The sequence below is a fragment of the Acipenser ruthenus genome, chromosome 28 (assembly GCF_902713425.1).
Source record: "Acipenser ruthenus chromosome 28, fAciRut3.2 maternal haplotype, whole genome shotgun sequence".
Taxonomy (NCBI): Eukaryota; Metazoa; Chordata; class Actinopteri; order Acipenseriformes; family Acipenseridae; genus Acipenser; species Acipenser ruthenus.
In genome coordinates, this window is record NC_081216.1 from 19004481 (window position 1) to 19076199 (window position 71719).

Genomic DNA, 71719 nt, shown 5'->3' on the forward strand with positions numbered 1-71719 from the left:
ATAGCATGGATCAGTCCACCTGACTTTGTTAAAAACTGCAAATACAGTATTAGAATATTTCCACAAACATCACTCATAATTTAGTGTACCAATAAGATATCCTATGAAACAGATTCAGCCCTCCCCAGTGCCCTGTATTGGGTAGAAAGAATGTGTAAAAAAAATGTCATCAGTTTAATTCAGAATGTAGTTCACATTTAAAATTCATGAAAAACATTATTGCACTTGAAGAGATTTGTCTTCTTATTTAAGCTTGATAGATTTCCAGAGTACTTGCAAAAGTCTCATGATTCATGATTAATAATACAGGTCCCTTGCTAGAATTGCATTTGTATTTCTCTATCTTCTAAATATGTTACCTGATTTCGTAGAGCTATTACAAATACATTGTTAAAACACGTAGTATGCCTTACAATGTCATTTCAAACAGTAAAACCCTGCAAACAATGACGTCATTCATAGTTTCTATGAACGTAAAAACTGTATTTAAAATACAGCACCTGCATCCACTATAATGTATTCCCAGTTCGGATCATATGTATTGATACCCTGTGCATTCACAATTCTGTAGGTGTCTGAATGTACTATTGCTAGTTAAATAAATACACTATTTCAATGATAGTATCTTTATTAAAGTCTTGTATGACCTCCTTTGAATTTATATAGTTTTTGGAGTAGCAGGATATATTTTATTAACAGATCAGTTTCAAATGCTCAATACTTGAGGACTGTCTTCTTTTTATCAACCTCCTCAACTTGATCCTGCAAAACTGGGATATTGACCACAATATTTCCACCCCAGTGTTAAAATATGTAATCATTCTCAACATTTTAGAGGAATAATATTAAACTGAAGAGACAATGAAACAAAGCTACTACTAATGTCAAATACAAACACATTTGCACAATTTGCATACCTCTTGGTGTGAACTGCAATTTGAACCATGACAGGTTTTATTGTAAGCCTAATAGTCTATTACTTCTATGGTTGTTCTGGGGGTATTAAGATGGGACCAAGGCAATTAGTCTCAGTTGATAAAAGCCAAAATGTCTCAATGTCTGTTAAGACTTGTACATTATGTTAGAGGAAAGATATAATTTTGCTTTCAGATTTTCCTTTTACATGAGAGATTTAAGTTTGTGGAGTGTACAGTTGTTTTGTTCACAATCAACACAGCTCTAATCCTGTGCTTCCATATTCACAGCAGAATTTGCTAACTAACAAATGCAGCACTTGTCCATATTTTAGCAATTTGCATGGCAATGCTGACCTCTGTCCTCCATAAATAAATATTTCTCTTCATGCATCATCTCCCACAATGTTATAGTATTTTTCTTGTGTGTTAGCTGATATTAATCTGACGATATTATGCACATTCTGTTATTATCTGCGTCAGTATGTCTTATATTGCAGTAATCTTGTGTTTTTTTTCCTTTGAGGGCCATACTGAACGTAAAAATAAATTATGCATGCAGTAATTATTAAACTGAATTTTAATTTGTTGTACATTTTTCTTGTGTTTTTCATTTTTTTAGTTAGATGATTTGTAAGGGAAGGTTAGTTATTTTTTTGAAATGTAGCTTTACATTGCCAATTACATGTATGCTATTGCTATTAAAGGTAATAATAGCAATATTTTAAGACTTTTAAGATTTTTCCACTAATTTGCAGTAATATGGGGCTGTCAAAACACTGCCAAGGGTGCAGGGCCACAATGGGCAGCCAGGATAGTGTGTAAAAAAATCTAGTTGCTTGAATCTTTGAGATTGTTAAGGCTCATACGATACACAAAATAGCATGTTTGCGCATCTTTTCTGCAAGGTCTACAGATCAGTGATAAAACGCAGTATACTGCATTTCTTCTGAGCAATCTGATAGTGTCACTGTTACACCATACCCAGCTCACTGGTTCGTAAGAGGCTCGCTGACAGGAACTGACGTCACGTCTGTGTATGGATACTTTCAGGAGCAGGAAAATGGCTACACACGTCTACGAGTCTGAAAGGTAGGAAATTTGTACTTTTTTGTGTGTAAAATATTCAATTGGAAAAGTTAAGTTTTTTATGCGATCGGTGATTGTGAATGAGTTAGCCGGGACGTGCTTTGCAAATAAAAAGGCCGTTTTTTTTGTCTCCTGCACTTTGTTGGCAGGTTTCTGACTATGTTGATGTTTTTTTTAAATTATTCAATCACAGTGAGGAATAAAGTTAAGCGTTGTCGGTGTCTTTTAAGTAAATTAACTCGCGAATAAGTTACAGTTAGAATAAGTTTATTTCTGCCCCAACACCGTCATAAAATTAAAAAATGTGTATGCTACAGGAAATTGTTACAGTTGTATCTCACTGTAGAAATACAGACTGTTGGATAAAGAAGGATTCGTCTAGGGCTTAAATTTGTTCTTGTTTGTCGTCGTTCTCTGGATCGGACAACAATAAGGAGTTTCTCCATTCCGTACATTATTCTACATTACTAATATTATGGTGGATTTCATAGTACGTAGACTACAGTTTGTATGGCGCATACTAGACAGAGCCGGTGGGGTTTAGACAACTAAAAACGTAAAAATAAATAAATAAATGTATTTAGCTAAAATCTGTCATCTATCAAAACACTAATATGTATCTCAGTGCACTGAATGGTAGATTTTGATTGTGACTGAAAGAATATGCCTAGGCTGAATAATAATATACTGCTATACGATGTCGAATTGGATGGAGCCGTTACAGAATATATACTGGTAGTAATGGGGTTTGCTTTTGCACAGTATACTGGTATTGAGTAAACATATAAGCCTATGTTCTCTAAAAACAAGATAACAATCATTTTTGATGCAATACAGTCTATTGATATGAAATTATATGTGTAACGTACGTGTGTGTGTGTGTGTGTGTGTGTGTGTGTGTGTGTGTGTGTGTGTGTGTGTATATATATATATATATATATATATATATATATATATATATATAATACACGTTACACATTCGCCACAGAAACGATCTCTTAATGTATGCGCTGTTAAAAAAAAAAAAAAGTACACAGTTGTGATCGAAAGTAATCTTTAGGATTGAATTATAAAACGAACAACAAAAATCAATAATGGGCAGTGTGATATTGGTAAGACTAAACGGATCTTTACACATCAACATACAGTAGGTACTAATGAGTAATACATCAGAATAGAAGGGTTAGGAAAGTCATTGGAGAACAAGCATACAATAGTGTTCACTTATATAATAGCATGCCCTGAGGTTCAAGCTATTCAGTAATTGCCTCCATGCTTTGTTGTTGGTTTGTAGAAGTATAGGCTCCTCCTAAATCCCTGGAATAGCAGGTTTAGGTGAATTTGGTCCATGAAGACTAAACCTGAAAGATTTCCCTGTGGTTCACAACTAACCCCATCATCATTAATGATTAAGCCACCTGCTACTATGTAATCTCGATAGAAACCCTCAGCATCTATGTAGTTAATGTTCAGAGATCTCTGGGTTTAAAGCTTTGAACCAGTGCAATAAGCCTCCTGACTCTATATAATTCCATAAATATGTAGTGTTCCAGGGTCTCTGATTAATTATTAACAGATTCATGTGTCTTCTTAATGTAGTTAAGCATTATTCTTCAAATCTAAGGAGACTGGCACTTTTTTTTTCTTCATCCACACACCTTAAAATGTGTCCAGGGCCAGAATTAATGGTTTTGTAAATTCCTCATTTGTCAGTTCAGTATCCATGTGGTTGACTTGGATAGTTGATATTTTATTTTTTCTTTTGTTGTCCACTCACTGAATTCCAAGCAAGTCTCTCACCTCCACTTTGTCAACTCACCTCAATTGTAACCTACTGAGAATAGCCTAAATGAGTTGCTGCTACTCTGTTTACATGCCGAAGTGAGCAGTTCAGCTTCTGAGTTCAAAGGTCTTTCCTTAGACACATTAGGAGTGCTGTATTTCATTAGGAAACACTCCTAACCAAATGCTTACCTTGAATAGGAACTTAAAACTTCCCATGCATTATGAAGGGAATATTGTCCACACATTGCATTTCAGCTCTGAATAGACATGGTGCTCCAGCTGCATGGACTAATCGAAGAGGCAAACCAGACGCTGAAATAAATTGGAGCCTGTCTCTCCTGGTGTGTAAAGCTGCACTCAATTATTAGCTCCCTATTTGAATCTTGGGGTATTTAACAGGTTTGGGCAGTTTGTGCAAGTGTAGTTTTGAGACAAGAAAGAACTTGAGATCTGCAAAATATAACACATGTGAGTTGTGTTCCTAGAGAATATATTGTATTTATAAGAGAATATATTGAATAGCTTTTATTATCATTTCTCACCATCTCTTTTTAGAGAACTAGAATATAAAACCTCATTTTAAAAGATGAAGTGGGAAGCACACTCCCAAACATTTTGCAGTACTAAAATGTAACATGCAGCCTTACAATCTTTGAATTAGATTGTAAAACCCTTTAACATGTCCTGCTGTAGTTATGCATTTGTACAAAAACATAATTGTACTTTGATCTGTTGTATTGTTTTCTTCTGTTTAAATAGTGAGAACAATTTGTATACATCTCTCTTGCTGTTACAGTGCTCCTGGTATGTTTTAGTAGTATACTACTTTAAAGAGCCTTTTTAAATAGTTGGTGCCTCTGATGAGGTAAACTGAAAAAGTTTTAAACTTTGTTGTTGTTTTATTAGAAATGATGCATGATTTTGAATTCTGGTACTTTTTTGATACAATGCTGCTATTCTAAGTGTGGGCTATTATTACTAATATTAAATGTTGGATGTTTTCTGTCGAATATTCCTACAGTGTCAAGCCAAGTTCGGTATGCCGACAGTTTTGTTTCCTTTGTAGGGAATTTGTTGTGTTTTATATTCTGGTCATAGACAGTATTGCTGTATGTTGGCAAAAAAGTTTTCTTTTGTGAATGATAATTATCCCCAAAGCATCTTTTCTGGATGGATAGTGGCTGGAGTTCTGTCAAAGTCTTTACAGAAGCCCAATAAAGTATTAAGAGTAACCGGTGAAAAGCATGCATATAGCATTTTTTTTATTGATAGTATATGGAACATATTTAATTCAGCCCCACAGTCCACTAGGCAGGGTTAGAAACTACCGCTTGCCCGAATGTGTCAGTGTTTCATTGCATTTTGTCTGTGTGATTACTTACACTATTCATTTATTCATCGCCGTGGTTTAACTGTGAATTTTCTGTATAAACAAAATTTGCTTTTTAGACATCAAAACAGTAAAAACGGCCATTTCCTCACAATTTGTTTCATTTTTCAAGTGTAGTTTTGAAAAAGCCCAGTTGCTTGAACACAACACAATTATTTGGTAGGTCAATCTTTAATCATTGTAAAATATTAAAGTATTTAAAACTATATAGATTTAAAAATCTATTTTAAAAATTTAAAAAAGACGATGATTCGCAAACAAGGAATATGACAGAGAAGAGAGACAGCACATTTTTCAAGTGACCAGGCTTTCACAATTTGACTGGCTGCGGTAAGTCTACGCCTTCAGAAAATAAGATGTACTGCAAGGTGTGTGTCCAGTATGACAAAAGCCAGAGTAGCACATTTGGACTGGGTCGTCTGCCTTAAGATAGTCTGTTTTAAAGTGCATGAAAAATCAAGTAATCATTATAACTTTGTGAAACTGATGAAGGCAAAGCCTGCCAAACAAGGCACATCAAAAGCGTAACAATTATAACACGCCATAAAAACCTCTGTGATTTTAAAGCTAAAAGTGCTTTTTAGAACAACTCGCGCCCTTGCAAAGCATGCACGACCGTGTTCTGATTTTGAATGGATGTGTGACTTGGAGGCAAAAGGATTAAATGTAGGGAAAACCTATAGAAATTGTAAACAGGCACAGGAGTGTATACACGCTATTGCAAGGACCCAGCACCAAGCCCAGTTAACCAGAATGGCAGCGGCTAAACATTTGTCGATTTTTATGGACGCTTGGACGGTTCTACAGATAGTTCCATTACTGAGGCAGTGACATGCTATGTGAAGTAAGCTGTCCACGGTGTTGTCCACACAGACTTTAGTGGGGTTCGTAATGTGGGGAAGGCAGATGCAGAAACCCAATCTATGTATCTGGGAATGAGCGTTAATGTTAATGTATCTGTTTGTTTTTTTTACTACAATAAAAAAAAAAAATCTACATTTATTTTTTTGGAAAATAAAATTGAAGCCTAATATTTTAGGGACCCCAACAGCTGTTATTGATTCCAACTCAGGAACTTCACATAAGGACTAGTAAGTTTACATAAGGGCTAGGAAGTTTCAAAAGGTACTAGTGTTAGGACTAGTACCATAATTTTTTGTTTCTAACCCTGCCACTAGGTGTTAACAATACTAGTTCCTTAATCTTGATAATGCTGTTTTGAGAGTTGTTATTACAAGTAAGCCATTTGATTGGATGTCTAGAGCATTTCAAATACCAGAGCTGAATAGGCAAAGGATATTTTTTGCAAGTGAACTGATAAGAACTTAAGTGCTAGTCATTTGAAGGGTACAGAGCACAGGTTTAATAACTAAAAGTTTGACTGGCTTGCAGGACTGTGCGGTTCAGACAATCCGTATGGAAGCAGGTGTAATCAGCATAGTTAAAAGGTCACAATATCAAGCTTCATCTGATTTTTCCTCCCAAAGGGCAATGCAGCTGCTCCTGTTGGTCGAGTGGGATTCATGACACACAAAAAGAGCCACTGGATACCCTGTTAAGCACAATACTTGATTCACTCCACCAAAACGAAACAAGTGGTGTGGTGGTCTGCCGTTAACACTTCCTGTTTGTTCCCAGCGTTCAGTATGTCTGTGTTGTTTACAATAAATAGTAATTAAAGGGAAAGAGAACCATGGATAGTGGAATGTCAAAGCCTTCAGTTGCTTGGGGTTCTACATTCCAAACAGTCCTGAAGTTCCATCTCAAAAAAATGTTTCAACAAAACTGGCCATTGAAGAACAACTTTCAGTTTCCAAAAGGATGTGGGGGATGGGGATTTCCATTTTATTCTCATGTGTACTTAGTTTATGTTGAAATAAAAGCAAAAATCATGCTTACTTCAGGTTCAGGTACAGGAGCATTTAAAAAACTGTACAGTAGACAGTTTACCCTCTTTGCTAAACTGTACAGTAGTTTAGCAAAGAGGGTAAATATCCTTGATATAGTCTTCCACATAGGATGGTTATTGTAAGTTCCATCGATATTTCACAAGCAAGAAGTTTTTAATTATTTTTGCTGCCAGCTTTCTATTGAACTGAACCTATGTGCTTTTAAAACATACAGTAGGCCTTTTTTTGTCTTATTTATGTTTGTTTAGATCAGATGCACCTTTTTATTTCTGATGAGTTGAATTACTGTGAGGGTTTCACTGTGGATACTTGATAGGTATATATTTAGATTGTACTGATTTGTTAGCATTAGATGTTGTTCAAACTTCGTGTTTATTAGCTTTATGCTATGAACGAGTTTTGCTTCGGATCTGTAATGTTGCTGTGAAAAGAAAAGAAAATAGATTTGTCAGTCTGGTATGTGAGGAATGTGGAGAAAAGCCAAAAATAAATAACAACTTCAATTGTAGACTTCCTTTATAATAACCTTGAAACATTGCAAGCAGACTTTTGAAATGTTCATCTGTGCATCTCTGTGTAAAGGTTGAACAGCAAACTACATTGTTGTCAGTGGTTTTGTGGTTAAAATAGAACAGAAAAATCCTAGAATACAGTAAGATTTTATTAGAGAGTGTAAATAAATCCTTGCAAAGAAACAGGATGCAGTTCCAAATGATTTGCGCTTTTTTGTGACCAGGACTAACAGCATACTGTACAGAGGTTTCTTATTTCACAGCTCGATAATAAATAATAAGGAAGAGTGCGAGGGAAGACATAAACTCGGAGGGATGAAGAGATACACACAGAGAACGATCATTTTTCTGCATGTAACCATACAGTAGTGAACACTGCTTTTGTGGGGAGCTCTAAAGTCAAAGCTTGACAAAGACATTATTGTGACATCACTGCTACTGTACAAGCTTGCCATTGAAATATGAAAAATAAGTATGCGTAGTATAAACTTAATTCACAGTGGTCATGTTGACAAGAAATGACTCTGCTTTAAGTTCCCCTTGCTAAGGCATAACCTTCTGAGACAATGTTCTTTGTCAATCTTGTACTTTGCCTGATAGAGTTAGGCAATATTGGGGCAGCAGTGTGAAGTAGTGGTTAGGGCTCTGGACTCTTGACCAAAGGGTCTTGGGTTAAATCCCAGGTGGGGACACTGCTGCTGTACCCTTGAGCAAGGTACTTTACCTAGATTGCTCCAGTAAAAACCCAACTGTATAAATGGGTAATTGTATGTAAAAAAAATAATGTGATATCTTGTAACAATTGTAAGTCGCCCTGGATAAGGGCGTCTGCTAAGAAATAAATAATAATAATAATAATAATAATAATAATAAATAATAATAATAGATAATCCCAGTCCGCTACACAGAGGAATGACTTCTAATCCCATTGTCAATGCATTGAACCTCCCAGCATACTAAAGGTTAGGATATTAGCAGCACAAAAGATACTTCCTTTTCTACGTATTAGTTTTGTGTGGGTGTAAAATTCCTTCTTTTCACACAACGTCAATAAAGCGTACTGTACAAGCAAGAATCTGTTTATGGAGAACAAAAACTGTCTTAAGACGATTTAAAACTGTGTGGTTGAATCATGTTAGTTGATGTCATTTCTCTTCTGTATGAATGCTGAAGTACGTGGTGAAATAGTGGGTTACACAAATAAGACCAAATGACTCTGCAGTAATTCTGTGTATTTGGCTTAATTGAATCCTTAATTGAAGGAGCATTGTTTAGAATGTACACTAGGCTTGGCCGAGTAGAGGAATAACACACCTTTTACTTATGCATGAGTTGGATGCTTCACGCAGCTCTTACCATGAAAATCCAGTTAACTTGTTTTGTTTTCCATTTCAGAAATCTACAGTGCTTCTTTTGAGAGACCATCAGCTGCAACATTTTTAGAAAATCAAGTTGGATCTTATCAATGGCATCTGCTAGTTGACACAATGGCCCAAATATCCAGCAGCAATGGATTCAAACAGAATGTCTCTCCTGCTCTGGGAACAAGCGGGGCACAAGATGTTGGGAAGGAGGAAGCTCTGCAGATGGAGGCTGAAGCTTTAGCAAAGCTACAGAGGGAAAAGAAAACAACCTTTAACCTGGAAACAATGTCCTGTAACGGTGCGAACCAGAGAGCCCTGTCCTCCAGCAGACCAGAAAGGGACCTCATTGTCTTTCCAGAGTCCGACGCCAGGAAAAGAGCCGAGAGGGATGCATTCAAAGACATTGACGTTGAAAAGCTCACGAATGCTGAACTGGAGAAACTGTTGTTGGATGACAACTTTGGGGCTAATAATAAAGCACCCAGGCCTGCAACTTTACCAGGAACCCCTGTTTTAAGTTCTTCATTTTCAGGTCAGTTGTACAGCCAGACTCCGTTCCATGGAGGGCAGTGGAACCCTGGATTGACAGGGTCTGCGAACTCAGCAGTGCCAGGGCCAGTCATCCAGACGTCACTCTACCCTGCAGCAGCCTTTCCTAAGCAAGCCTGCCCTTTTCAGAATGGGTTTAATCCGAGAATGCCTTCTTACAGAGCTCCAGAACCAGTTTATCTGCCTGCGCAGCCCCAGTACATGCCATTCCCACTCCAGCCGCCCGCTCCGTTACACTCAACAGCAGTCATGCCAGTGTACCAGCAACCTGTTACGCCTGAAATGGCAAAATTGTTTGACAAAATAGCCAGCACTTCGGAATACTTAAAAAACGGGAAATCGACAAGCACCGACTTGGAATCTGCCATCACCAAGGCTATGATCCCAAAGCTCCAGACTTCGGAAAACACGAACATGAGTAAATTTGAGTGGCTCGATCTTGATCCCCTCAGTAAGCCAAGATTAGACAGTGCAGAGATTGCACAACACACAGAGGGAGCTGTGAAGGAGGAGTCCAGCATTGCAGGGGACCCTTGGGATGCTGTGCTGCAGGATGAGAGTACTCCAGAAATCAGTCTTCCTCCTGGAAAGTGTGGCCGGTCAGCCTCCTTTCATCCCAATGGGAAATCACCTGCTGGAACTTCAGTCACAAGGAGCCAGTCTTTAAATATTCGGCCTACAAGTGCTCAGCCTCCCAAGACTCCTGGCCAAACCACTGAGGTACAGTGAAGAGATTGAATGTGATTATCACTTCTACTCTTTAAATCTCATTTATATTCACGTTTTAAGATCTTATTGATTTTTGTTTTGTTATAATGAAATTTTGGATTCCAGTCTATACTGTAGCTTCTAAATAAGATGACTTAAAACATAGCCAACTGCTGGACTTGAATCTCATTGAAAAATCTCGACATTTGTTTCCTGCTTAAATATATATTTTATTTATAGGGCTTCTGATTTTCTGTGTTTTACCCCAACCTTTTATACTCTCCTTTAATAATTAAATTGATAAATCAATTTTACTATTAACACGTTTCTCACTTGTGTTTGAGATACAGGAATGGCTTAACAGGTATCAATTACATTGTTAAAGTCGGGGTAAAACACCCAAAATCACAAGCCCTATATATATTATATAGTCTGAAGCATACATTGTATTTTAATCCTTCACTCTGTTTTCTGCTTATATGAACAACAATAGTTTTGTGGTGGTTTATTGCAGAAATAACCGTAGATCATGAACAGAAGCTAGGCAGAGATGCTTTCTGAGCAGTGGACACTTATCGGCAGTACCGGTTTACAGTATAATCCCTATCATCCCAGGTTAAATTCCCTATTTGTAACTCCTACAGTGTACTTTTCAGCAACTGCATTACATATCTGACCCTGACAGAAACAGTATTTCCTGACTTGGATCTTTCATTGTATGGATGAGAACATCATTCAGCAAGGGTGTGTGTTTTTTTCCTATCAAGTTAATTTCCTGTTGCACTGTGTTGGTCATTCTTTCATATCAACCGAACAGAGCTTTTGTTTGCTTTTGGGTAGGTGGTGGTAGTGAATTAAGGCTCTATTTACATAATGCAGCCTTAAGTTTAATGAGCTGATTTATACCAAAGAATCCTGAAGTGTTTAGTAGGGCAAGCATCTGACCCTTTCTGCTGCAGCCCAATGTTGAGCATAGCTTTCATAACCTATGCAGTGGGAAATAGAATCTATTGGGGAATAAACATTGGGATCTTGTCTTCACTGGCATGCTAATCTTACAACACCTGAGTGAAAACTACAAACAGTAATGGTTTTATAGCGCAGAATTTTCTATTGACCAATTTGACAATTTAGAGTACCAGGTACTCTCCTGTATGTTATAGGAGAAGAAAAGGTTAATGTATTGCCAGAAAGTGTTGAAGAGCTTCTTACTGTATCGGATCCCCAGCAATCTGCCTAGATAGCAGCTTTTATTTATTGACATGATATCATTCTGTGCTGGCCGCTGCGGCTGTAGCTGTGAGAAACAGAATCGTTAATACACATTTAGCAGCAATGGCTACTGCTACAAGCCATTTAAAGCGATGACACTGTTTCTCAGTTTGCATGATTGCAGTATTTCATTTACTCTGAACACAATTAAAATAGTTTCCCTCATGGATTTCATGACTTGTCCCAAGGACATTTTTATCAGTTAGCCTAGTACTGTATTTGTCAAGAAGCAAAATTACCCTTTATGTTTGTTATAATTTATCTTCTTAAAACAACAATGTATAAATGTGCGAGATCTCCTGATAGTAAAAGCCCTTGAAATGTTTTCCATAGTGCTGCAGGCACTGTAGTGTTATGTTGCTATAAAGTAATTTCAAATTAGAAATGTCCTGTATTAGTTTGCTTTTTTCGTTTGAATTAGGGATACATCATTTTCTATCAAAATGATTTGCTGTATTAGGCTATAACCCCATTTGGCATGGTGGTATGTCCTTCCCTCATCTCCCCAGTGAGATGAAGTGGTCCAATACTGTTGAGCAAATAAATACAAAATGGAGATTGGCATGACTGTCGTCAACTACACAGCACAACATGGCTGCTCAGAAAACAGCACCTAGTTCTGATTTCTATTTGCATTACAGTAACAGCACCTGCTTAAGAAATGCTATCTTCGTGTGCACACTTATTTTGTGTGAGGGTAGATGTACTAGTTTTAAACATTGAGCTGGTGTTCCTCTGTCAAGACCTGTACAGTGATTGAATAATGTCATGTGGTACTGGTATTTTACTTTAAATGTTTTGTTTTATGAAAACAACAGCCAAATTAAGCAGTAAAAGTGATGTTTGAGTTTCAGTTTCAGTATCATTTATTTTCTTTCATTTGTAAAAATACTCAAACACTTTGAGATCCTTTGGAGCTGAAAATAAATCCATTCCAGTGGTTGTTGCAATAACTTTAATATAAATGTGAAACACCAGTTCTAGGCTTGTGCTGGATTAAAGACTTAATTATTCCGTGCAACATACTGCCCAGTACGTAAAAAAACAACAACAAAAAAACAGTTAAAGTTAATTGCCTCATATTTCCTAACCAGCACTGAATAATGTTTCTGCCTCTTTGCAGACTGACAAAGGGACCAGAAGTTCACCCACAGCATGCGATGTTCTGCAAGAACTGGAAGCACAGAATGAAGAGGTGGAGGCTTTCTGTGAAGAAATCGTCAAGTAAATGAATCCATTTTAAGAGGTCACTTTGTTGAATTATTGAAGGGCCAGTTACAGTAACTAAGGAGACCAAAAACAAGTTAGACAAAGAGTTTTTGGTTATGCTTTGGAGGTAAAACAAGTAAATATTAGCACTTCCCTGTTTTCTTTCATTGTTCACAAATGTTTTCTGAGGGAGAGTTACAGTTTTCTGAGGGAGAGTTCTGCCCCTTCCCTATAAGTGAGGCTCATTTAAAATGGCCTCTGTTCATTTTGAGGGTGTACCTTTTGTTGAATTAAGGAACTGCGGTTTAGTTTTAGATAGCTGTAAGACATTTTTATTTCCCTACTGTAATGCAAAAACTAAATCTTGGGGGAAAAAATCTACTACAAGTGTCCCATATTGTGATTTCTGAAAATGTTTTTTGTGTTCTGTGGACATAAAATGCAGTAAAGTTATAGGACGCTACCTGCTGATCTAGAGTCTTGACTTTCCTCCAAGCTGTTATTCTACTTTATAACTAAAGTAGAATAACAGAACTGGTGTTCAGCATTATTATGACCTTTTAGAACTGCCTGTTCTTTGCCCCTGCCAGAGGGCCAGCACTTACAAATATGTCCTAACAGCGTGTGGTTTTTACAGTAGTAGTTTTACGTTTTTATTTTAATTTTTATTAATGTTATACTTAAAAAAAAAAAAGAAAAAAAAAAGGAAAATGTGTGAAAGAGCACCTGCATATCTTTGAGAGTAGCTTTGTCTTCTTCTTTATTTACTATTCATTGTGTCTCCAGTCAATGAATCATTTATTTTGTTACTCGTAATGTGATCATGCTTTGTTTGCCTCTTTATTTTTAGATTAAGGTTGAAATTCCCACACGACGATCTTTCCACCAATCCTGGTTATGTTCTAAGTCCTGTCATGCTTCAGAGAGACATGAATGGAGAAAATGCCAGCATCAAGGTTTCAATAGAGATAGAAGGTTCTCAACAGCCAGTCACATTTACTTGTGATGGTAGGTCTTCAGTTAATAAGTTGATGCATTTCTTATCCAAACTGACTGATAACAAGAAGTGTTTCATTTCAAAGGGGTCACTCCCACTGTACTGAGCTAAAATTGCAGGAAATTTAAAACCTAGACTGGTCATTTCCAATAAAGAAAACAATTTCCTTGCCCACATTACAAATTTAGTTTTGTAATCGCAATTTATTCTAGGAAACAAGGCTCTGACTCAGTATGCAGGAAAGGTTTGATTTCTTTTTGTCTTCCAAATAGATTACACAGCAAGCATATGTGAGCAATACCCGACAGAAAGGAGCCATCCACTTAAACAGTCAAACTGTTACTGCATCAGCCCACTTGAAGTTTTTGGCAGTGTTTTAAATACATTTCAAACATGTTATGATCGGCCATGGCAAGAATCTTTTCTTCCTACCCTCACTTTCATTCTGTTTGTGTCATACATTCCCATCAAAATGATAAACTCAAAGGAAAACAAGAAAACCACAGGGTAAACCAGTCGTGCATCTTGCTGCATAGACCCTACAGAGCAATCATTTCATTTGCATCTGGCATTGGTACACTGGTATGTGTGATTCTTTTACTGGTATGTTGTTTTTGACATACAAGTCTATTATTTTTCTTTTTGAATTGTGTGTGGGTTGGTCAATGCAGGCAGTGCATGAACTAGCTGTTGTATAGAAACTAGATCGCTATAAGGAATTCGTTTTGCGTATTTTAGAAAATGGTAATGGAGAAACACTAAAAAGTGCAATTTATTTCAAACTATATGTTGCAAGACTGATGTTTCAGAGTAGCCAAATAGTTTGTGTGGTTTTTTGTTTTTTTTTGTTTGTTTTTTTATCTGTAGTTGAAGTGGTTCTGCAGCTATTTTGTTTTAATTTGAGTAGAAATATTACCGTGGCAGTCATGCATGTATTCTCTCGTAACCACATTATTTTGTCCAGCAGCCTTCAGCTGTTTCTTTGTGGTGTACACTACAGTGGCTGACAGTGACTGGCTTCTTTTACTGCTTATCTTTTTTTCTGTTTTGTTTGAGCCCTTGGAAATCTCATCATAGTTCATTTCAAAGCTTGAGATTAGTGCTGGCTTGACATCAACCCAGCCTTTGTTTCAGATATCCAACTGTGCAACAGTTTCAGTTGGTGAATCCCTTTCATCACTGTCATGCCAAGCCATAAAGAGTGCACCACTTTAAAGGTGTAAGTTCCCTTGAAATAAACACCTGTTACCTGCCTTAGATATACATTTACTCATACATATTTAATTGGGAATTTAATACTTTAAAGCAGGTGTGTCCAGTCAGTCCTGGAGGGCCATTCCACTCCAGGTTTAACAGGTACAATGATATAATTAACTACTTCAGGGACTGGATGCAGATTTAATTAATTCAATTACACAATTTAGAACACGGTTGGAACAAAGAGCAGGAGTGGAAGTGCTACCTTAATGAAACACTCATAATTAAAATACCGAGTACAGACATTGTAATAATGCAAGCTTCAAGTCAGATCATTTAAAAAATATAGAATATATAAATATATAAAGCAACACAACAGTACATTTTCACATACAAGGGAGCTGTTTTTGCTTTAAGTACGGTGTATTTTGAAAACCTCTCAGAATTTATGACATTTGGATTGTTTCTACTTACTCTGCAAGTGCACTTTTCAAATTATAAATCAAATAGACAGAGGAAGACATATTTTAGAGCCTTCGCAAAACTATGGCAGCATTACTTTACATGCCAGTTCTCCAGTTAGCATGGCCAGCCAACTTTGTCGAATTAGTCATTTACATCTTATAAATTCACATTTACACACATGCACTGTGTAATGCTGTCCACGGCACAGTCATTGAGGTTTACAATTTACTTTAAATGCTTACCATCTAATTGTCAGTTTAGTTAAAAGGAACAAAGTTTATGCTGTAGTGAAATATTAACATTTATGTTTTAAACAGCAGTCACGAGGGCAAACCTTGTACATGCATAACAAACTACAAACTGTGGCTTTAAAAGCAAGGCAATACTACTGTAATTGTGGTGGTACTATTAGTTTGAGATGTGGTTTTTGGTGCTGAAAAATCAGTGGTATTTTAACCTTGGATTCTGCTTAGTCAAAGTTTAAAGGTAGTTCTGTATTTGCATTGAAACACCAGACTGTATTTATAGAGTCCTCTAGTAACTGGTGCAGTTTTACAGTTAAAAAAAGACCATTAACCATTTCTAAATAGCCAGTGTACAGTCGCTTTAGATATTCAACTATAATGTTGTTTTTGTCCTGTAAACCATTTATGTTAAACTATGAAATCCTAGTAATAATAATATTATAAGGTATTCAATAGTTAAAAGATCAGCCTATAATTTTATATGAAAGGTTATTCTTTTATTGAATGTATTAAGTAAACACAGGGCCAATCTAGATTTTAAGCTTTCTTACATACATTATCAATGGTGTAATGCAAAACATCAGCACAGTGGAATTTGAACAGTATGACATTATGGTTGCACCCAGCAATATTATCAGAACATATCATGTTAAACATTCTGGATGAATGTGTTATACAAAATGGAAATCTGAGAAATGAAATAAATAATTTACTATTTACAGCTCGCTGTTCCCTGTTTCTTATCTGTTTCTTTCTGCTGCTTTTGTTTCAGTGAGTTCCCCCGTGGAGCTGCTAATAATGCAGGCCTTGTGTTGGGTTCACGATGACTTGAACCAGGTTGACATTGGCAGCTACATACTGAAAGTTTGCGGCCAAGAGGAAGTATTGCAAAAGTAAGGCCTATTATTAACAATGTACTGCCTAGTTCAACAAGTTCAGAACAGAAGAATGAGCTGAGCTGGCTATCTTCCTGAAAAGAGGGCGAATTTTATTGGATTTTGAGTGGAAATAGAAATCCATCATGCTAAACCTTGCATACCCACTGCCCACTAACACACCTTGTTAATTCAGTAAAGCTGATAAACGTCAATCCTATTAAAATGATGGGACAAATAGTAGCATTGCTTGTGCAGTGCATGTCATGTACAGTACATGTATTAAAAGGTTCGCTGTTTGACGCATTGGTGTGAGATTCCTAAAACAAGATGTAGTATCTGTACAAATGTTTCAGATGCAGAGGAGGCTGTTAAACTGGAAGGTGGAGCAGCTGGGTTGTTGTAATCTTTAAAACTAATTTGTTGTGTTCTGCAGTCAGCAAATTCCTATTGCATTACCTGCATTTATTAAAAAATTGAATTTATTATTATTATTTTTTTAATCCATTATGTAACTTTGTTTCTGTTCTTGTCCAGTAAACATTGCCTGGGAAGTCATGAATACATTCAGAACTGTCGAAAATGGGACACTGAGATAAAGCTACAGCTCTTGTCTCAAAGCACTATATGCAGAGATCTGGCACGTGTGGTAAGCAAACCTGCACTATTGGTGTCATTATAATATATATATAGCTAGCTTATTGATTTAGATAATTGAGACTGCAACCTTGTGTAAAAAGCAGGATTGTTCAAATGAGTTGGTAAGGAAATAACTTACTGATGCAGATTAGGGATGTACCACCAGATACATACATGTTAATGTGTCCAGATATTTAAATTGTACCCTTGATGTCTGTAACTGCTTTTAAAAGTTAAATGAAATGGATCAATGTATTTCATGTATTTATTTAATAACAATAATTGATCTATTTGTATTAACAGGTGGAGGATGATACCACTCCTGTTGATTTAGAAAAATACCTGTACCAGGTGGAAAAACCTCTTAAAGAAACCATTAACAGGTACAGTAAAGAACATGTATATGCATACGTGTTGTGCTTATACATCTTAAAAGGATAGCAGATTTGCTTTTGGTTTCATGTACAGTAATTGATTAATGACAATGCTGTTGTTTTTTAATAGACAATGCCTTAATGATTACCTGGATTCTTACCACAGTCAAGTCCAGCTGTGCCTTGAGAATGAGGTACAGTACATGCTGTGATTCTCAGCAGCATATTATCACTGTTTCTGTAAGCATGTAAAATTGCTCCCTAAAGCATCAACATTACATAGTTTGTAGTTTAATTCTGTAATCAATTAATAATAATAATATTATTATTATTATTTTTTTTTGACAAGATAAAGCGCTACAACCTTGCTTTCAGTGCATTAGAAAAGCTGATGCCAAAACACAGTGTATAGGAGGCTGTGTGGTCCAGTGGTTAAAGAAAAGGGCTTGTAACCAGGAGGTCCCTGGTTCAAATCCCGGCTCAGCCACTGACTCACTGTGTTACCCTGAGCAAGTCACTTGACCTCCTTGTGCTCCGTCTTTCGGGTGAGACGTAATTGTAAGTGACTCTGCAGCTGATGCATAGTTCACACACCCTAGTCTCTGTAAGTCACCTAGGATAAAGGCGTCTGCTAAATAAATAAACAAATTGTGATTATCCTGTGTATATATTAAGCAGTAACAGCACTGAACTATCAGAGACCGCACATAACAAACAGACTGGCTGTCTACATTTTTTTAATCTTAACAATTTTAGTGGTCTCAGCAAGTCATCTGTTGTTAATTGTGGAGTTTATTTTTCTTCCATTAGAACAACCAGTACAAAACAGTGGAGAATGTAATCCAGGCTGTCAAAAATATATGCAGTGCACTAGATGGGGTTGAGACCAAAGCCATTACAGAAGCTGTAAAGAAACTCAAGAGGACTGTCAATCTTCCAAGAAGCAAAACCATGGAGGTAAAGCTGGGTTGTACATCTTCAACACTATTGCCAGTCGCAGAGGGGTACTGCCAGAGATCATCACAAACCGGTTTTGGCCTGTTACTACATGCCAAAATAGTCAACAGTGTTATTGATTGCTTATGTGTGGGTCAGTTTAAAGGATGCAAAGTTGTTAATACTGTCACCCTAATTCTAATAACCTTGCTACATCACGGAACAACTTACCAGTGTATTCATATTGTACGATTTATAAGGGTGGTCATTAAATCACCCCTGGGGTGAAATACCAGTGGGAATAATATAGAGCAGTGGTATTAGGATGTTCCACTTTTCAGATAATTAAAATTGACCCAGTGAATATAAATACATTGAATATTTGTGGTGCATACCATGTGTAGGGATATGTTTCATACTGGTTATATGTTTGTTAGCCTATTGCCAGTTTTCAGGCCATTGAAACACTTGCACATTATTACATTATTGCATCATTGCATCTTTTTCTCAAATGATAATTTAGCTTCTCTTTCTCGTAGCTGAGCGATTATTAATCCATAAGCCAGCATGTTCTTGCATTCTCCTTACAGTTCTGTCATTTTTACAGTTGGGATCAAAATCTGCTGACGGCTCAAACAAAAGTGCTACAGTTGGTGAGTATGGATTGATTGTTTTCTTATGTGGATTACAAAACCTGCAAAAGCATGTTTCCTGGAAGCTATAAGTTACTATCCAGTTGTGTTTCAACGTACTTGAACCCGTATTACCATATTTAGTTCCAGATCTGGTACAGTTCAGATATGGCTTGTTTGAAGCTTGATGGTTCATGGAAACCAGGACTGAGCTGATCTTTTTTTTCAGGGTCCTCTCCTCCTCTAAGCCCTGTTGAGGAAAGCATGAATGGATTGACGACTGCTGTGTGTGACCTGTTGCAGCTGTACTTGAGATCTTTCAGCAGCAGCAGCAGCCCTCAATCTGCTCCGTCTGGTCCCAAGGAGAGGAGGAGCACAAAGGAAGCCTGCAAGGCCACAGAGCACCTCCAGTTTACACTGTTTGCAGCTCATGGCATTCCACCAGGTTGGATCAGCAGGTGAGAGTGTTGCAGTCCAGCAGGCAAAAAGTGATCAGATAACTTGGCATGCATAGGTCAGTTAGAACACAGATGTTGGGATGTTGTTTTTTTTTTTTTCCTTCTAAGCCTAATCAAACAGCAAGTTGGCCTTAACATTGTAATTTGATTGGTTGATTTTAACGTTCACCGCCTGCAGCAAATGAGTGTTACTGACAGTATAGTCGCTGTTTGAAAAGAAGTCACATGTGATCAAAACTTCTGTTGCATCCTGTTTTTTTAAGACTAAGATGTAGATTCAGATACTGAAGAGAATATGGTCTGCTTGTACACATGCAAGCTTACATGAGGAATAGCTTCAGGGTGATTTATACCAATGCTGGGCCGACTCCAGGATAAAATTCACTTGAACTTGTTATAAATAACCATCTGCCATCTAGATAGCCATAAGCTATTTTCTTGCACTATTTATAAGCTTTACTGAGCTTTCTGGCGTGAGATTTTGAAAATGTTACAGCAGTGTTTCTAAAAATGAATGAAGATGGTGTTTGCTGACTCCCCAACAATGCTACTTTGTAGCCCTCTCTTAAAGTTATCGGAGAATTGAAAATACTCTTTAGTGGTGTTATGTCCACATTTGAAACATACTTTTACATTTTTTTCTAAATGTAGTATCAATGCTTATTAAAACAAGTGGTATATTCTGGTATCTGCTGTTATTACCTCACATAGACTGCATCATTGTAACATTGGCACTGTGCTTTGGGAAAGATAGCTGGCATGACCTACTTCAGTTTACTTGGTTTAATGTTTCATGGAATTATTTGAAAATATAATCTAGTTCTAATAATGGTCAGTTTTCTGGAGATGTAGTGGAGGTGCTTGTATGTTTTTAGACTGGCAACCTTGGTATTTACATTCCAGGTCGTTGTTGCAACAAATATCCAAATGATTAAATAGAACTTCGGACCAGGTCCTAACATGCTAATGATTAAACCTAGAGTGGCATTGCACTCTAAGCAAGGGGAGGCCTACTCGTAATTTAGTGCTTCCTCATTATTATATAAATAGTTACACTGGCCCTAAATATATTTCCATATTTTATGAGCTAGCACATTGATCACCCTATGTACTGTAACTCTGCAGTGTGGAGTAGTGGTTAGGGCTCTGGACTCTTGACCGGAGGGTCGTGGGTTCAATCCCCAGTGGGGGATTCTGCTGTTGTACCCTTGAGCAAGGTACTTTTACTTAGATTGCTCCAGTAAAAACCCAACTGTATAAATGGGTAATTGTATGTAAAATAATGTGATATCTGTATAATGTGAAATAATGTATAATGTGATATCTTGTAACAATTGTAAGTCGCCCTGGATAAGGGCGTCTGCTAAGAAATAAATAATAATAATAATAATAATAATATAGTCTATCTGTATCTTGTGACAAGTTTTGGCAACCTACAGCAGATAAGAAGAGTAAAGTTTTTTTTTCTTTATACCTAATGCAAACATGATGCTTTAGGTGCTTGGATAAAACTAGTTATTTCAATGCCACAATTCAGCTAGTCACACAACTTTCTTTAACGTTTCAAATGACTCCATACGCAATGTGTATTTCAATACAACTGAAACACTTGGTAGTTTAAAGCTCAGTAATTCGAAGCAGAATGATGCAGTTAAATATTGCCAGAATTTCTGTGTCCTCCAATTTTCAAATCTCTGCAGTAGAAGTGCAGTTGCGTGTATTTAAAGCATGCCGATGTGTGGTAAAGACTATTGCTGACCTTTCTTGGTTTGTTTTCCTCCAGCTTTGAAAAGTACTACCTGCTGTATTCTCTGACCCATAATGGAAAGAACTTATTTAAACCAGTTCAGTCTAAGAAAGTGGGAACATACAAGAACTTATTTTTTCACATTAAATGGGATGAACTGTAAGTGAGCGTGATTGGGTTTGTATTCTTTCTCTCTTTCTCATGTTAAATTGACATTTATTTTTTACATTTCCTTGTTGATGCTTTTTTTTTTTAAAAATAAGGATGTAGCCTGTATTTTTGTCAACAAACAGGAAGTAGTCTGTTTCTATGTGGGGAATTAACTTGAAAATGACAATTCAAATGTCTGTCTATTGATTTTGTCTACATTGTGTTATAACCATTTTATTATGAATTTGTTAATGTGACTATTTCTGTTTACATTTCAGGGTAAGCTTCCCTATCCCAATTTCACAGTTACCTTTAGAGTCGATGCTCAGTCTTACTTTGTATGGACTATTAAATCAGAATGCCAGCAGCTCGCCAGATTCTAACAAGCAAAGAAACGGACCCGAGCTTCTTGGCAAAGTTTCCATGCCTCTTTTCGACTTCAGACGGTAACTATTCCAAAATGTTTCTACTGGATTCCAGCCTTTTATTGTATGTTGTGATTAATATGACCTTTCTCAGGGGATAACTTGAGTTCGTACATATTCAGAATTTCATAATCGGTTTGTGAAATTAGCATTGGAGCGAAAGATACAATTGTTGATGATTTTGGTTAAGTTTGAGTTTCACCGAGTAATGAAATGGGTTCTGCCTTTTTCACCGAATGCAGTCGCGCACTCACTTAATAAAACAATTTCCTTTTTTTTCAGAGTGCTAACCCGTGGGACTAAGCTGCTTGGTCTGTGGACCTGTTTCCTCGTCTCCCCAATCGGTACTGTCAGTAGAAAAGGAAAACAGATGGAGAGAATAGTCATGCAGGTAATCATGCTGTTAGCTAAAATCTTTAGTTGCGGTGAGTGTGCATGGATCCGGTATTCTCAATTATGAGCTATAACAGAGCTTGAAGCAGGGGCGTGCCTGTTGAGTATCAAACACGCTTCAGTTAGAGAGTTTAAACTTGACCTGCTTTCTCATTAGGAAGACATGACTGCAAGACATGTAATGAAAGGTGCCTTGTTATCTATGGATCATTCGGGTGTGTGCTTCTTATTGATAAATAAAACCACTGCTTCTTACAGGTTAACTTTCCGAACCCAGCTGTTGACATTCTGTTTGTCGCTCCTCAACCTGCTGGCAGACCACCACAGCACAACTTGGAAACACTGGATGTAGATGCACAAAAGCAGCTTCAGACACTTTTCAGTAAAGAATCCACGTTAGGGTATGTGTATGTGTGACATAAACATATGAGTATCTCCCTTGATTCGTCAACATTTTTTACTTTTTTTATTGTTTCATTTGCATATTGACATTTTTCTGAATTTTATAGAATATAATGGGATATTGCAACAGAATATACCTTTTTAACTATGCTCATTAGATGCCGTATATATTATACATTATGTATTAACCACTGTTTAAAATGATTATGGTAATACTATTGCTACTAATTTATAAGCCTTTCCTTTAATTCTGCATAATTTTGTCAGCTGTCCTAAGGCATTGCTTTAGTGGTCTCCAGGAATCGGAGAATTAATCTACTTTTTGGAAGGTCCAAACTTATGATTGTTTGTATTATGAAACCAGCAAGGCCCTACAGCAGACCTTGCAGATATAAATATTGTGAATTGAATTCTGTAGAGTTAGATTTGTTCTATATCTCTCTGAGAAGCCTGTCGGTACAGCTATATATTTTTTGGTAGTAAGGCCCCATCCATTCTCATTCTCATTCATACCCTTTTTCACAGAAATATTCAAGTTTATCAAGTGGCAACAAGTGTGTGTGTGATTTTGATCACAGAACAGTGTAGCTATCAAGATCTGCGCCCTCATTCTGAATGCATTAAGCAAGTGCATGCCACATTCATCAGTCATTGCTTTATGATCATTTGTAAACCATTCCTGGACTTTCTTAGGCACTGGATTAATATCCCGAGGAGACAGTCATCCTGATTTAAAAACTGAAAATGCCAAAAGTGTTCCACTGAGCTACCAGGCTCATTAATAAAAACGTTAATGTGATAATATATATAAAAAAAAGTTAGCTATGGTACAGATTTTCTTTTTAATTAGAAATCTTGGGAATGTACATGAGAGGAACAATTTGAATTGGAAGCTGCTCTGCATACAATATTCCTAAACTCTAGCAGCTTAGCCAAATATAATAAACACTATTTATAGTCTTGCAGTACTGTTGATCACATTTTATTTAAAATGAGGAATTTGATATCTTTTTAGGCTAAATGTCAGAAACTTGGCAAATCCAAGCTCTGGAGGAAAGTTTTTGATTATATTTAACTGAAATTTGGGATTGATTTGCCAACAGGTTCTCCAAAGCGGATAAAGAATTTTTGTGGGATAAAAGACATTACTGCCAATCGCATAAAAACAGCCTTCCTATGGTCCTGGCTAGTGCTCCAAGCTGGGATTGGGTCAGTCTGCCTGAGATACACTCCCTCTTGAACCAGTGGCCTCCGCTGTCACCTGTCTGTGCCCTGGAGCTGCTCCACTCCAGGTAAGTGGGTCAGTTGTGTAGTCCCCAATCAGGGGCAGAAGGCAGGTCAAGCCAGTATGTCTCCATGCCTTGTCTGAAGGCTTGTTCATACTTTAACTGTGTGACCGTTGCTGAGGGCGATTTTCTAGTCACTCAAGTCGTGCCACTGTATGGCGATTTAAGGGCACTGGCCACCATGGTTGAATGTTTCTTTTTTTTTTTTTTTTTTTCAACTCTAGCTAGTCGCATCACATGACCATCTCCGTGGTTACAGGACTGAAGTATGAACCAGCCTTTTTCTTGCCCAGTGCCAACCGTAAAAGTGCTGTGGTAGCTTTCTGGACTAGTGTTAATAGAGGACAATCAAACTTATTTCATATATTAAAACCCAGGCCTCAAATATAAGGGAGACATGGATTATATGCACAGAGCTGTTATGGCGTTAGATCATAATATAGCAGCATGCTGTAATAATAACAAATGTTTCATTCCATTCAGATATGCAGACTGTGAAGTGCGCAGTGTTGCTGTGACTTGGATTGAACGTTTAAGTGATGATGAACTGGCTGATTATCTTCCACAGCTTGTGCAGGTAATACAGTCCCGCATTTAATAATGAATACTAGTAATTATATAGATGGATATATATATATATATATATATATATATATATATATATATATATATATATGCTTCACTGATATTGCAGTTTTCTCAAGATTAAATTTAAGTGTGTATTTTTGTTTTAAATTCTATAACAATGAATATCCCATATACTAAATTAAGTATTTTACACGGTTGTAATTTTGAGACACTGTTATTTGACTTCTGCTAGCAAATGTTCTGTTATACTGGTAAATCCCTTTCAGAGTCTGTGATTGGGAAATGGCTGTTCTCCATTTATGTGCAATAGCCACACACACTTCTAGTAGATTGGAATGATTTTACCATGTGTCTCCTTATAGGCTTTGAAGTTTGAATGCTATCTTAACAATGCCTTGGTGATGCTACTCTTGTCACGGGCACTGGGGAGCATTCATATTGCACACTACCTGTATTGGTAAGCAAATGCATCTTTATTTATTTATTTAGGTGCTTTTTCTTGGCCAGCAAAACTGTTATATTCCTCTTTTCTACATTGGCCTTTGAGATACTGTTGCTGTTGTGATCAGGGGTTAATTTGTGCCAGATCCCAGCTCCCAAGTGTAATGACAAGAATTATATAGTTAGCAAATTTTGAACTGTATGAGGAAAAAATTACTATTTTTAATACAACAATGCCAAAAAACTAGTGCTCTTAACAACAGTGTCGACGATCCTGTTCATCAGATTACTTAAAACACTAAGCAAAGGCCAGCATGCAGCTACCGACACCAAGAATAAGGCATGAAACCCACATGCAGATAAGAACTTTAAACATATGTGGAAGCTACTGTAAATCAAGGTCAGTACATTAGGTCTAGAAACATATCTGCTATTTCAAATGAACCCCTGGTTGTCATAGCTGGTAAATATTTAACCATTGTAGCTGGAAAACTAAAATGCATTGTAACTGATGGCAGGCTGCTGAAAGAGGCAGTGCAGGATCTGAACTTCGGGAGGCGTTATGAGAACGTACTGGGGGCCTTGCTGTCTTTATGTGGTAAAGGACAGAGGGAAGAACTGGAGAAGCAGACCAGACTGGTGCAGCTGCTGGCAGTCGTGGCAAAGAGAGTGCGTCAGGCCAGCGGATCTGCTAGACAGGTGTGTGTATTCTTTGAAGGTAGCAGTCTCACAGGTTTTGCAACCCTTGCATTTCCCTGAGCGCTACTGTCCCTCTGTATACAACAGCAATAAACCTGGGCTGAAATATACACAGCAGGAGAATAAACATTTATACTAACGTCAGAACCATCGTTGTAATGCAAACACCATCCAGGTAATCCTGTTTAATGTTAATGGTAGATTACCGGTACTTTCCCACTTTCCTGTTCATTTAAAAACAAGTATTGTGTATCTGTATACTATGGAAGAACAAGTACATGCATGCAAAGCCAAAGTGATGACGTGAGGTCATGTGAAGTGTATGCATATCCCATTACTTATTACATAATGTTTACATCTAGCATTGTATTCGTGAATAATGAGTATTGATTTGTTTTGCTTGCAGATTGTTCTTCAGGAGGGCATGGATAAAGTGCAGTCTTTTTTCTTAAAGAACAATTGTCGTCTGCCCCTGAACCCCAGTCTGGTTGCCAAAGAGCTCAACATCAAGGTATGCTGCTTCATTGCTTCAGATGAGCATCGAGTAATATTGTTAGAGAAGTTCTAAAATGTGTCATTTATTAGGTGTGTGTGTGTCGTGTAGTGTAGTGTAGTGTAATGTAGTGTTGCTTTATCAGCTGCAGTATATTATGTTTTACCAAAAATACAGTATGGCCTCAGTGTTATTCATGCTTGCTTTTTTATACTAGAATTTAAATAACTGCATGCAAGCTACTAGAGAATGTACAGTACACGCTATTGACCTTGTCTTTTCACTGGTAGTTTTCATTGTATACTCAATCTCAAGGTTTTCTTTATTGTATGTAGGCCTGTTCCTTCTTCAACTCCAATGCAGTGCCCCTCAAAATCACCCTAGTGAACGCAGACCCCCTGGGAGAAGAGATCAATGTAATGTTTAAGGTAAGCACACACTTCTAGCAATATTAGAAATGCACTGTTATTTTTAAACTTTAGATAAGACTGTTTATGGAACAATTTTGAGAAGGTTAAAGCCTTCAAATCTGATAACAACTTTACTTATATTTCAGCTAGCAGTTAATCTGTCATTATATTTTAATACAGTAAAGCCTTGATTATCAGAACAACTGCCTAGAACCTCTGTTTCTGTAAATGCGATAACCAGCCCACTATCTCAGTTCTTTACAGTGTAGTACAATACTGTAATTTTATATTTAAAGGTACAGGGGAATACTTGCTGGAATAGTTTGATGACCCAAACAAATCTATCATACAAACATCACCTAGTCCCAATCTGTTTGGATAATTCAGGTTTCTCTTTATAGCCAAAACCAGCACATTACCATTAATTGGGAGGAGAGAAATACGTGAACTGTAGACAGCCATTCAAACCATTCAAGAAAGCCTACTTAACCTTTTTTTTACCTGAGAGCAGACCAAACATTATCCATAGTATCGGTCAGCTGTTTGTAATGGAAACAGATCAATAAAACATGCAAAAAAATCACTTGAGTGTTTCTGTAGCCCCAGTTGTTATGACTTGTTAAGGATCTCGAGTATGTCTAAGGTTACAGTATTTTCAGCACTTTACTCACAGGCTCCCTCTGGTGACAAATTTGGAACAGTATTTTAGATTACTATAAAGCCATATATATTTGCAGGCCTTTTATTATGCGTTTTTTGCATATGAAAAAAAACCGCAGACATTTTTTTTGCACGAATAGCAAATTCCACAATACATACTTCGTATATTGCAACAGGTCGCCAACATTTCTGGAGCAAATAGGTTTTATGGGTGTGATTTGCCAAATTTTTGGTTGGCTTTACAGTATGTGCTTGATATACTGTATTGGTGGATAAGAAATCTAAATGAAAAGCCAGTTGCTTAGCCTTTAAATGAAGCTGACTCTCCTGCACTGGGTGTCTCTTTGCAGGTGGGAGAGGACCTGCGTCAGGACATGCTGGCTCTGCAGTTGATTAAGATTATGGACAAGCTCTGGGTCCAGGAAGGACTGGATCTGCGAATTGTCAATTTTAAATGCATCTCAACTGGCAAAGACAGAGGTATTTCCAGTATTAATCTAACTGAAGAAACTTCACATGTGAAATTACATTTGTTTCCTGTTTTTTCGTAAAACAACAAAACATTTTCTGCTTTGTGTAATATTGACCACATATGGTTTTTGGAAAACAAGTGTTGGCTAAAAAAATATTTGGAATTATTAACTTTGCTGCTGATTTAATATTCAGCACAGAAAGACTGCCCTTGGATAGCTCATTTTAATAATTCCTGAAAAAAATAGTACTAAGAAAAGACATAAATACATATTAGTATATTGGATTAATTTACTGGTCTTCTGCTTTGAGTGGAGTGATCCACCCTATACTACTAGTTCTATGCAGTTTTGAGTGGACATGTCTGTATACAGATCTTCAGTGTTGAAAGAGATAAAAAAAAAGAACATTTAGAATGTCATTGACATTCAATCACACACAATTAAATACATTGCTAAAACAAATCCCGCCCCCATTTAAGGCATGGTTGAGCTTGTACCGGCATCAGATACACTCCGAAAAATCCAGGTGGAATATGGGGTAACAGGATCCTTCAAGGACAAGCCCCTGGCAGAATGGTTGAGAAAGTACAACCCAGCTGAGGAAGAATATGAGAAGGTAAGCAGCAAGTTGCACATGGTGCAGGTTTGGCCATGTACTGAACTGGCAGTGCATCTCGTGCTGTGCTGGTTCTGCACCTCACCTGAGCAGCATTGTTAATGGTTTTCCACTGAGGGTCTAGACCGGAAAACCCATTGTGACTTGACCTAGGTGAAAGGTGAGTGCATTAATCCCCTGCACTGCCTCTAACTTACACATATTTGTTACTTTTTGCATAATTTACACATCATTTAAATTCTGCTTGTCTGATTTTTAGCTGAACGGAATTAATGAAAAGCAGTATATTTGTATTTTATAATGCCTGCTTTCTCTGTCTTCCAGGCATCGGAAAATTTCATCTACTCCTGTGCAGGGTGCTGTGTAGCTACGTACGTTCTGGGAATCTGTGATCGACACAACGATAACATCATGCTGCGCTCCACAGGACACATGTTCCACATTGATTTTGGAAAATTTCTTGGGCATGCACAAATGTTTGGAAGTTTTAAAAGGTATAGTTTTTTTGGTGGTTTAATTTTGTTTTTTTTTATATTAAATTCTACTGGCTTGTCGCTTTTGATACTCAGAGTTGACTAACACTTCATTTCTACTTTGTTTATCAGGGATCGAGCTCCTTTCGTGCTGACGTCTGACATGGCTTATGTCATTAATGGTGGCGAAAGACCCACGCGCCGCTTTCAGTTGTTTGTGGATCTCTGCTGTCAGGCATACAACCTGATTCGGAAACACACCAACCTTTTCCTCAACCTCCTTTCTTTGGTAAGGACTCAAATTCAACCTTTTTTTTCGTTTTTGAAAGCTAAATTAACACACTGTTAGCACAGATGTCCTTGCCAGATTCCAGGATTTTGTGCGCTGTTATCATACGTATGTAACAAGAAATAACCTACAGCTAATTCTACTGTGCAGATGACATCATCAGGTTTACCAGAGCTCACCGGTGTGCAGGACCTCAAGTATGTTTATGATGCTCTGCAACCCCAAACAACTGATGCTGAAGCTACTATTTTCTTTACAAGGTATTAGACTGAAGTCATCTTCTTGCCTAAATAATCTTTTTATTAGTAGTCCAGAGTGCAATGTAAGACTCCTCTTGCATAGCAAATTGAGCCATACCAACTAGTGTGAGCTTAGTTACACCCCTGAGTTTAATTAGAAATACTACACACCTTTTTTTTACCTTTTCATTCAATAAAGGCTCACAGGAAAATCCTAAATGGCAAAAACTGCTACTCAATTATTCCGTGGTAGTTGTGGTTGTAACTTTTGTCTGCCCCCTGCAGACCTGGTCAGAATACAGAGAAAGTCTTTTTGATATCTGTGTTATCGCTTACGTAACTGTGTATAGTCTTGAGGACTATGTGTGCAGACTGGAGGGTGATCGTTGTTAATCCATTCTTAACAGTGCTCCCTCCCTTCCAGGTTGATTGAGTCGAGTTTGGGAAGCGTTGCTACAAAGTTTAATTTCTTCATTCACAATCTGGCACAGCTGCGTTTTTCAGGACTGCCTTCTAACGATGAACCCATCCTGTTGTTTTCTCCTAAAACCTACTCTATGAAACAAGAGGGACGAATCAAAGACGTGTCTGTCTTTACCTACCAGAAGAGATACAACCCTGACAAGCACTATGTGAGTGTGTTGGACAGTTTCAAAATTCTTAATTTTGCTTGAAAACATTTCCCTTTAATAAAATTAAAAAAATCACAAGAACATGTATAATGCATAAAGATTATATCAATGTATTCCCACAAGAGTCAGTTACAAAAAAAAATCCAAAAGGAGAAAACACCTGTAAAACTAAGAAAACCACAAATATTGTATTGTTAAGCAACCATTCGATTACAAAAATGGAATATCAAGAATGCCTTTTTTTCTTTTTTTTCCCTCTGTTTTTTGGTAGACGTATGTTGTGAGAGTTTGTAGAGAAGGACAAAACGATACCAACTTTGTGTTCCGCACATTTGATGAATTTCAGGAGCTGCACAATAAGCTTGGCATCCTCTTTCCTCTTTGGAAACTGCCAGGGTATGCCACTTTGATCTAAACTTTAAATCAAAAACATGTCCTGCCTTCAACACCAAAGTACGGTACATAATTCTTACCATTTAAATGCTTCAGGTTTCCCAGTAAGATGGTACTCGGAAGAACCCACATTAAAGATGTAGCAGCCAAAAGAAAAGTGGAGTTGAATAATTACATACAGAATCTGATGAGCAGCTCCACAGAAGTATCGGAGGTGACCACGCACAAGAACCTTCATAACATTATTGATATTTGAAAAAATGATTTACAATTCAAAACACGAACAGGTTGTATTAACCTTTCCTTTTTTGTTTGTTTAAAATCCAGTGCGATCTGGTATACACGTTTTTCCATCCAATAGCAAGGGACGACAAGGCTGAAGGGTTTGAGGGCATATCGAAATCTCCAGGTGCGTTATTTGAAATGGAACTCAATGTTTCAATATTGTGTCCCACAAGTACTGTAAGTAAAGTAATAACATTGCTGACCAAGCATTGCATATGATAAGCACTACTCTGGGAGTACTGCTTCTTTTATATATGTATTTCAGTTTTTTTTATTGAATTTTTCAGATGTGAGGCCTATGAGCCCCACTTCCGGCACAGTTGGCGGAGAGGTGAAATTATCTGTGTCCTATAGGAACAACACTCTGTTCATCATGGTGATGCATATCAAAGACCTGGTAAGCAATCTTTAATAACACACTTCACACTTACAAGTGCTGTCTTTCTGCACTTCTCAATGGAAACCTGCCATTTTATATGTATTTTTTAAATTGGGTTTCAGGTAACTGATGATGGAACAGATCCAAATCCTTATGTGAAAACATATTTGCTTCCAGACCCCCATAAAACATCCAAACATAAAACAAAAACTTCAAGGAAAACCAGAAACCCAACATTCAATGAAATGGTAAGCATTTGTTTAGTTAAAATTGCTAGTGCAAATAATGTCTACTATATATTGTATATAAATACAGGATTTATCACACTGGATAATAAGAGCCATACTTTAAGGCTCCAAAGCCACCAGGTTTATTGTTAAAGTAGCACATTATCAGTGGCATCTTGCTCTATATTGGGGGGGGGGGGGGGGGGATAGACACAGGAAAAAACTATACCAGTTATATGAGCATGTAATAATGAAGCAAACAGCTACACTGTGAATGAACACTTGTTCATTATTACGGTTCTTTTGGTGTCTGATGCTGCTTCTCTGTAATGTTTTGTTTTGCAGCTGGTGTACAGTGGATACAGTAAGGACAGCTTGAAGCAGAGGGAGATCCAGCTTAGTGTGCTTAGCGCAGAGTCACTGCGAGAGAACTACTTCCTAGGGGGTGTCACGCTGACCTTGAAAGATTTTGACTTGAGCACAGAGACTGTTAACTGGTACAAGCTTCAAGCTGTTCCTTACTTTTAGACTTAAGATGCTTCCAGATACACAGGACTCATTGTTTTAGGCAATTCTCTCCTGATATTTCTTCATTAGGACTTTTCTTCCTTTTTAAGCACACTATCCAGTTTCCTAAATATGACTGAAATGTTTTGTAAATGAACAATTAGAGGACCAAACTGCTCACAATAGATCTGTAATTTTAAATAGCGTTTGGATTGAAGCACAAACCCATTAAAGACCAGCATTTGGTCACAAGCCCTAACCCTTGGTCTTTGTTGCTTATTATAATGGTATCCTATTGAAATTGGCTGAGTTTGAACCAAAAGACTACTTCTGCAGGTCAACACAATCATAAACAACATGTGCCAAAATATTTTATATGTATATATATATATATATATATATATATATATATAATCTTCCATATATATATATATCTTCCACTCTGGAAACAAAATAAGAGGGTGCCTTCTTCAAGAAAATAATATTATTTGTTTGTTTTCTCCTTTTAGTCTTGAACATATTTGAGAACAGATTATTATTAGGCGTATTAACACTAAGGTATGTATTTTATAAACGTGTTACAAATTCCTTAGAACTAATTATACGTCGCTCAAGAGTTTATGGGGTTTCGACACAATAGGGTAAAGTGCTCATGTAAGTATTCTCTGAATAATTACCTAGAGTTATAATCACATTTCAATGTATATTGTCATAAATTGTTAACATTAAAATTAGTTGCAAATGAATACCATGCTGTAATAAGTAATACGAGTGCATTTGCTGTCAATGGCTAAACACACTTTGCTAGATTATCAAGCTCATCTGAACTACAGGTGTTCAGTACATGCATCTTAAAAGAAAGAGATTGTACTTGGATAAAGACGTCTGCCAAATAAAATAATAATAATAATACTGCAGTAGATTTACTATTGACACGAAGATGATGTACTATAATGCAATCATTTGTTTTTTTTATGAAATTCATATAGCACAGGTTATAGCACAAACTTTTATTATTGAGATTACTCTTTTAAATGTATAGCTCCAGAATGTCCTGGCATTAACAGCAGCAGCTTTAAACATTTACATTGCTATCCTACATAATTTACTTTACTTTATCAATACTGGCAGGAATACATTTAATTTCACAAAGTGATAGAGTTCTCAAGTTTATTTCTGCATAACAAGTACTGTCTTGCCAATTGCCAAATGATTGAAGTTAACAAATGATAAATACTCTGGAATACAGTGTATATGTGGATGATGTGGTGTTGTGTCAATACATAATACCAAGAATTCTGAAGAACAAAATTTAAAATTTAAATTGAACTAAAAATACACACAGAAAACAAAGTGGTGGGATTTTACGGTAAAGTTTGAGCAAGTTACTCATTCCAGTCATTATCTATAACAATGATGTACTGTACAGTCCCTCTTGCAGAACAATTAACAGTTAAGGTAGTGTTGCTGTTCAGTTACTGTGCAGCTATTTTTCACTGTTTAAAACTGCTTAAATGTTAACATATATTTAGCTGTCTGTCTGTCAGTCAATCAGTCAATAGAACTGCCACTAAAAGCTGTGATTAACCAGAGTGATATATAATCACAAATTTTCCAAAGCAAATAAATAAAAATACTGTATTTGCACTTTTTACTACGTGTTAAAAATAGAAACCACCGGTATGTGTTTGTCTGACCGTGTGAACAGCTACAGATTTATGCTGAACTGTGTATTTTGAAGAGACTGGAAAATCTGTACATACAAACCCATATTTAAGTTGTTTTGCAAATTTAAGCACTTTTTTTTAAACAGTATTATTTTGCATATTTAATATTTAGTAATTGCACTTTGATTGGAAGTGCATTCAGTATGTATCTTTTCTAGATGTTACTGTTGTTGTATAGCAAGTCAGTCTTTTGATTTGTGAAATCTAAGGAGAATAATACTGTTAACTTGCTTTATTGCCACAGAAATGGAGTAGATGATTACATTCTACTCGCCAAGAGGTCCCACACCGTATCCTGGTTAACAGACCTTTTCTTCTCTAAAAGCAATTTTCTACTTAATCTAACACAGTTCGTACTATTACAGCAACACTACTTTAACGTACGAATTTGGGTTTACAGAATCTCTGTTTTTAAAATGTTATTTTCAGTTGGAGGTCATGCTGTGGTGCTTTAAACTGAGCTCATGCTATTGGTTCCTGTGGAGCGTACTGTTTCTGTCATGAATGATGCCTCATGGGTGCTTTTAACTGCCTTCACATAGTGGTTCTATTACACAAAAAATAAAATACAATTACATTTCCTAACTTGTTGTAAACCGAAATAACATAAGCTAAAATACAAAGTTTCTGGTTTTTTTTGTTTGTTTGTTTTTGTGTAAACCTTAATTACAAATCGCAGCAACACTTTTTGGTATATACTGTACAGTGAAACATGAATTATCTAAACTTTTAGCAAACACTCTTTTTTCCCTCTGCCCTATTACAGAATATATGGGTACAGTTACAGAGGTGGTATTGTAATTACTTCAGAGGTTTCTTGATTGGGAATGGCATATTAACATTTTAACTGTTGTAATCTGAACAAATAGAGTTTATAAATACACGACCCCCGGGTCCCAGTCAGTTAATCGAGGTTTCACTGTATTTTATCATTTTTTTACCCAGGCTGAAACATGTAGAAGTGCAGTTTCTTATTCCCTCAGTTGAAGGTGTGACGCAGATAAACTATAATTAGCAATTGCTTTTTGGTCTCCTTTTACTAAACCCAGTGATTTCTGCTTTTGAAAGACATGTTTCTTTGATTAAAGAAGATAGCAACCTGCACTAAAACCACCTTTATCAAAACAACTGCTTGTGCAATTTAATTTTTCACATTTCCAAATCTAATCATTAATAACTGAGCTATTATTGCCTTAAAATGCTCATACTGGTATGAATAGACAAGAACAAAGTTGTTGGGGCACATGACAGGAAATAAAATTCAGTTGCAAACAAACTATGATGTAGCAAATAATACTGTATAATAGTAATACTGTTTGTTGTATATTACCATGTTATCTGCGTACTGTGACTAGAAGCATGTACATGTTTGTAGAACAATAAAGCATACCAGAGCAGAATGCTTGCCTATTAGTGTTTCAGCTTTTAGAACCGAATATCTTGAGATTGTTGACATTTAGTGAAGATGTACAGTATTTGTTAAATCCTGTCCACATACTTATGGACTAAATGTGACTCCATTACTATTCTAACACATTTTGAATAAACTTTTTTTTTCAAAACTGTTGTGGTGTTTGTTATTTGAATACAAGAATCTGGATTGAGGTTTCCATCTGTTTCTAAGATGCACACAGAGCTGCTTCGTAGGCATCTTTTTATATATATATGTATATATATATATATATATATGGCAACTGAAGATTGGGAAAGTCAGAGTTACGTCAGTTAGGACATGAAAAATAGACAAGCAGTCTGAATCAAGTCATAATATGTATGGAAAACGACATACTTTGCGTAAGTGTATGGAGGGATACTTCAGTATGTAAAAAGGTACTCCCATACATAAAAAGAGATTAAATATGTGAGTAATACCACTGGAATTCCCCTCAGAAAATGTGTTTCCCTCCAAACAGACACCTTTATATGTATATCGCCAGAAAAGAAAAACAAGAAGTATGATGACCCTGACCAGGTCATGCGTCAAACATTAATAGTTACATCTCACGTTTACTGTACCAAGCATCTGTCCCTATTTGATAAGAACATAAGAAAGTTTACAAACGAGAGGAGGCCATTCAGCCCATCTTGCTTGTTTGGTTGTTAATAGCTTATTGATCCCAGAATCTCATCAAGCAGCTTCTTGAAGGATCCCAGGGTGTCAGCTTCAACAACATTACTGGGGAGTTGGTTCCAGACCCTCACAATTCTCTGTGTAAAAAAGTGCCTCCTATTTTCTGTTCTGAATGCCCCTTTATCTAATCTCCATTTGTGACCCCTGATCCTTGTTTCTTTTTTCAGGTCAAAAAAGTCCCCTGGGTCTACATTGTCTATACCTTTTAGGATTTTGAATGCTTGAATCAGATCACCGCGTAGTCTTCTTTGTTCAAGACTGAATAGATTCAATTCTTTTAGCCTGTCTGCATGTGACATGCCTTTTAAACCCGGGATACTTCTGGTTGCTCTTCTTTGCACTCTTTCTAGAGCAGCAATATCCTTTTTGTAACGAGGTGACCAGAACTGAACACAATATTCTAGGTGAGGTCTTACTAATGCATTGTAAAGTTTTAACATTACTTCCCTTGATTTAAATTCAACACTTCTCACAATATATCTGAGCGTCTTGTTGGCCTTTTTTATAGCTTCCCCACATTGTATAGATGAAGACAATGTGGGGAAGATGATATGTATCCTGGCTCTACTTGAATTGACTCTGCAGGACAAAATAACACATATACTGTAATTAATAAGCTAAATGTTCCTACAGTGTTCATGTTGTATTTGCATTTTAAATAGAGTGGAAATTAATAATGGTTACTCATAAGATATCATTTTGCTCCTGCTGAAATAATAATAACAAATAAAAATACAAATTCACACATCTGAATTTAGCTAAGCTTAACTTGGAACGAATTGTTGAGAAGCATTACTTGTCTGTTAGTGTACTAATGAAAGCAAATTGTACTTTCTGTGGTCTGTTTAAGCTGCAGCTTTGTTTTTGACGTCGACCGTCTTTTTACGTGACGTGCTTTGCGTTTGATAGGACGTCACTTCCCTTGCAGCCTACGATCTCCCTTCAGCCCAGCTCTGGTCTTTCTCTTCCGCTCCATCGCCATCATGGGTCGTATGCACGCTCCCGGGTAAGCAGGGACTTAAATGTGGAAAATTGGATAAAAACCCTATAGAATGTGAAAAAATGGCCTTGAACAAATTGGGGATGAAATTTTGATTCACTACACGGGAGGAGAGCAGGAGCTAAAAAAAGATATTTAAATACAAAAAATTGGATTGGAAACTGCTCCTCTCAGTCGTGGATCACAGCATGGCCGCGTGTGGGCTTCTCTGTTTTACTTGTGAGTCAAGACAGCAATGCCGCGCTACATAATGCAGACAACGGTAGAAGAGTGAAAATGACACGCCTCACGAAAAATTAAATTAAAGACAAAAGCTACAACGAATGAATGTTAACGTCGCAAAAGCACAGTTCATCTTTGATAGGGTTAATACATGGTGGGCTTGGTTTTCTGATTTGGCGGACTTGTAATTGGCTTTTATTTGTTTTGTTATCAAATGGAAATACTGTATGTAGGGTAAAATATTTCCTATGTAATATATTTTTAGTTAACATTGTAATGTTAGCCATTTTCTGTTTGGTGAAAATCTCCTGAGGGGTGTTTGTTGCGGCCTACTCTACTGACTATACACGTAGTTTGCATATGAATACTGGCCACTTGACAACCAATGTCAGGATGATTAAAAAAAAAAAAAAAAAACCACACATACAAAAAGCATGCAACTCATTCAAATTTAAAAACGTAAAACGCTAGAACGTTTTCGCTACCAAGAAGTGCCAGTACTTTTATGCGCACACAACACAGTTGTATTAAGCTAATATATTATACTAATTATATAAAAATGGCAATGCATGTACTAAACTGACATTTTATTTTTGGATTTCAACAGAAAGGGCCTGTCCCAATCAGCGCTGCCTTACAGACGCAGTGTACCGACAGTAAGTATGCTTTAGTTTAAATACATTCAAGAATCGGCACTACACTAGAGTCAGATTTATAATGTTAGTAATCTGTTCGTTGTACATGTGCATGACTGAATCTGTGCAAATGTTTTATTTGATAAACGTTTTGTTTTAGTTATTTAATTACAATTTTGCTTTGTTTTCCAGTGGCTGAAACTGACATCCGAGGATGTCAAAGAACAGATCTACAAGCTCGCCAAGAAAGGTCTGACCCCCTCACAGATTGGTAAGTTTTAAGGTTTAATATTTTCAATGACTGGTAACAGACACCAATTAGCGCGCAACTTGGACTGCCTAATGCTTTCTAAAGCTTAGGCATCCCAAGAGCCTTATTGTGTTTGGAAGCTTGAAATATTACAGCTTATGGAGCAAATACATTTTGGAAGTTGCATTTACTTGGTCTACACAGCGAAGTGTTTCAATGTTTGCTTCTCTCTTAGGTGTAATCCTGAGGGACTCCCATGGTGTTGCCCAGGTGCGTTTTGTCACTGGCAACAAGATTCTGAGGATCCTGAAATCTAAGGGTCTGGCGCCAGACCTGCCCGAGGATCTGTATCATCTGATCAAGAAGGCTGTTGCTGTCCGGAAGCACTTGGAAAGGAGCAGAAAGGTAAGTTTGCAATATCTTGGTTATGAACAGAAGATGATTTGACACCATGATTAAAATGCAGAATTCTCAAATGCTGCTCATTGTTAATTATGCCATGTACTTTTGTGCATCTTTAACTATATTGACTGAAATCTAAAGCTTAAGGCAAACAGATTTAGTAACTAATCAAATATTACACTTTCTTGTGTGGGAATGACACAAGTAGATGCAGCTACTGCTAAATGACACATCAGTGAAGCCTGTTGCAATTTTTCTTTCTTATTGGATAAAAAAAGTTAGGGCTGATTGCATACTAGAATTTTGAAAGCATAATGCATCTTTTCAGAACACACACCACCTTTTAAGTGATTGCATTACTTTTTTTTTTTTTTTTTTTTTTTTTAATTCAGTACACTAACAATTTAATCCTGTTTATTTTCAGGACAAGGATGCCAAATTCCGATTGATTCTCGTTGAAAGCAGAATCCACAGACTGGCCCGTTACTATAAGTCCAAGAGAGTACTCCCACCCAACTGGAAGTAGTATGTATTGCATTCATAACATTTCCAGAATGTTTAACCTGCAAGCCACCCTTGCATTTACAATGTGTTAGCTATCACCCTCCTTCGTGTAATTGAGTACACCTGAAAAATTGACTTTCTAGGCAGGAATTGTAGATTAGCTTTATTTAATCTTGAAAATGTTACTGTAGAAGATGCTTTAACTTGTGTCTTTTTTTTTTTTAATAAGCTTATTTTTTAGTAATCTTTAGTCAGAACAGCATGGATATTGGAACTCTATAAATATATAATTGTTAAATGTAAGCTCATGTATCTCGAATGCATAACACATTGACTTTCTCATGTTGGCTACCAAATGAAGGCTTATCTACAGTTTTGCTGGGAATATATTGGGGTGTTGCCTTGAAAGATCTGTAACCTCCTTTATTTGTTTTTCCTCCCACAGCGAATCCTCCACCGCATCAGCACTGGTCGCATAAGTTTCATCATATGTTTTTTGGACAGAAATAAATGGTTACACCTTGATGAAAAGCATGTGTTGGTGTTTTTATTAGTGCCATGTATTTGTAGGGGAGTGGGTCAACACAAAGATGTGAAACTTGTGCAATGTTAGTTGTGCAGATGGTAATTGATTTTTGTGAAGGCAGTGTTGGCTAAATGGCAAACTTAACAAGTTATGGGGGATGTCTGTGTTCTCTCTGGCTTTTGCATTTAAGATCTTGATTTTTCAGTGGCTGCAGCAAAATATGTAAATTGTATTAACTTGAATTTTATCTGTATGCATTACAAATGTTGCTTTTTCTAGTTTTTAAATGTTGTAGTTTAGTTACAGATTAGTTTTGCTATATGCAATACATGTTTTTTTTTTTTTTTTGTGAAACAGGCATGTAAAATGATGAACACTGAAGGGTATTCTAAACAGGATTAGAAAGTCCTGCAGCGAGTCCAGGTTTTCACAATCTGCTCTGAACTGACTGCACCTCGTATCACAGCATGAACGAGTCTCACCTCAGTGAGTTTACTATTAGGTTGTTCCTGTAGCTTTGTAACGGGTCTGATTGCTCTTGATGGTTTTAAAAGTGTACTTTTATTGAAGGGAGTTCTGAAACCCAGGAGTGGAGCGAGTTTCTAACCCTGTTTTAAAATCCTAAAAGTGAAATTGATCTGATACTAAAATCATAATTCATGCAGAGCCTAGTTTAGATTTGTAGTTCTCAAACTGGGGAGTGCAGACTGTATCCTGGGGAGCGTTAGAAGTTTCAGGATTTCATTTATTACAGCGCACATTTCAGCCCATACTGTATAACAGGCAGATCATTTATTTTAGCTTTATTGGTGGTTTTGATTGGATCACCAATAATACTTCCACCAATCCAGAGGGTTGCATCCAGTGCTCATATCGATCCCACCCTCTGGCAGACTGGTTTAAAGAAGCGCTGGATAAGGGAAATAATGTGTCAGATGTCGAAGTGGACATGAGTGGCAGTGATGAAGCCAGTTTGCTTGAAAACATTAAAAGTAGACTGGACATTTCCATCAATGGATTTAAAAACATCTGGACTTGATGATGCAATCAGAAACCCAGAGGCAGTGTAAACTGCACCTGATACTGTAGAGGTACTGTATGATAAGCATTTTTGTGTTAACTCTTTTTAAAATTAACAGCCAAAATTGTTTTAGACTTGTTCGAAAGAATAACAAAATGGTTGTTTTTGTCGATGTAGATTACAGCTATTACTGAAGATACCCATCGTGCAGGTATCGCAAAGTCCATAAATAAAACCAAATGTTAAAATAAATTAGTTCTGCACCATATAAAACTGAACTGATTTTGCAAGTGCTTGCTAGTCTATTAACCAGTTTGAAATTATTTTGAAGCAAATTAAAGAATTTTCATTTCAGTTGTATTAAGTTTTCAATACGTGGCAATACTGTCCTACAATTACTACATGATACTGCGGTCATTCCACTGTGTTATGTTGAGAACCATAGCTAAGTTTTAAAACTGAGAGATAGCAAATGCTTATCGTAACAGTTTACCGGTACCTTAAAATTAAGGGCCATATAAGAACGATAAATACTGCGACTGGTCTTCTTTGTTCTCCCCAGTTGCTGCATTGACATTTTAGGTGTTGTAACAAGTTACTGTAAGTGAGATATGGTTTTAGCAGACATGTTTCATTAAGTAAACATTTATTTAAATGTTTTTGGAATTAAAAGTATAAATGCAAAATTGGCATTTCTTTGTTGAAAGCCAATTTAAAAACTCAATCCCCAAATGTAGCAAATCTGCTGAATGTAATACTAGTAGTTATACAGTATATAAACTTAAAACATTAACTTAATTTTCTGCTGACACCTCCAGGCAAGTCAAAGTTTGTTGACAGCACTGTGCATCTGACTGGTGCCTTTTAGCTTGCATATTTATGGATGGAAGTCCGCTGCCATCTGGTAACGTATGCTGATTATTGGCTTACTACATGGTGTGCACATTAGTAAGCATTGGTCACAATCGGTAAACTAATTTGCAGTGTTACGTTTGCTCTTATTACGATGGAACGGTGGCTGGTTTGTGCAGGTTCGGGGGTGGGGGTGATCACGTACAACAGGTAAGAGGAAGGGGGGGCAAAGTCCTAAAAGTTTGAGAACCACTGCTTTAGGTCACTGTACTTCAGTTATGCTCCACAGTATTTTGTCCTGACATCTTAATACAACCTATGGCACTGTGCACCCTTGGTCACACTTCCACACTGAACATCAATCAATGGTTCCCAACCCTGGTCCTGGGGAGCAGCTGTGCTGGTTTTTGTTCCAACTGAGCTCTCAATTAACTAGACCTTTAATTGAACTGATCATTTGCCTAATTAGACCTTTTTAATTGTTTTCAGCTCTTAAACATTTGCAGATTTCAAGTTGGCTACTGTATAACATAAGTAACTTGAACTCTGCAACTTGTTATGAGCTGAGAACGATTAAAAAGGTAAGCAAATTAAGCAAATTATCAGTTCAATTAAGGGTCTAGTTAAGTAAATGAGAGCTCAGTTGGAATGAAAACCAGCAGACACCCGAGGACCAGGGTTGGAGACCCCTGAGCTAGATCATCTGCAGGTGCATGATAATAGTGTGGAACAGTTTTTGTAAAAGTGGCAGAGCATGCTACATTGCATGTCAAGTAAAATATTAAATTAACTGTGTAGTTGGCTGTATACTTTGGAGACCTGTTGAGATGCATTTCGTTTTAATAGGTAGGATCACAATACTCGGTGGAGATTTAAATTAACCTTTTATTGATTTTTAATGGTTATTCGTGACGTGTTTGTAGGGTAACAGTCACCTGGTTCACATGTCATAATTAACAGAACGTGAGCTTTGTGTGTGCACTGTATAGTTATGTTCATTTTACGTGAGAAGACTACACGTGACAAGTGAAAAGATACTGTAAAGAGGGCTCGACCCCTTTATTTAAAATTGTTACACATTTAAGCAAAGCTTTTGAAAGTTTTGACAATTCCATCAGAAATACAAATATATTGGATAGAAGAAGATAAATACAACGTTAAAGTGACGGACGGATGTACAGAGCATCTAATTGTGACAGTACTTCTTCCCTTTACGTAAGTACTAGAAATAGGTGGAGATTTCCAGTAATGTGGGTGGGCGGGAAAAACAATAATTGACACCAAGTGTTTGTAATTTCAGCCAGTCACAGCTGTGTATGCAAAGCCAGATAGGGTGTTTCCAGCACACTGCCTAACCGTATTTGGCAAAGCTGTAACCCTCCTTCATGGAACTACAACGTTGACGTCAAAAAGGGTGTCATTTTCTATTTGAGTAACTACATAGATATGTACAGCATTTAAACAAAAACAAGTAGAAAGTAATGACTGGCTGAAACAATAGCTCAATTCTGTTTTCATGTTTTCTGTGTTAGAAAAATGAAGTGTTACCAAATACACACGCATATCGTCGCTAAGAAGAACCCTGAAGAAGTCAAACCAGCTCGGACAACAGTTTTTAAATTAATGGACATTTTTATCGCTGACACATTCTATAACTAATATGGATCCTCCGAGTCAGGCTATCGAAACTAAGAACACTGTAGCTAGATTTTTGGGGAATGGTGTGGTGGTTCCATCGTTACAGATATGGACAGTAATTCTGGAACCGCTGAGAATAATACTTCAGATTGTCTATCGACTATGGACAGGTAAGCGTACATACTGACTGCCATTTAACCGCATATACTCCTGGTTTTTCTACTAGCTGTGGAAAAGTACGGGCTGATTAGAGTTCGTTTTGGGGAACAGGGTTACTTTTAGCTGACTGTCTTAATAAGTAGTATCTTTCACTAAAACAGAAATTTAGCGCCCTTTAAAAATCCGAAATAACCGTTACCTTCCTAGAAATTCAAATTTACTTCTGACTCTTACGGTTTTTGAATTTTGCGCTTTTTTAGATATATATTTTTGTGTCAAAAAATATACGGTAATTGTATTGAGCGTTTTTATTTGTGATGGGCTGTGAAAAAGTACCATCATTCTCAATTAATGTAGGATTACAACTTAATGTTTAACCATTTCGACTGCAGCCACGTTGTCTGCATGTTCAAGCGTTTATTTCTGTACCCCTCTCGCAATGTGGCACACGGGGGCAGAGGTAAACGCTTAAAACAAACATCACATTACAAGTGTATTCTAAAGACACATACTCATACATTATAACATTTATTATAAACGCATTTTGTTCAGTTTAGCCTTTATCATTTTTGTAATAGGGTATAACTTTTTTGTTGTTTTTTTTTTCATTGACTTCAACTTCTTTTCATATTAGCAACAAGTGCTGTAATATAGATGCATGGTCTTTTAAATATTGATCATTAAAACATTACTATGACTAAATTCATATAACGACCAGGTCGCCAAAATATTACAGCAGACCACTGATACAATTAGCATTCAAATGGAAATAGCTTGATTCCAGTAACTAATGTTTTTATATTGAATTGTCAGCTTTTCAGGTGTGCAGATTGGAAATGCATTGGGGGATCCAGCACCTGAGCTATGCAGAAAGTGGAGGAGAATCACTCATCTTGTCCCACGCAGTCAAGCGAAACAGAAACAACGGGGAGCCCAGGTTAAACCATTTAGCCTTAAGTGAATCAGAGTCACATATTATGTACAGCAATGGCAGCAAGGGCAAGTCAAGTTCATTTGAGCCATTGTTTTTCAATCTTCAATCCCAACACCTCAATGAATGCAAAGCATTTCTCATCCAAAGAACACATTTCCTCTGTGATCCAGACCCCAGTAGCACTGAAGTCCTTGACCAGTCTCAGTCCAGTTGTGACTCACCCTTTGCTAGTAGACAGGAGGAGACATTTGGTGAATTTCCAGTTAAGGATAGCAGGGAAGCAGTTGGCACAGTAATCAATAATCCAAAGCTGGAGCAACTGGAAAGCCTATCTGATGACAAAGCAGGTGAAAGTGAGGATGATTCGTGGGATGAAGATGAAAGCAGCTGTCAGGAGTGGGATACAGAGGAAAATCGAAAGTTATGGGAATGCTTTGTAAATGCAGCAGACACTTATAATCCATTCAACTTTTCAGCATGTATTTCAAGCTGCCCTCAAAAGAAGCAATCTCACCCTAACGAGACCCATTGTCTTAAAGGTGAAGCAAGGGAGAACTCTTCATTCAGCAGTGACTCTGAAGAAGTGGCTGAAAACCAGAATTATTGTTTTAACTTCGGTCAAAACTGCTCGGAAACTGAAACTGAAGAGGATGACTGGGACAGTTCCAGCAATTGTAGCGCAAGCGACCAGGAGGAAAATAATAAACTGTGGGATTCTTTTGTGAATCCCACAGACCCTTATAGCCCTTTGCATTTTACAGCCTGCACTGCGAGCACCAGCACAACACAGAAAATGTCAGAATGTTTAAACAAGCACACAGGGCCTGTGAAGGTGCCAGCAAAGAAATGCCTGACGTTGGCAAACAGTACAAAAGACAGCGGTTATGACAGCCAGTCTATAAGTGATGAGGAGAGTAATTCTGAAGATGAAGATAGTTGTGAGAAACTTAACAAAAAACTGTGGGACTTGTTTTCACAAAGTTCTGACCCTTACAATCTTTTGAATTTCAGAGCTTGCCTGAAAAGTTGCCCAACTGATAATAAAAGTGAAGATAATGGGGTGAGAAATGAGACAAACGGAACTGGCCCGGTGAAAGCCACCTCAGTAAAACCAAACTTACCAAAGAGACATTTTAAGCATTACTGTCAGAACAAAAGCAAAGATAACCAGCAGTTTCTTACCTGGAAGAAGCCTGCCAAGGTGGCTGCAAGACGTACTGAAGAGAAAGAGGAGAAAGACATTGTGAAAAAGGTTAATAGATTTTTTGTTGTAGTTTTTGTACCTAAGGTTTTACATGGTTTACATATGCTTATCAGTATAAATTAATTATCCCTACATGTAAAATCCCTGTATGTAAAATGGACCTGAATATTTTAGTGAAACTATGCAGAGAGTGTAGTTGTGTAGAGTATTTGTTACTTGAAATGTGGAGAAATATATTCTTTATTTTTATTTTATTTTTTATTTTATTTTTTTTAAGTTTCTGCATTAATTGTTACAGGTTTCATCTCTAATGTCTACAAAGCCCCAGTTAACCTGAGCCATGGTCTAATGCAATATGCCTGCAATTATGACTCAGGCAAAAGGAATGACTCAGTGAGAATATGATAGCACGTGACCACTGAATAATTAGTGCATAGCTGTCCCTTGTGTCAGATGATATTGTTTTCTGCATGACTACGAGTAAACACTCAACATACAATCAAGCCTAGACAGTGTCAATTGGGTTGTGCTTTAAGCGACTTTGGGTATTTGAATCCCCACGCAATACAGACAATAATGTATTCATTTATTTTAAATTGGGTGGGGAGCTTTAATGGGAAGCTGGTTACCGTACATCCGAATAGCAGTCTTCTTTTCACTAGTTCGGTTTGGAATACATGCATATTAAAATGCTGCTTCCTTTGTTTCAGGTTACATTTTCACCAGTTGTTCATGTCCATGTCATGCATGCGTGGGACTTTGCATTAAGAGCAGCACGGAAATCTCCCTGGGAAGAAATGGCACGTGACAGAGCCAGGTTTCAGCGCAGGATTCAGGAAGCTGAAGAGACAATAGGCTGCTGCTGGAGTCCTGATCACAGGGAGAAAATACAGACTCGGCTGAGTGCTGAAGACAGTGTTGCACCCACAGTTCTGACGTGACTGGAACTCTGACCTCACACGCCAATGTGGAATATTAAAATGCACTGATAGGTTCAAATTATTAATTACAAAATACCTTTACTTTTTTTTTTTTTTAAATGAATATCTAATGATTTTGCTACTTCATGTAAACACACTTAGTATACAGTGTGTGTGTATATATATATATATATATATATATATATATATATATATATATATATATATATATATATATATATATATTTAATAACTATGTCTAAAGCAAGGTTATTATTTGTAAAGTTTATTAAATGTTTTTGTGGATTTTCTAATTCATTTCAGTGTTTTTTCCTGTATTGCTGATATCGTATCTCGGATGCAGGGTGGAGTACGTGACTATATGTGCTTTCTGTTTCAAGCTGATTAGCAGCCAGTATGAACTTGGCAATAATTGCAAGTACTTGAAAGTAAGTTGCTTAAACAGTAAGAATTGACCCCTGGGAGCAGCACGTGTGGTTCCTAGTCCAGGAAAGAACCTATTAATGCTCTTGCACTGATAGCCTGCTTTGCTTTGTTTCAACGTGAGACCCTGACTCATATAAACCTTTTTAATTAGTTCCCCTATATACTTGGTTAACACCTATATAATGACCACTTTAAGATATAAGCAGGCTTGTCTGTACTGCAACTATACACAGTTACTTTTTTCATAATAATAACTACATTTCATTTTAAAATAATCTTATGTTTTTTTTTTATGAACAGTCACAGTAATAATTAGTTGATATGTTCTTCTTTGTAAGTAAATGATTAACTTAGTAACACCAAACACTGGTTAAACTGGGTTAAATGCCAGTGTGCTACCTGTCTGTGAACACATTATTTGCAGGTTTATTTTCTAAATCAAAACCCAAGATTAATTTGAATGTACTTGGTTGTATGGCTGTTTTTTGCTATATTGTATCAAGTAAAAATATATTCTTTTTTTTGCTATTCCTCCATGAATGCAGGCTACAGAAAATGTCAGTCTGCCCTGGCTTTACAGAATCGTTTGTAATGCAGATTTGCATCCCTGAGTTACAACAGAGATTACAGATGACATTAACAACTTCATGTGGTTGCCGGCTGTAGCAAGAGCATAACTTGTTATCTTACAGAAACCTTGTATACCTACAGCGGAAACTAACATTAGTACAGAAGCACAGCTGACAGAAGGGTACATTTTTGACAGATGTAATTAAATCTTCACCCAGGAATATTTTATTTAATATAAAATGGAATATCATTGTGGGACAAGGTAGATTTTACACAAAAATACACAATGGGCTTTAATTATCAAAGCCTCACTCCAGGCTTTAGGTTTTAATTAAAAAATATTTTGCTTCAGTACTATTATCACTGCTCCCCCTATCATTGTGCCGTCGAATCTTTTTTATTTCCAAAGGAAAGCACACGTTTCTTGGTAATATTACAGACAAGTGAGAAATAACTCCTAAAAATAAACCCTTTATGTCTCATGTATGAGAAAAGCTATTGTCGTATGGAACTTGATACTGTTCTTGGTACCAAACACAAAATTGCAGAACTGTGCCGCAATGTGTTGCATATGAAAAGAAAGTTAGTTTTTGAGGCTTGATTGGTGACACAATAGGCTATAGAAATAGGATATTTTGTATTGTAAGAGCATTATATGGTTTAAATGCCAAATATATACATATATTTTTTCTAGATTTGTAACTTAGTTTTATTTTCCTATTTTCCTTTCACAAAAATGGTTCACATTGCAAAGTGGAGTTAAGAGCTTTGGTAGATCAGAACCAGTCGTCTGTATCGCCTTAATAAAGGGGTCTGTAACCTCTTATGATTGTTTCCATCATGCAATTTACTTTATCAAACCCTCGTAGCTTACCCAGCAGTATTGCCCTTTCAATAGCCTTGACACGTACTGGTGCTAATAACACACTCCATTGCTCTTCTTTGCTAGCATACACTTTTCATAACCTGTAGCTCCCTGCTCATCCCCAGGTACAAGTGTGCTGGGTGGGGTCAAGGGTTTAAGAGTTCTGTCTGAGAATATGATGATAAATATTGAAATCCCTCTCAGTCAATCCCAGCCCCCGAGTTGTGACCATTCCACTAGACCGTCTATAGTTTTCCCTAAGTAAAACAATCAACTGACAAAAAATCTTACCGGGAGAAAACTTAAAATTGTAAACGTGTGTTTCTTAACGAAAGAAACAAGGGCATCTGCACCTATAAGCAGCCTATTGACAACCAGCTAGCAACGTTCTTTCTTGCACAGTAAATCTTTAAAGAAAGCAAAGTTATTATTCATCAGGAATGCATCTGAATGCATGAAAGGAGGTAAACTACCAGTTCATTGATAACATTAATCAGACATGCTGCAGTCCAAACTGAGCAGGTCTGAGTGTGTTTCAAGTCAAGGTTTATTAATACAAATGTGGCAGCAAAATGCATAATGAAGCGTGGCAGGACCTAGTGGCCAGGAGAGAGAAGTGTACAAACAGGGTCAATTACAACATGATGAAATTTCCCTTCCACTCAACAAACCAGTTATTAGACATCTGGTTATTTGTCTCCCTTTGCACATGATCCAAGGGCAGTACTTGAAAATACTGTACATGCATGCATTGACATTCTCCAAGCAATAGGATTTCTTATTAGTAAAGCTAATAATATGGAGTCTGTGCTGCTTTAAGTATTTTAAAACTATCATCTCATTTCAGAGTGCAGCATTCCAAAAGGGTCCCGTTCCTTTCAGCTTTATCTATATGAGGAAGTTATATAGAGAACACATAATGAAAGGAAGAGGGTTTCTTTTGGTCTGCTGCACCCTAACACTGTCATGTATACTGTGAAATCAACTCTCGAATGACAATGTATTCTATCAGACATTATGCAAGGAAGAATTGATTTCATTTCATTACTGCTAGTGTATATGCATCAAAATATGTTGACAGTGTAATATTGTGTTGGCAGTTTAGTCTTTACTGTACCGTAATCAACCTGTTCTACTGTAACATGGAAAGAGTTGCAGACGATTGCAGCAGACTGCTGTAGTTTGGGGAGAGGTGAGTTTTGTATAATAGATGAGTCCACTGGGTTTTAATTAGCTGAGGGTTATTTAAAGATGACTTCAGTGTTTAATCTGAAAACAGGTGTACTGTATGCAGAATATTATTGATAACAAATACACTTACAGGTACATTAATTGCATGTAGTTACCATTTACCAATATGTATTACATGCACTTAGCACAACATTATGTGTGAGAATGAAACTCCAGACATTAACAACAAATATTTTTTATAGTGTTTTACTCAATCAGAATTTATTTTTGAGTAAATGTGTATTAAATTATTGAACACCGGTGTAAGATAATGTTGTTAATGTATCTGTGGCAGATTATCTTTGCTTGCAGAACTGTAAAAATCTCTTTGAATACCAAAATGAAAACCTACACAAAATGAAACCTGTTGTTTTAATGTCATTTTCTTGTTTCTTGAGTCAACACACGGTCGTTTCCTATGTGGATTCTTGGCTACTCAGACTTTTAATTGTATTAAGCTTGTATTTCTTTTCCTTTGAAACTAGTGTTAAGTTGTTGTATTTTTTGTATACAGTGTCTTCAGCGCCCCCTCAGTAATTAAGAGGTGCATGACATGTACAGCGGAGGTCCTAGTGTTTTTATGTGCTGTTCTTCTTATTACTATATTATTATTATATATATTATTATATTATTATTAGTATAATCATCTTCATGGTGAAGAATGACGTAATAAGAGCTGACTGACCTTCCATCTGGTGACATTGAGAGCTGCCTGCTCAAAGAGGCTCAGTGCTGTGATACGATCCCACAACCTCAACAGAATCAGCGTCCATCACAGGGCTCCATGCACGTTACATTACTCACTTAAAGTTTCTACTACATTAGGTTTTATTTAAAAAATATTTTGCTTCAGTACTATTATCACTGCGCCCCTTATCATTGTGCCGTCGAATCTTTTTTATTTCCAAAACGTTTTCTTCACTTTGAAAATAAGCATTGCTACGTAGAGCAGCCTTCTATGCTGGTTCTTTCTTCGCCGGATAAAGAGTTCATTTTTTGGACGCATTTAAAAACCTTTATTACTCCACTTTTATTTGGCTGTTGGAGCAAGTTAATGTAATCAAGGAATTTACCACAAGGGGGCATCAGGTGATAAATATTGCAGTGCCCGTGGCTTGAAAAACTATTTACTACAGATGAACACAAGACTTTGTAATAAGACCTAAATTGCCTGTACTGTAGACCTAAATTGCCTGTACTCTATAGTACAGGCCCTTTAGGTCTTATTACAAAGATACATGCATCCTTTATATCGTATAAGAATGATACCTATATTTGAAAATAAATACAAAATAAAATAAAATGACAATGCTCTGCAAATTACATTAAAATGTGAGTATCATAGCCAGGTAAGAGAGCACTGATCTAGAGAACACTAGAGAATACTGAAACAATCAGTGAGTGTCACAGTCAGCACTAGCTGAATGAATTATCAGACAAAATATGCTGTTTCAATGGAATCATTGAATCAAGCTAATTTATATCAATTAATAAGATAATTATCTGAAATTGCCTCTAATTACTGTTGATACTGTAGTTGTTCGGTTCAGGTGAGAGTGTAATAAAATCTAATAATACAATTAGAGTTGCTAATATCTTATAACAATGATAATTAATGGGACATCGTTCTAGGTTTCTAAGTGTTACTTACTAATAATATGTCAAACTTGGGTGGTACTTTTGTTAAAGCTTGGAGTGTGCTTGTGAATTTCCTGCTCATCAAAGTTAACGGGCAATGGCGCTGTCTCGAGTCATGGGATAATTATTATTTTTTATTTTTTATTGTACAATATCATTTGAGCACTCATTGGTTTTTACTTCAGGTTTGCTGTTGACTGATGATATCAATGTAGCCTGGCAATGACAGAAGCTGTTAACATGTGAAGGAAGTTTTAACCCTAGGTTGAACTTGGTCATTGAATACATCTTTTGGTGATTCTGTCATGTTACTGATGACACCGAGGCTGGTGTGAATTATTCATAGTTTTGTTCCACTGCAGAATGATGGCAATATATACAATCACAGTGCTTTTTTTATTAACAATGTTTTGGAGGATTTTCTTAATCATTTTGCTGTCACAGGGGTAATAGCTGTTTGCCAACTACTTGAGGCCTTGGACAAATAAATATGCCTCAGTGGAGGGCACTGGAGTCTGGTCTTTTATAAACTGTTCTGGGTCGAATTAAGCATAAACTGTGGTATGCTGTTGAGAAATTTGCTCGTCGGCTGTGTGGAGGACTTAATTGTCATGTTGTTTCTTCCTCGATGCAATGGCATGCATGATTTACCCTCCGAATCTCCATATGCACAATAGTTGAATATGCAATCGGCATACCAGAATCTTCTTATTCAAGCATGAAGCTGAAATGCCCATGTTATTATACTGCATTTGCAGGCTATTTGTATTAGATTAACATATCAACCGCTCATACATTGGCATTGAATAAGAACCAGTAATGAGACAGAATACACAACCCTCTGGTATTGTCTGTAGAACACATAGTCAAACATTAAATAAACCCCTCATTACAAATGCTAATCATTTAAACCAGATAAGTAAAACAGCCCAGATTTTTGTTAAGCAGTGATCAAGGCTTTTGAAGGACCCGTCAAGATTAACTTAAGTTTTGTTGTATTATTCGCAACACTGATTGTTGGTCAGGTTAACATGCATGGTGTTTTAACCATGATTAATGTCTTGATATGTTCCTGCTCTGGAGGGTGCCTCCCAAAGCACTGGGATGTCATAAATCAATGGGTGCCAGAAGTAACAGCATTTGTTGGCTAAGTGAAATGAAATCAAATATTAATTGAATTTATGTTCCCCTGATGGTCTGTATTTAAGTCATTCAGTTTTCAGCTTTCTGGATATCCATTTTATCACAGAAAATACCAGAGAAAGAATACAACTAGACTAAGTAGGTCTAGCATATTTGAAATAAAGAATGGCAGAAAGCAGCTCATGTTTCTGTTTTTAAAGTTGATATAGATACACTTATAGGTGTAAAACCTCTAGCTGTTGCTTGTGTCATTTAGAGCTGTCATCTCAGACTTGCAGCCTGGCTGTAAATAAAACAGAAATTCACACTTTTTACTTAATCTGGTTCCTTCCTGCTAAGGGAGCTATTCCTTAAATAGATTAGATTCCTTATCTGAAAAAAAAATTCAGGAGCTCAAACTCTACAACAATAGAATTGCATTTCTTAATCCAATATTACATATTAGATATTAGGTAATTAAACTCAATGTCAGACTAAGACTTAAAGCATCTCCATGAAAGGAAATGAGGACATTTGAAGAAGAACCTTGAAACTTGAAGTGATGTAAATGTGCTTGAGAAACATGAAGAAATATGATGCGTTTTAACAAGCAATAGAGAAAGCTTAATTATTATTATTATTATTATTATTTATTTCGTAGCAGACGCCCTTATCCAGGGCGACTTACAATTGCAAGCAAATACATTTCAAGTGTTACAATACAAGTAATACAATAAGAGCAAGAAATACAATAATTTTTGTTCAAGTGTGACAAACCACAATTCAATAATACAGCAGATAATGGTGATAGTTACATCAGGATATTATTAAATAGTGATAGTTACATCAGGATATGATTAAGTACAAAATACTACAGGTTAAACACTTGGCAAATTACAGTATTCTGAAGTACAGGATTAAATGCAGTAAAAAAGGGGGCAGATAAGAGCAAAATAAAGCACATTTAAATGAAGGGTGATAGTGTCCCAGGATACAACAGAGGAGTTCTACAGGTGCTGTTTGAAGAGGTGAGTCTTAAGGAGGCGCCGGAATGTGATCAGGGACTGGGCAGTCCTGATATCTGTAGGAAGGTCGTTCCACCACTGCGAAGCAAGGGTGGAGAAGGAGCGGGCTCTGGAGGCAGGGAAGCGTAGCGGAGGTAGAGCCAGTCTTCTAGTGCAGGCGGAGCGGAGAGGTCGAGTGGGGGTGTAGGGAGAGATGAGGGTCTGGAGGTAGCTGGGTGCAGTCTGGTCAAGGCATCTGTAGGCTAGTACAAGAGTCTTGAACTGGATGCGAGCGGTGATTGGGAGCCAGTGGAGTGAGCGGAGTAGTGGAGTAGCGTAGGCGAAGCGAGGCAGAGAGAACACCAGGTGGGCAGCAGAGTTCTGGATGAATTATTGTGACAGAGATCGAATGAGTCTTAGTGTTAGATCTCCCTCTCGACCTGTGAGAGCACGGTATACGAGGAACAGAGTACCCTTAATGAAATGGCACGACAATTTATTCCGTAGGGTAGATGGAAGTCGGTCAGTTCGGAAGGGGGCGGAGCCATGCCACCCGAGCTCAGTGACCCAGACGGTAAGCGGCGTGGCATCCGAGGACTGGAGGAGCGGATGCGCTCGTTAACCTCGGGGTCATGGGCGAGGGTATAAATAGGGGGCATGGCTTGAGTGATCTGTTCCTTTGCATATGGTTAAAACATATAACCGAGAAGGAGCCCGAAACGTGAACGCGACCGTGAGTGTTTTGTGTCTGTGTCCTAACACTGTGTGTCTTGTGTGTTATTGTCTCACTAAGATTACTGAGCACGATCCGGAGCTGCAGCCGCAGGCCAGCGAAAACCCGGACTTCACCACTCACCTGTCTCACTTTCGGAACTGTCTCTGTGTTTGCACCTTTTAACACTTGTATCACGCACTGTCTTTGTGTACGTGTTTAGTGTGGGTGTCGGAACGGGACTTTGGGGTTGCGGGTCAAACCCGTAGGATTACAATTAGAAGTGATACACGCCGCTGTATCACTTCCAGCACTATTATTATTTAATGGTTTTGCCTTGAGGCTCTGGACATTTATTAAATTAAATAAACACCCTTGCACCTGTACCAACGTCTGTCCGTGTGATTATTCTGCACTGCACTCACCTGCACGTCATTACCACTTTGCCACAATTATTTTTAAGGTGTTTTTTTTTGTTTGATTGTTTGGTTTTGTTTAGTTTTAGATTGGGTGTTTATGCATTATGTAAATAACTTACAAACAATAAAACATTTTCATCAGAAAAAAACATATCACTGTAGAGAAAGCTTTCTTAATTATTTATCAGTACTGTCTTTATTTAACAGTACTTTCTTTATATCTACCTGGATGTCTAGTAATGCTAATGTCAAGGGCTTGTGAAAGATACAGTATAGAGTGGGTAAGAAAGGTCTTTTCATGGTCAAAAAACAACTACATTTAAAACTAAACTGGAATTTTGCATTTATGTTGCAGAAGGTTAAGAGCTTGTACTGCAAGTGCAACACAGATTTGATTAATACGTTTTTATGTCATCTGAGGTGAAGCATGGTGGTGGCAGCATCATGTTATGAGGATGCTTTTCATCGGCAGGGTCTGGGAAACTGGTCAGGATTGAGGGCAAGATGGATGGAGCCAAATACAGGGAAATTCTAGAGGAAAACCTGTTTCAGTCTGCAAGAGACCTGGGACTGGGGAGGAGGTTCACCTTCCAGCAGGACAATGACCCTAAACACACAGCCAAAGCTACACTGGAGTGGTTTAAAAACAAGAACCTGAATGTCTTGGAATGGCCCAGTCAAAGCCCAGACCTCAATCCGATTGAGAATCTGTGGCAAGACTTGAAAATTGCTGTTCACCAACGGTCCCCATCCAACTTGACAGAGCTTGAGCAATTTTGCCAAGAAGAATGGGCAAAAATTGCAGGATCCAGATGTGCAAAGCTGGTAGAGACTTACCCAAAAAGACTCACAGCTGTAATTGCTGCCAAAGGTGCTCCTACCAAGTATTGACGCAGGGGGGTGAATACTTATGCAACCAACAAATGTCTTTTTTTTTGTTTAATTAACTTTTGTGTCACAATAAAAAAATATTTTGCACCTTCAAAGTGTTAAGTATGTTGTGTAAATCAAATGGTAAAAATCCCAATTAAATCCATTTTAATTCCAGGTTGTATCACTACAAAATGCGGAAAAGTCCAAGGGGGGGTGAATACTTATGCAAGGCACTGTATCATATAGACCATGTAACTGCAGACCAAATGTCTTATTTACATAGCACCTAATTCATATTCAATAATCAATGCGTTATTTATTACCTGGACAATAGAAATCAGCATTCCCATTGATTATCCTGACAGCCAGAAACACAGACCTATGAATATTAATTATCTGGCTAATCAAAATGTATGCCTAGTGTTGCACTGAAACATATTGTTCTATTTTTATTGAATCGACTCCTGTACACATGGCGAGAGGGAGGAAGTCCTAAGTCACAAGGCATTTTTCAACACTAAATACAGGGCACTGCTGTACAAAGGAAAAAGGAATAAATCACTGCTTTGCGAAAAACAGAGGAAACATACGATTTCTCTTCACAAAGGTTTGCACATTGAAGCTGACACTGAAATAGTGTGTGCCTTAGCTTGTCTTAAAATATGAATACACCTACAACTCAGGAATTTGAGTTGCTTGTATAAACTTATATTTCCCCAAATAGCTTTTTCCCTGAAATAAATAATTAGTTGACCTCTAAGACCTTCTATTACTGCTTAACTGGAGCAGTACCATATTAGAAAGTCAACTTAGGACAGGGCTCTTCTCATGACAAAAAATGTTGCAGAATTGCTGTGTAAGAGAACTACGGTATATTGGTGCACTGCTAGACACAATTATAGCCACAGATCATCCAATGCTCGTACCTTCTGTGACTGTCAGCTTCCAGACTATATAAGACTATACCTACTTGTCAGTGATGACTTCTCCAGATACCAGCTATTTATCGCACCATTCCAAAACAACAACAGCAGGGCTGCAGATTTCTTAACACCTGGGAACCTTCTGCTGAAGTATTTATGAAAGGAACTGAGAGGCAATCTTCTACATTATCAACATACAGTGTACTTGTTGAGGATGAGAAGAGGCAGAGTGGTATTAAAGATACTACCAGGGCAGCATCTCATAGCTTCTTCAATGACCCCAGTGTTTTAGACTATTCATACATGTATTATTAAAGTGAGGGGAAGGCTCTCCTTCCTTCTGTTCTCCAATGTGCTAATAAGGATTTATAAGGAGAAAATGGTAAAACGAAAACATGCTTGAATCCGCAGCCACCAGCGATACTGTAAGAATCGCTCATTGACCTTTACCTGCCAGAAAACTTAACAATGGAAGCCTAGAGGGAGATATATGATGTTAAACTGAATTGTGTTGGTCAGAGTGTTCTTCCCACTGTGGCTTATGACTGGTGACAACAGAACTCCCTGGGGGTCAACACCTCGACTGGGAGCAACTGGCCAGGATCAGACTTAAAAGGGCTGGACTTTTCCAGGTTACTGTTATCAGGATTCAAACTATGGAGGAAAGGCTATTGGCGTACTGGCGAAAAAATGGAATGTTAAAATAGTAAAAAATAATATTTAATATAATAGAATAAATAAGTACCTATTTCAAATGTAATGTATCAATTATCTTACGATTTCCTTGGATTCAATTTATACAGTATTACATTTGTATGAAATAGGCCTAAATGTTTCTCCAAGACTCATTAAATCCCTTTATCTACACAAATTCATCATCAGGCACAGTGGAACCATTATTGTATGATATTCTTTACGGTTATACTGTATTAGTTTATCGTGCAAATGTTAATATTACTCTGAATGTGTCGAGTCACTGCAATAAACGCAATGATTAGCTTTGCACTAGTAGGACAATCTTGTAAGCCCAGGATTTATTTTCAAAGAAATAGAATAACTTTTGCACATTATTGATGCTCTTGAAAAGCCACAAATGTTATTACAAATGGATTCTACATACCAAGGGGAGCCAAGGACCACTTGCTAAAAAGGTCAATAGCAGCCTATGAAATTGTTTTTACTCCTTGTAAAGCGCATCCACTTTGAGACATCACTCACCCTCCTGGTGAAATTACTAGATGACAACTGGAAATTGGATTGTTACCTCAGGTGCTGAAGAAGCATTATTGTAGAGTCTATAGGGTACTATGGATGGAAAACTTTCTTTTGCATTGGGATATGTGTTTATGTGTAAAGGTTCATAGTTTAACTGGTGTAATAACATACAGCCTTATAATCATTTCAATGCAATTAACTGTGAATTGACTGCAGAAATGTATTGGGGTGTAAGGTGAATAGGATTTGCATTTGTACACTCTGATACGATGGAGAGAGAAGCTCTTTGCACTTGGAATTCTGCCCTCCATGAAATTATAAACAGAATTATAAACATGCTACAGATTGTGCATTACATATTAGTACAATTAAAACATTAAAGACTTTAAGGTTGGCGTGTGTTTTGAAACATGATGATATAAACTTTCTGAAATTAAAAGGCTTTATGAATGAAATTGCCACGGTGGAAATTAAAATGTTGTGATTCTGTGGTTTCCAGGATACAGGTTCTTCTCCCACCAGTGAAATACTGCCAGCTCCTGCTAGTTGTGTTTCAGAAACAGCAGTGTAAGTCTTATCAGTTTTTCATTGCCCTACATTTTCATTCAGTGCAGGATGACCTGTATTGCTATAATTAGGTTAAGCAGTGGAATTGTGTGGACTCTTCTGGGAATCACTGTGGCAAAAGAAAACCAATAAGAAAAAACAGCAATGCATTTTTCTTCATAGTAACTCTAACACAGGGGGGCTATTGTTTAAGCTTTTTAGAAGAAAAACAACAAAATTAGCTAAATTCCATTTTTGTGGTGTCCTCACTGGACAAGTTCCAGTGTAGAATAGTGAAGGGTTTTCTTCAGCAGCGGTGTGTATATTCTTTAGTTAAAGAAAGGATCAGAATGTGAGGGGTACTGCAAGTATATATAGAGGCATCTATCTGTCTCGTATGTATGCACAGCTATGGCCAAAGGTTTTGCATCACCTAGAATTTTACTATTGAGACATCATTAAAAAACTATATGAACAGAATTTAGATATTTTATTTAACATCATGTAATCAAAGATTACATGCTGCCTGTTCTGTTTGTCACGTTGCGTGAGATGACTTCTGATTGCCTAACTGTGGGCAGATCTGCCAGTGGTTCTCCAACGCCTGTCATTTTTGTCATTTTCCTGGGCTTATCAAATTTAACACACGATGGGTGCTTTATCCTGTTTGCCCCTTTTTGAGCTGTCTGTCACTTTATGGATTCTGAAAAAGACTTCCAATAAGACCACTGAGCTCTACTTAATCAGATATGGGGGTGGAAATGGGATGTTTCTATCTGTGAAATTCCTCAGCCTTAACTATCAGCAGATTTCATTTCATAAATGAGGTTCACTTCAGGATGGCAACCAGTTGCTCCATATAGGCAGGATACTGTATTAGGTGCTTTCATTAAATAAAGCACAGATGTTTAATAAGTGTTTGGGATTTTAAAACCTTGGCTACTACGTCTACTACTTCTCTACAAACAACTATGAATTGACTGTAGAAATTCATGAGGGTGCAGAGTGAAGAGGATTTGCTTGTGCAAACTCAAATATTATTGAGACAGGAGCCCCATTGTGCCATTTCCACTTGGACTTCTGCCATCCAGGAATTATAAACATAATTGCCAGGATGGAATTAGGACTCCCATTGCATAACAATGTGATCCAGTCTTGGTTTTACTAAGAGTTTAATACAAGGGCAGCCAATCACAGTCCTTTAGGGCCATTCCACTCCTGGTCTTTGTTCTATCCCTGTTCTAAATGGTTTAATTTCAAGTTAATGATCTCATTTGACCTGTTAAACCTGGTGTGGAATGACCCTCCAAGAGCATGATTGTCCACCCCTGGTTTAATGACACACCTGTGCTTGTTATCTCTACACGGTGGTGGCTAATCAAGTTTGTAGTTCAACCTGGAATGGGTGAAACTGCTCTGCAATAGGATTCTTAATTCCAGCCCTGTAATTACAAACAGAACCATTTCAGACTTACAGTGTAATGAAATCAATAGATAGAAAAGGTCTTGGTGGAGGTCACAGAACAGTTTTTACATTTGAATTAAAGTTTCCTTTAAAATGTTGCTGCTAATGCTAGGGATCTTAGCTACAATTTACTTCACTTCAGGAACACACTACTTTTTACAAATACTAAAAGAAACTTAATAAACTCATGTTTTACAAATACTAAAAGAAACTTAATAAACTCAATGACAAATGTTTCGACTAGAAGTCTTTTTCAATACCTTCTTTTTCAAGCTTGGTATCAAAAATATTCATCACCAGCAGTAAGACCTATTCTAGATCACACACACACACACACACACACACACACATATATATATATATATATATATATATATATATATATATATATATATATATATATATATATATATATATATATATATGTGCTTATATTCTTACACTGTAGCTGTGCAAGCATGACTATAATCACCTACACAGCTGTGGCCAAGAGTTTTGCATCACCCTATAGAATTAAGAAGTGTTGCTTCATAAATTAGAATGAAAACTGCTGAATAATATTGACATATTGAATTAAATACTGCTTTGTAGTCTTCCATATACTTAACGCAAGGAGGCTGTGTGGTCCAGTTATTAAAGAAAAAGGGCTTGTAACCAGGAGGTCCCCGGTTCAAATCCCACCTCAGCCACTGACTCATTGTGTGACCCTGAGCAAGTCACTTAACCCTGTGCTCTGTCTTTCGGGTGAGATGTAATTGTAAGTGACTCTGCAGCTGATGCATAGTTCACACACTCTAGTCTCTGTAAGTCGCCTTGGATAAAGGCGTCTGCTAAATAAACAAATAATAATAACGGAAAACTGATACAAATTGTAAAATGTGACAATTCGAAATCTAACATGAAATACTGCATTATACTGTTATGGCTTCCGGTAGACTTTTGCAACCTCATTTTGTAGTTTCTTTGATACACAATGTTAAATAAAATATCTAAATAATGTTCATATAGTTTATATTTTATTTTATTATGTCGCAACCTTAACATTCTAAGTGATGCAAAACTTTTGGCCATAACTGTACTAATAAGTAAACTACTGTACTATTAAACACTATGATGTAGCAACTAGACACGATAGGAAGCAAATACCGGGTTCCAATTTTTGGCATAGAAGAGTACCACTAATGCATGACATCACAGGTCGAAGGTCTGTAAGGTGCTATTTGACAGGAACATAACTATACGCGCACCACACCCCTGTGGGAGTAAACCTGGCATTGTTTCCCATGGTGCCCTCAGCCCTGGCACAGCAAACAAAATACCTTACCTACTCATCCAGTATTTCTATTGTTGTATAAATATATGCTTGAAAAGAAATGCCTTCACATCCAAATGCTTTGTAACAGCATTAATTGCATTATCATTAAAATACATGGTAACAATAAGCCTTCGTTGTGTAGTGCATACCAGCAGCTAAACCAAATCCAACCTTTTCTGCACGCTATTATTTGTCGGCAACATAATAAAGCTCAAAGACTGTTTTCGACGACGGTGGCCTGTCCCTTTAAGAGCTGAAGAACCCTGGCGGTGATTATTGAGTTTCGGAATCCCTGGAGACTCCAGAGAATGAAATAGTACTTCAAACCGGGATCATGGCGGCGCTGCTAGGGCGGGATACTTTACCTGAATACTGGTCCTATGGAGTCTGTGAAGACGGCAGGGTCTTTTTTGTCAAGTAAGGGGCCAGTTTAATGAACCTGGGCTTGTTATTGCTGTTGTTCACTTTGTTTTGAGAAGTTTGCTTGGCGCACTTGTTCCGTAACAGGTGTATTGTTTTCTTTCCAGCGATGAAACTCCGCATACTACTTGGTTACATCCTCGTAGTGGTGAACCTGTCAACTCTGGGCATATGATACGATCAGGTACGTTTTATGAAAGTCAGAAACTTTGTAACTTCTAAAGTTTGTTTTTCATGTTCTGCTAGGTTCTCAGCGTCTTCTAGAGATCCCTGCTTTTACTGTTTGAGTGACTCTTTACACTTTTTTTTTTCTTTTCCACTAATCTCCAGACCTACCGCGGGGCTGGGAGGAAGGCTTTACAGATGAAGGAGCAAGCTATTTTATAAAGTGAGTGTCATTTACATATTCGGCATGCTTTTTTGGTGTGCGTCGTGGTACTAATATGCAATGGACAGTTTGTCAATTGTCTTCCAAATTTGTTCCTGGCTTGCATCGATCACTGGAGACGTAATGCCGCAGTCGTGTGTTATAGGAAGCAATAAGGGCCTGGCTAGTTGCTGTTCATTATAAATGCATTTCACTTTAGATTGCACGCATTTCTCCAAGAAAGTTAATTTGTAACTGGCTACAAATCTATAAGAAAGCGCAAACAAATAGTTATGTACATTATAGACTGTCCTAGTCCTGCTCCAGTTGTAAGATAGTTATGACGTTGGCATGAACAGGTTGTCATCAAAGTTGTTGTTCTGTTGTTGTTGTTCTATTGTCAGGATGCTTTATATTGTTTATACATTGGGCTGTGGCATACATGCATTGAACTTTTCTGCTGAAAAAGAAAACCTGTTTGGCTTTGACTGCTCTGTCCGTGAACTTAAAGGCTGGATAGCGCAAGTTCAAACTGTGGACGCAACAGCATTTGCGTTTAAAGTTTGAAATCAGAATATACTGTCGGGATACATTCTATATTGTAAATGAACAGTGTTTGTATTTGTTTGTCTTTTGTATTCTATTTGATAATTAAATATATTCTTTTAAACTCAAAACATGTATGAGGTTTCCTTGACAACAGTAGAGTAAACTGGAAGCGCTAATCAGTTTCCTCATCAGGTCAACATATGATGTTCTCCCATCACCACAGAACCTAAATCTATGGGTAGGAGAGGGGCCATGGTGTCCATTGTGTTTATTGCTAGCAACATTAAGACACATTTTGACAGGATGTAAGGTAGGTCTTAGCCAAGGACGGTTTACTTGGCGTCATGACCAGGTGCTGCGATGTTTGGCTTTAGCATTGGAAGACAAGCATAACATGACCAACAGGTTTCCACCAGTGTCAGCAATATATGACACACGAAGAACAACATTCCTCCGTCCAGGGGAGCAACCTCCAAGAAAAGGTATTAAAACCGAAACTTGTTTAGGACAACTGGAAGCTGCTAGAGACTGGGAAATGCTGGCAGATGAGATTGCCACCACTAACCTTCGACCTGATATTGTCTTGTGGTCTGGATCAGCACGCCTCGTTCACCTGGTGAGTTAACAGTGCCATGGGAGGATGCTGTGGATGAGGCGTATGAAAGGAAGAAACTTCGGTACGCTCAACTAGCTGCTGAAGCGGAGCAGTGAGGATGGAGAGTCCAGGTTTACCCAGTAGAGGTGGGTTGTCGAGGATTTGTGGCACACTCCACAACCTGTTTTTTCAGAGACGTCTGATTCAGTGGTCAAGAGTTGTGACGCATAGTGAAGAACTTATCTGAAGCAGCAACTGGCTCTGGTTGAGACGAAAAGATTCTGGTTGGGGACCTCAAGCACAGTAGAAAGAAAACAATGTTGATGGAAAGGAAGGTAAGTAAGCTGGGCTTAGCTGAGTGGCGGAAGGAGGGAGCTGATGCTGGGATGCCAGAATCACTGTCGAGCCCTCAAGGTGTTGTGGGATAGTCGACGAAACACCAAGGATGGAAGGTGCCCACTTGAAGACCCCAGAGAAGTACCCTACTCAGCTCAGTCCAGACGGTTGTCATGCTGATGCGCTAGGGAGGCTATACTGTGGTTGATCCCTGGAGCAAGCATTGCAGCCATTGTGTGTGCTGATGTACCAGGGAGGCAAAATAGGCTGATCCCTGGATCCAGCATTACACTTCAGACATCAACACCAGGCAGAAGGATATCTACATCATCAGATGTAAGGAAATGCAGTTGGATCACATTAGTTTACAGTAAAAGAAGCTATGTCTTTGTTAGTGCTTATCTTGGCGAGAGCTGAGTCCAATATCAGCATAAAGTTTTAACACCTACTCTCATGTAATGGAAATCAGTCCTGCCTTAAATTTTACATTTTTTGTTTTAAGTTGTAAAACTTTGAGAATAGTTAAGGTTTTGTTCAATTACACCATTACAGAAACAGAGAAATCAGAATTGCAGTAATGTGATATCGCTGAAACTTGGCATGCAATAGTTGGATGGAACATGCTTTTTAATAAATAAAATGGATACAGTAATTATTCAACCTAACATAATAGGCTACTTAATGAATCCTAGAACATATTTCAAAATTATTCAATACAAAATTCTGCTGATGCACCAATTACCAGACCCTTAAAATGAAATGTTAAAATATTGTTACAGCCATACACACATTGAGTTGAGTTTTCAGTGAAGGGAAGTTTATTGTCAGACCTGTCAAAATAAAGCCAACTGGAAACCTTAGTTCTAAAGAGTAATGAAACAACCAGGAAATCAACTTGCTATATGCAAGCACTCAGTAAGAAACAGAGTGTTTTTGCGTCTGTGTTGTAATTAATATGTCTCTCGGCTGATGTGTTTTATTGTAGCAAGCCTTCCGAAGCTGCACTAGCACAACAGGTGAACACTGTTACTGTATTTTCTTTATAAACCACAGTAATTTACAATTGGTAACTTAAAGTGTTTTAATTATTAGACAGTTTATCTGATAACATTGGGACACATTTATTTTTCCCAGAACGGTGTGTAAATAGTTTTGATACAGTAATGGTTCAAAAAGATTTATTTCAAGGTGCTACAATTTACTGTTTGCAGAACACAGTATATACTATATCCATTGTTCTTACATTTAAACAAGGACATATTTGCACATGAAAACTATACTGTTAAAGATCCAGTTTATAAATGATGTATTTTATAATTAAACTAATGTAAACTCCCAGCCAATATATAGGCCTAGTTAAAATCCTTTAAGCTATGGAGTTGCCAGAATGTTTTACAGGCAATAGTTATTAATGGATTACTGCAGGGATATTAATTCAATTTGACAATTACAGGGCAAGTTACAGTAACTACCACATTACCTTGTGTAGATATAGTATACTCTTTACTTCCTAATGCATTTGCAGGCTATAATTTGATTGAAGTACAGTATTGTGAGAACATAATTCAGGAGCTGTATTTATTTTATAATTGTGATGTGTTATGGAGGGGCTGGCATTTCTCAGACTCTAATGATTACTAGTGTTCAGACCATTGTGTACTTCTATTTACAAAAATGTTTGCATTTTCAGTGTGATTTTGGTGTAAATATCAAGTAAACAAATGCAATGCAGAGAAATGTATTCTTTACAGTATTAGCATTATAAAACAAATATTTGACAGTTATTTTTTTTTTTTTTTTAAATTGGAAGTGTTAACTTTTGTAGTGGACCTGTTATGTTTTTTGTCTAAGGAAGCAGGGTTTTGGACCACAAAGTTTGAGTTCCTGTCTGTTGACACATATAATATTGCCTCTTGTTCAGCTTCCCAGTACAAGTCTTTAACCCCCATAATTTAGTGCGAGTGACAGTTTAAGAGGTCCTCCAATTATCCAGCATGGCTACAAAATGGCCTCAGTCCTCAAATCGCTCTGGGTGGTCTTGGAATACGAGGGACTGTTTTCCCATAGTCATTCCCTCAGGATTTCTACTTTTATCAATGTCAGACCTTGCTTTGTTTCAAAACCTGGAGTTTAAAAACAAGCAAACTGTCTTTCAATATAGCATAAGTTAAACTTTTATGAATAGGAGAGAGTGTGTGTGTGTGTGTGTATATGTGTGTATATATATATATATATATATATATATATATATATATATATATATATATATACAGTACCAGTCGAAAGTTTTACACCTGCTTGAAACCAGATTTTTCATGATTATCTATGCTTTTAACTGTATAAACTTGTCTATAAACACTTAATATTTCATTATACGATACGTGTACTTATATAAGATGATAATCATAAGTGAATTGCATTAAAAAAAATTATTTTTAAATGAAAATGTAAATCTTGTCAATTTCAATGAAATAGTCACCCAAAGCATGGGGATTTCAGTCTGAAGCCCAAGTCAGTTAAAAGTCTGAAATGTGTATAACACAGTGTTAGAACACTGGCCTAAGTATAAAAGTGTCTTTGTTAGATGTTCTCTGAGTTAACTAGCATGATACCTAATTAACCTTTTGTCACCAATTATTGTTAACAGGTGAGGGTCCATGATTACTATAAATATAGGTAGCATTGGCACAAGTTTGTCATTCCTGAATGTAAGGGAGCAGAAAATGGCAAAATACGCTCAGTTAAGCAAAGAAAAAAATCTGTAATTACTTTAAGAAATGAAGGTCAATCTTTAAGACAAATCGCAAGAACTTTGCAAGTGTCTGTAACTGCTGTGGCCAAGACCATCAAACGATTTGAAGAAACTGGCACTCATGAGGACTGAACAAGGTCAGGCAGGCCAAGGGTGACCTCAGAATCAGAGAACAGCGAAACCGGCGATTAACTGCCCTTGAAATACAAGCTCAGCTAAATGCTACTTGAAGTACAGATGTACAACGTCAACTGTTCAGAGGAGATTGCGTGAAGCTGGCCTAACTGGAAGAATTGCTGCAAAGAAACCATTGTTAAGAGTGCAGAATAAGAGGAAGAGACTTTCCTGGGCCAAAAAACACAGAAACTGGACATTTGAGAAGTGGAAGTCGGTCTTATGGACCGATGAGTCAAAATTTGAAATATTTGGGTCCAACTGCCGAGTATTTGTAAGATGCAGAGAGGGTGAGCGCATGAGTTGTGCATGTGTGGTTCCCACTGTCAAGCATGGAGGAGGCAGTGTCGTGGTCTGGGGTTGCTTTGCTGCTGACAGAGTTGGTGATCTTTACCAAGTCCATGGCAAGCTGAACCAGCATGGCTATCATAGCATACTTCAGAGGCATGCCATTCCATCAGGATTACGGCTAGTTGGGCAGTCCTTCATTCTTCAGCAAGATAATGACCCGAAACAAACCTCAAAGTTGTGCAAGAACTATCTGGCGAAGAAGGAAAGTGAAGGACAACTCAATCTAATGACCTGGCCTGCCCAGTCTCCAGACCTCAATCCCTTAGAACTTGTATGGGACGAACTGGACAGAAGAGTCAAAGCAAAGCTACCCACAAGTGCCCTACATCTCTGGGAATTGCTGCAGAAGAGCTGGGAAGACATGTTGGGTGATTTCCTGCTGAAACCGAATGCCTCGTGTTTGTGAGGCTGTTATTAAGGCAAAGGGTGGCTATTTTGAGGAATCCAAGATTTAGAGACAATTTTCAATTTTCTTGAACATTGCTTTGATTCTCCTTATGTTTTGTTTTGTATTTTGTAACATGTGTTTTCATTTTCAAGTATTTACAGAAAAGTATGACGTAAAACATTGTCAATTATGAAAAAAACCTAGTTTCCAGCAAGTGTACTAAAACTTTTGACTGGTACTGTATATATGTGTATAGTCATATTGCTACAAATAAATGACATTTGTAGGCTACAGAAAATGTTTGAAAAGAACAGTAGAAATTAAATTGAAACCTTTTTTCTAACTGCAAAATATAGTGTATTAAAATACAGATTTATGTAGTTGCTACTGATCAGATCCAATGAGCCCAAGACTTGCAGTATAATATAGTTTTTGAATTCACTATGGCTGAATTCTCTCCCTGGTTGACATAATGAACAAATGTGTTATAAGCAGATTGTGTGTGTGACTTAAATGTTATGAGCTCTCATTACTGTATGTGTGATCATTTCAAGTATGAATAAGACATCAAGGTACTTGTTTAACTATCCTGGTAAAGCACAATACCAATTAATGTGCTTGTTTTATTTCTAGTAATGGAGGGAATTAGCAATGGTTCCCTGCAGAAATCAAAGACCCTGCTACTTTGATTCCGGTCACAGTTTTGTAGTGTTTTAAATGACTCGTTCCCAGCAGATTGCAGCATCTCTACCCCAAATAGTTTTGAGCAGTGTCCTATTCAGGAGTAAATGTACTCTGTTCCCGTTTTCCTGCCGTGTTACAGTAGAGCACAATGACTGGCTGAGCTGGAGAAGCAAGTCATGTGCTCCCTGGAAAGCTGAAATCTGTGTGTGTGTTCTGCATTTCTCCTTCTCTGGAGATTAATGTAGGAGATGTTGGCTCAGACTTAGCAGTGTTATTAATTAAGAAATGTGCTTACTTTGATAAAACAAAATGAGCTGATCTGTATGCCCATAGTATATAGTATATTTACTTTTTAACCCCTAAACGACCGGGCTTTCACTATATATAGAATGTCATATTTATGTTGTATGGTAGTAGCTGTTGTAATACAGTACAAATGCATTATGAGCAACATATGTATATATGCATAATGCTGTACCAATAAAGGCCATATTAGTCCTGGAAAAAGTGCAGACTTTTGATATTTGTAAAGCACTGTCCTGTGTAAAGTGGGATAACTATATTGTAATCTGCAGTGACTGTAATGCCTGACATTACACTCCACAAACTAGACTATGTATTCTGGTATCTGTAGCCTGTAGCTTATAAAGACAACATCATCATATCATATACATTGCAAAACATGACAGGCATGACCCTCTCTCTGTTCAAAGGATTTCCTAGAAAACCAATAGGAACCAAGTGCGTACCGAATTGCTAATATAAAGTTGTATCTAAATTGGATCATCAACTCATACTATGCCTTGTATTGCATTGTGTGACAATGACCTTTGTTTGTGAAATACAGGTATTGAGTGTAAAAGACAGACCTGACAATATCATTGTAAAATAATGTGACTCTTCCCATGACTGTAGATAACTTCAAGGCTTGGTTCAGTTTCTCCTATCTTGTTTTTGCCTACATGGTACACCATAAGTTCAGCAGTCAAGCGATCACGTACACTGGTGACCAGAAACAGGTTGATAATCTAAACCAGATGCTACTGTTATTGATAATAATAGAAGTGAGACTAAGCTGACAGTTTCGCTTTATGTATACAGTATTCCTTTTTTTTTTTTTCTCGTCAGTGTTTGTTATGACATTATTTCTGGCATGTGATTGGTTGTTCTAAATAGAGTTCAGTGTATTGTTTCTGGTTTTAATAGCTAGGGGATAGGCCTAACTGCTGTCTGGCCTCTGCTGAGAATGGATTAAACCTGCTGTAGTATTTACATAAGGATAGGTGTTGGTGTTTACTTTCTTGGTCTGTATTTTATCGGGCGATACTGAGAGGGAACTCGACCGGACACCCAGTGATTGGTCAACATTGGTCACCTGACCCTGCCATTCCTGTCAGGTTCATTTACTATATGGATCGGCACCTTAAGTGAAAATTCAATAAAAAACAGCGCAACTATAACCTCCTGTTTAATAGTTGAGCCATTTCAATCAAACCTTCACACATGGGAAAAACACCCATTAATTAAAAAAGCCTTCAGAAGTGCTAAAGATCCCCCCAATTTAAAAGTCACTGCACCTCTGGAAAGTGTGTTTTAAAGCTGATGGGAGGTATTGTGGGTGCTGTATATTTTGTGATTGAATCTTTGCCCCTTTGTGTTGAAACCCTGTGCACAGTCACTCCATGAGGCTTTGCATTCACAAGCAAGTGCAAGTCATTGACTTCACATACAGTAGTATTACCTTCGTCAAACCCTTTCATTCTGCAGGCAATTAACAGCAGACTAAATTCCGGCTGGGTGAATACTGGAATGAAACATGATCACGTATCTTTTGTTGTCCCGTTTGCAACACTGAAAGGAATGTTTAAAAAAAAAACAAAAAAAACTATAGTGGTGGTGGGGAGGGGGATAGAGTAGATTTTCTGAGATTTGATAGCATGAGTTGACAACGCGAATGAATTGGCAAAAAATATTCAGTGAAGATACACATTTTATGGTAGTTAAGCAGTCTGGAATTGTTTATTCCTCAAATAATTACTAAGTATGTCGATTTGACATAAGTTGCGTTGCGACAAGATAAAGGCGTTGTTGCACTATGAGATGTAATTGAAACAAACCATGGAGCAAGTTTTATTGACAAAATACAAACCTTGGATCAAGTTTATTGACATATTAAAAATAAAGTGCTTTTTCTGATAAGGCTGGCCGAAGTATACCCAGTATGTTGCAGTGAGATAGGTGTCATAGAATGAACAGCAGTGCTCTTGTGGGGTGCCTCGCAATGTATTGATCTTTCATTGCAAATTCATCTCTGGCTGCAGGCAACACATTCCTCACTTGAATTTGTAGCTCAAGATGTTTTTGTGTGTGTGTGGACCTCTGTTCAAGCCTAATTGCATTGTGCGATTGTTTAAACCTGCTTCTATTTTATAGCCTGGAGATTCTGCATTTATCAGCGAACGGGCACTATGATTGTTACAGTACTGTATGTAGGTTTGGTGTGATTCTTCATCTTTCTTACTGTACCTGTCTGTTTGTTTGATAGTGTTTAAGATTTGAGGAAATGCTCACTGAAGCAAATACCTTATTCCTTTGAATTTAATCTGCATACAGTACAGTGATGCGTGTATTAAAATCGTAAGCAAAAGACGTGACTGTCCGAGTACACAAACAGCAACATGACTGACTGCCGAGAAAAGACGAAGCAAAACGTTACTGCCCGATCTCGAATCACCCGTGACATGCAGGCAGCCATTTTCAAAGAAGTGTCCTTAGAGGTTTTACACTAAAGAGGCCTCGAAGTATGTAGCCTTTGGACTTTTATGAATAGTCTGGCTCAGAAAATAAACCCTGGCTTTCTTTTCTAAGAAATGTCATAATACTGCCTAATGTACATTGCAGTGTAGATTAGAAGTCTGCACCGTATGTTTTTAATGGTCTTAAATGGTGATGGTTATTTAAACAGTTAAAAGCACAGAAGGCTGAAATATGGAGGAATGTCGTGTGAAACTGAACAGTTCCTTTTTTTAAAGGTTGAACATTATGGATGCAAGACATGTGAGCTGTTGCTGTTCTCAACCTGACACGGTGCCCAGATGCCTGCTTGGTTTCACAGCGTTATTGGGGGGGAAAGTGTTTTGTGTGTTCTTTTTTTTCTTTTTTACTACAAGAAGTGATTGACACTCAATCAAAAATCTTAAACGATAATCAAGCATTTTTACAAAACTTCAGTGTTATGTTGGTGGAGTTCTTCTACAGCACATGGATACAATTGTAAATGTTATGTTGAAAATGCAATAGCCAAGTGCCAAAAAATGAAGCTTTGTTTTAAAAAAAAAAAAAAAAAGTCAGCTATTAAAATGAAAAGGTTGTGGTTTCATGTCTACACATAAATCCACTTTGTCTAGTAACTGGATCTATACATGTGTGCTCCAACTTGGAACCCAATCCGTAGATCTTCAGCAATATGAAAAGAAAGGCTCATTCAATTAGTTGTCTTCAGGGCACTGTTATGAGTGCATGCAACCAGCTCAGTGGTACAGAGTAATTAGTAATTAAATTGTTCTTGAGTTTAGCGCTTTGCAGGACATCAATTTAATTTATTATAAGGCTGACGGTACATGGCACCAAGAACAATTATGCAGTCTGGTGACAGTTGAAAAGAATGAAGAGGATTTTAGCATGGCAGTGGTGCGTTATAAAGGTCAGTGAGAATAATTTCAAAAATGTGTTGCCACGGACACTTTTATAGGCTGCGGCATGAACGGGGGTATTGTGCGGCCTGCTGGTGGTTGCGTTTTAGGCCTTAACCACAACAGTGAGGCACAGAGATACATGAAGGGATAAATGTCAGAGCTGCTAAAATAATATCTGATTTGTTGCAGTAAACTGGTTTGAGCTTCCTGTTTTGATCCTGCATTCTGACGAGGAACATTGTCTCTTTTGTCAGTTTGCGGAACAGTTAGGGATTGTGGGCCCAGCACAGCACTGAAATAAACACTGGCAGAGCCAAGGACAGAGCAGGTCAGGGTTTGAACCACCACTTGTTAAAGGAAAACTAAACTGTATTTCAGTCATTTCAAAACAAGGCTGGGTGCTATAATAACAACGGGTAGGTCTCTTTCAGTGTGGTAACCTGGGCTGTGGGCAAGAGGAAGTACTGTATTTTGACTGAATCTTTTTACAGTGTTCTGCTGTAGCAGGGTTCATTAGTACAGGTTAACAATTAACAGGTTTTGAGTTTCAAAGTTAATCATAAACCATAAGTTGGACCTTCAGGTGTAGTGCTTCTTTTATTTGTGTTAAAAAAAAAAAAAAAAAAAAAAAGTTTTGTTTTTTAATCCTCTTTATGTAACATTTATATAGGCCTTGGCTAGGTGAATTAGATAGTTTTTCTTAGTGCTCTACAAATACTGGGGTCTATTCAGTTGATCTATATTCCCCACCTAATAGAAATAACCAGGGGCTAACATGCATTGTTGGATGTTTGATTTTCATAACCTTGGTACATTTTATTAATTATTGAAACAGTGGTGGTTTTAGATCTGCAGCTGTGGATCAGTTGAATATACCACACTGTGTTAAAGTGTACTTCTATGAGTAGACGGTACACTGAGTGTTTGTTTATTTTTCTTTACTTTGACAGATTACAGAGAAAGGGAGTGTGAAAATAGGCAGGAGGAGAGAGAAATTAAACATGAGGAAGAGAGGTGTGGAGAAGGCAAAAACACCAGAAAGGACTTGCACAGTACCGCATCTTAGTATAGGTCCTGTCAACCCCTTTTCAGTTTAAATGTTAGCTTAATGTACTTAAGTGTTTAAACCAAGTTGCCACTGTTCTCTCTCAAAGTATTTTATTTATTTATTTTGAGGAAGCTTTAACTTCATAAATAAAATAATAATAAAAA

At 37.3% G+C, this 71719-nt stretch overlaps 4 protein-coding genes across 20 annotated transcripts in view; all 4 read left to right on the forward strand.

Moving 5' to 3' along the window:
* Positions 1–1884: 1884 nt before the first annotated feature.
* On the forward strand, positions 1885–35016 carry LOC117435138 (phosphatidylinositol 4-phosphate 3-kinase C2 domain-containing subunit alpha-like). 2 transcript variants are annotated; one of them, XM_034058123.3, is made up of 33 exons: positions 1886–2006; positions 8996–10233; positions 12617–12717; positions 13553–13710; positions 16379–16499; positions 17019–17130; positions 17424–17503; positions 17625–17688; positions 18305–18451; positions 19038–19083; positions 19292–19520; positions 21304–21426; positions 21696–21863; positions 22125–22233; positions 22494–22636; positions 23741–23929; positions 24407–24500; positions 24874–24968; positions 25471–25651; positions 26058–26162; positions 26480–26572; positions 27565–27694; positions 28167–28303; positions 28628–28797; positions 28909–29065; positions 29216–29325; positions 29729–29936; positions 30208–30332; positions 30426–30543; positions 30657–30738; positions 30902–31011; positions 31116–31241; positions 31566–35016. In XM_034058123.3, exons 2-33 carry the CDS (start codon positions 9088–9090, stop codon positions 31746–31748), a joined length of 5160 nt encoding a protein of 1719 aa, XP_033914014.1. In that variant the 5' UTR covers positions 1886–2006; positions 8996–9087; the 3' UTR covers positions 31749–35016. The 2 variants fall into 2 exon arrangements, with proteins under 2 accessions (XP_033914015.1, XP_033914014.1); XM_034058124.3 differs by lacking the exons at positions 30426–30543; positions 30657–30738; positions 30902–31011; positions 31116–31241; positions 31566–35016 and having other exon boundaries at positions 1885–2006; positions 29872–29936; positions 30208–30334.
* A 1463-nt stretch (positions 35017–36479) lies between these two features.
* Positions 36480–39129, forward strand: LOC117435115 (small ribosomal subunit protein uS15). Its single transcript, XM_034058065.3, has 6 exons — positions 36480–36591; positions 37415–37463; positions 37635–37713; positions 37928–38097; positions 38519–38619; positions 39044–39129. The coding sequence occupies exons 1-6, from the start codon at positions 36569–36571 to the stop codon at positions 39075–39077; spliced, it is 456 nt and encodes a 151-aa protein (XP_033913956.1). The 5' UTR covers positions 36480–36568; the 3' UTR covers positions 39078–39129.
* A 119-nt stretch (positions 39130–39248) lies between these two features.
* LOC117434815 (protein phosphatase 1 regulatory subunit 15B-like) lies at positions 39249–46000 on the forward strand. 2 transcript variants are annotated; one of them, XM_059003181.1, is made up of 3 exons: positions 39249–39610; positions 43608–44980; positions 45643–46000. In XM_059003181.1, exons 1-3 carry the CDS (start codon positions 39592–39594, stop codon positions 45871–45873), a joined length of 1623 nt encoding a protein of 540 aa, XP_058859164.1. In that variant the 5' UTR covers positions 39249–39591; the 3' UTR covers positions 45874–46000. The 2 variants fall into 2 exon arrangements, with proteins under 2 accessions (XP_058859164.1, XP_033913368.3); XM_034057477.3 differs by lacking the exon at positions 39249–39610 and adding an exon at positions 42197–42805.
* Positions 46001–60330: 14330 nt separating this feature from the next.
* LOC117435134 (pleckstrin homology domain-containing family A member 7-like) overlaps positions 60331–71719 on the forward strand; it is a 123883-nt gene continuing 112494 nt past the window's right edge. For 4 of the 15 annotated variants that reach the window (XM_059003295.1, XM_059003296.1, XM_059003297.1 and 1 more), the window contains exons 1-3: positions 60334–60613; positions 60724–60800; positions 60947–61004. In XM_059003295.1, the coding sequence (XP_058859278.1) occupies positions 60531–60613; positions 60724–60800; positions 60947–61004 (218 nt within the window). In that variant the 5' untranslated portion in view covers positions 60334–60530. Of the gene's footprint in view, positions 60614–60723; positions 60801–60946; positions 61005–71719 lie in introns of all 15 variants that reach the window. The other 11 variants (XM_059003299.1, XM_059003298.1, XM_059003302.1 and 8 more) reach the window with 5 other exon arrangements.

Excerpts from the sequence above, each read along its gene's own strand:
- LOC117435138 (XM_034058123.3), top strand. The coding sequence starts at position 9,088 with ATGGCCCAAATATCCAGCAGCAATGGATTCAAACAGAATGTCTCTCCT. Across the intron at positions 18,452-19,037 it reads CAAGAAGCAAAACCATGGAG|TTGGGATCAAAATCTGCTGA; the intron begins GTAAAGCTGGGT and ends TCATTTTTACAG. Across the intron at positions 24,501-24,873 it reads ATCTTCCACAGCTTGTGCAG|GCTTTGAAGTTTGAATGCTA; the intron begins GTAATACAGTCC and ends GTCTCCTTATAG.
- LOC117435115 (XM_034058065.3), top strand. The coding sequence starts at position 36,569 with ATGGGTCGTATGCACGCTCCCGG. Across the intron at positions 37,464-37,634 it reads ACAGACGCAGTGTACCGACA|TGGCTGAAACTGACATCCGA; the intron begins GTAAGTATGCTT and ends TTTGTTTTCCAG. Across the intron at positions 38,098-38,518 it reads ACTTGGAAAGGAGCAGAAAG|GACAAGGATGCCAAATTCCG; the intron begins GTAAGTTTGCAA and ends GTTTATTTTCAG.
- LOC117434815 (XM_034057477.3), top strand. The coding sequence starts at position 42,658 with ATGGATCCTCCGAGTCAGGCTATCGAAACTAAGAACACTGTAGCTAGA. Across the intron at positions 42,806-43,607 it reads TGTCTATCGACTATGGACAG|CTTTTCAGGTGTGCAGATTG; the intron begins GTAAGCGTACAT and ends TTGAATTGTCAG. Across the intron at positions 44,981-45,642 it reads AGAAAGACATTGTGAAAAAG|GTTACATTTTCACCAGTTGT; the intron begins GTTAATAGATTT and ends CCTTTGTTTCAG.